Source organism: Mustela lutreola, chromosome 1 (assembly GCF_030435805.1).
Source record: "Mustela lutreola isolate mMusLut2 chromosome 1, mMusLut2.pri, whole genome shotgun sequence".
Lineage (NCBI taxonomy): Eukaryota > Metazoa > Chordata > Mammalia > Carnivora > Mustelidae > Mustela > Mustela lutreola.
The window spans coordinates 275565241-275629396 of NC_081290.1; the positions used below are offsets into that span (position 1 = coordinate 275565241).

General features: G+C 36.0%; 5 protein-coding genes across 5 annotated transcripts; 3 read left to right on the forward strand and 2 right to left on the reverse strand.

Moving 5' to 3' along the window:
- Positions 1-10692: 10692 nt before the first annotated feature.
- LOC131822599 (olfactory receptor 4P4-like) lies at positions 10693-11628 on the forward strand. The gene has a single exon (XM_059158888.1). It carries the CDS (start codon positions 10693-10695, stop codon positions 11626-11628), a length of 936 nt encoding a protein of 311 aa, XP_059014871.1.
- Positions 11629-22667: 11039 nt separating this feature from the next.
- Positions 22668-23597, forward strand: LOC131809284 (olfactory receptor 4P4-like). Its single transcript, XM_059136253.1, has one exon. The coding sequence runs from the start codon at positions 22668-22670 to the stop codon at positions 23595-23597; it is 930 nt and encodes a 309-aa protein (XP_058992236.1).
- A 10907-nt stretch (positions 23598-34504) lies between these two features.
- LOC131822601 (olfactory receptor 4P4-like) lies at positions 34505-35446 on the forward strand. Its single transcript, XM_059158889.1, has one exon. The coding sequence runs from the start codon at positions 34505-34507 to the stop codon at positions 35444-35446; it is 942 nt and encodes a 313-aa protein (XP_059014872.1).
- A 4093-nt stretch (positions 35447-39539) lies between these two features.
- LOC131809350 (olfactory receptor 4P4-like) lies at positions 39540-40478 on the reverse strand. The gene has a single exon (XM_059136365.1). The coding sequence runs from the start codon at positions 40476-40478 to the stop codon at positions 39540-39542; it is 939 nt and encodes a 312-aa protein (XP_058992348.1).
- An 11899-nt stretch (positions 40479-52377) lies between these two features.
- Positions 52378-53310, reverse strand: LOC131822602 (olfactory receptor 4P4-like). Its single transcript, XM_059158890.1, has one exon. The coding sequence runs from the start codon at positions 53308-53310 to the stop codon at positions 52378-52380; it is 933 nt and encodes a 310-aa protein (XP_059014873.1).
- Positions 53311-64156: the final 10846 nt, after the last annotated feature.

Below are 64156 nucleotides of genomic sequence, written 5' to 3' on the forward strand. Positions count from 1 at the left end.
CTTTCTCTTCCTCTCTCACTGCCCCTCCCCACTGTGTTCTTGTTCTCTCTCTCTCTTCTCTAAAATAAATATTTTTTTTAAAAAAGAATTGTGCTTATGTGTTATAAAACAATCAGATGATATCTTATGTACAAAAGATTATATCACCTATTGGCCACTGTATTGGGAAAAGTAAAAAAGATAAAACAGAGCATGCATTTTTTTTTACCTTAAAATACTAAAGACCTCAAGAAAATAATACCTTCAATTGTCAACTGTTTACTCAACCATGAACACAGAAAGTTGCATGTAACATTTATATGCAGTTCATGCATTACCACAAAAGGAACAATAAAATCCTGTAATCAGCAACCAGATGAAGAGTTAGAAATTACCGGTACCTGGAGGCCTCCTTGTTTCTCTTCGTAGTCACTAGCCTCCCCTCACTCTCTTCATCTCTACATCAATTAGGTTGATATACTTTTGTACTTCGTGGAAAAATAATGATATAGATCATACTCTTAGTGTCTCTTCATTATGCTTCTGAAATTTATTCCTCATGTTTTGTGATTTTCTGAGTGTTTTCATAGTATTTCATTGTGTGAGTATGTAACGGCTAATTTATCCATCCTCTTGTTGCTAGACACTTGGGTCATTTCCTGTTTGGCCAGTATGAGCAGCACTGCTTTGAGCATTTCTTTTGGTTAATATAGATATTCTATTGTTGCTTTAGCATGTTTTATATTGTAATTAAGACTTAATTTTAGGATAGTGGTTATATACCTGTGTTAGTATTCTTTCTTAATACATTACTGACATAAAATATATAAAATAAAAAAAAGTATTATTAATAGAAAAATGCTAGGGTGAGTGCACTAAATGGTTTAGAAATATGTGAAACTTCTGGCACGTCTAGGATCCATGGTATGTAAGATGTTTATTAATGCAAACAAACCAGTCTGTCATAGATACACATTTCTTAGAAAGAAGAGAACTCTTAAGAAGATAGTCCCTATAGCACAGGTAAGAAAAACTTCCCAGAACAGAGCATTGGATTGTGTTAGCAAGATGAAGACTTTGGTGATCACAATTGGGAAATTTTAATACATAGGATGTTCACTGGATTATATGAAATTGTTTGTCCTAATAAGCAAAACAAGAAAAATTCTTTATTTAGCTCCCAAAAAGGAAAAAAAAAAAAAAAAAAACAAATAACAAAACATTTTGGTAGGCTTTGAATAAAGGCAGTGGTGTTAGATGAAGAAGAGATGCTGTATGTACGTTGAATTGCCACACATCCACACACATGCATAGAAGTACACAGTGTAGAAAATAACATCTTCCAGGAGCTTCTATCTTTGCTGTAATCAGAATAAACAGATTTGGGTAGACAGTGAAGAATGAGAGAGAAATATTTAATTTCTGTGCAAAGCATATGATCACACAGCAAAAATTACTGAGAAAAGAGGAAGTTATGTAGAAAACAGCTATAACAGAATATGTCATACAATAGCACCCTTGAGTGTAGTTCTCAGATACAAAAAGAATATGAGTATGTTTATTATATAAAAGTAAGAAATAATTTTAAAAGTACGTTATAGGGGTGCCTGGGTTGCTAAGATGGTTAAGCATCTACCTTCAGCTCAGGTCATAATCTCAGGTCCTGGGGTGGAGCCCTGCATCAGTCTTCCTGCTCAGCGGGGAGCCGGCTTCTCCCTCTCTCCCACCAGCCCCTACCTGTGCTTTCCCTCCCTATCTCTGTTTCTCAAATAAATAAATACAATCCTTAAATAAATAAATAAATAAATACATGATATAGCAGCGTGCCTGGGTGGCTCCGTGGGTTAAAGCCTCTGCCTTTGGCTCAGGCCATGATCTCAGGGTCCTGGAATGGAGCACCATATCTGGTTCTCTGCTCAGCGGGGAGCCTGCTCCCCGATCTCTGCCTGCCTCTCTGTCTACTTGTGATCTCTGTCTGTCAAATAAATAAATAAAAATACGATATAGCAACAGGAATCTCAAAGTTGTCCAAGGTATTAAAAGACGAAATAATTTAAGAAACGAATATAGGATATTCTAATTAGAAACTTGATAGATACAAAGGAGTGGCTATATTTTAAGAAAAATAGGGTGGATGGAATCTTGATATTAACGATTTACCAGAACACTGAATTAGAAAGAAGAAATGATAGAAAAAAGTAGATATATTAAGAGAAATTATGAATCATGTAGGAGAAAACAACATGTATCTATTACACTCCAGGATTTGGGTAACAGAAAAAATAATTTAAAAGATAATTATTGTTAATTTTTGAAAACTGATAATCTTTACAAAATAATCACAAGAATGAAACATATTTGTTCCCTTTTTAAAGATTTTATTCATTTATTTGAGAGAGAGAGAGAGAGTGAGAGATAGCATGAGTGGTAGCAGAGGAAGATGGAGGAGAGGCAGACTATACACTGAGCAGGGAGAGCCTGATGCAGGGCTTGATCCCAGGACCCTGGGACCAAGAAGACATGAGCAGAAGGTAGATGTTTAACCAACTGAGTCATCCAGGCACCCACAAAAAGATTGCTTTTAAGAAGAATCACAGAAAACACTATTTCCAGTCAATATTGAGATCATAATAAGATAAGAAAACAGAAGAAAATGGAATTGTCTCATGAAAGCATTAAAAAAAAAATGTTACCCTTGACTTCTGAATTTTTCAAGAAGAGTTAAATGAGGATTTTTCAGTACAATGCAACAACAATGAAAAATAACCAAGATCTGACCACAAACCTAGGCTCACTAAAAGAAGTTGTGGAGAATGTTTTCATTAAAAAGGGAGAAAGTCTGAGAAGGAAGATAGATGCCAGAAAGAATGTAGAATGAGAGAAGTCCTAGGCTTATCTGCAAGCTTAAAAATTATATTAAAATAGGAGATGCAACATGGGGGGTTAAGGAGGTAGGAGAAGAATAAATGAACCAAGATGGGATTGGGAGGGAGACAAACCATAAGTGCCTCTTAATCTCACAAAACAAACTGCAGGTTGATGGGGGGAGGGGGGTTCGGGGGGTGGGTTTATGTACATTGGGAAGGGTATGTGCTATGGTGAGTGCTGTGAAGTGTGTAAACCTGGCAATACACAGACCTGTACCCCTAGGGATAAAAATATATGTTTATAAAAAATTTTAAAAAATAGGCAATCTTATCTAACATGTGAGATAAAGCATAGAAGACAGAACAAAGATCCTGTACACACACCGTGTGGGTTGTGGTTGGAAGAAAACGATCCGAATAAAAGGGTTTTAAGTACCGTGTATGGTTCAGCAGGACGGTAACTGCTGTAAGCTTCAGGCAGTTGTGGCCATCAGTGTAAAGTAATAAGAAAGGCATAGACACTTAGGAAGGTGGGGAGGAAGGTAGATAAACAGATGGGTAAAAAAAGCATTGAAGGAATGAAAGGAGGCCAATCCAATTAAAAAGCAAGAAGAGAGGGAGAAAATCGACAAATTATGAAAAGTAGTAGAGGAAGGAGGAGGAGGAGAAAAGAGAGGAAGAGGAGGTGGAGGGACAGGAGGAAGAGTGCAATGGTAGAAGAAGAAGGAGGGGGAGGAGGGAGGAAAAGAAGAAGTCATAGAGCTTCGTCCAAATACATGAGTAAAACAAAATCAACACAGTAGAAAAGCAAAGATTATCATAATGCATGAAAATACAGTAATGTGCTTTTACAAATGATTTTAGGGCATGAAAATTGAAACTGATAAAATGAAAAGGGTAGAGCAGGCAAATGCTTAGCACTTGAGCCTCCTCCAAAAGCAAACATTGGTCCTCTGGGTCTTGACCCTCCCAGTTCACAAGTCTCCAGTATATCTGAGCACTCTCCATTCAGTATCTGTCAGCCTACATCCCAGAAAGTTTGTTTCCTAGCCGCTTCTGTAAGGAACTACTGCATGCTCATAGCCTCACATAGCCCTCCTTTTAGCTGGTTCTCTCCATCCAGCCTATGCGTAGCCTCCTATCTGTTTGCACTGTCTTGCCTTCCCATGCACTTCCCACTTGCTGGGTCAGTGTGACTGTCCTGGCCACACCTACAACCTCACCTTTTCCATTTCCAACTTTGGGGAAGGCTCTTCTCTTCCAAGTTCATTCTTTAGGTATTCTTCTTCAGTCCTAGCTTACTTCTAAAACTCTCATTGAACTATAATTGCTCTACAAAAAACTGCACATATTTAAAATGTACAATCTGATTAAGTTGTGACGTAAGTATAAGCCTGTGACTCCATCACCATAATTAAGACTGGGAGAGTATCCAGCCCTCTGAAAAGTTTTCCCTGATACCTGGTGATTTGCTTTGGGTCTTTATAGATTAGTTTGTGTTCTCTAGATTTTTACATAAATTTATCATGCAGTATATAGCCTATGTTCACTAGCTTCTTTTCATATGGTTATTTGGATATTAACCCATATTGTTGCACACATCAGTTGTGCATTCCCTGTTCATTGCTGAATGGATTCTACCCTGCAAATTCCACAGTTCTGCTCTTGGGAATTTGGATGGTTTCCAGTTTGGGCTACTACAAACAAACCTGCTTGTAGACATTCATGCAACAAGTTTCTGTGTGAACCATAGGCTTCTCTTCTGTCAGGTAAATCCTTAGGTGTGGAATGGTTGGTCATATGCAGCTGTATGTTTCACATGTGAAGAAACCACCAAACTGTCATTTCAAATATCCCCACAGGAAGTTTATGAGTGTTCCCACTTCTCTTCCACTCTTCCTATACCAAATTTTCTTATTTTTAGCCATCCTACAAGGTGTGAACTGGCTTTTCATTGCAGATTTAATTTGCATTCCATAAATAACTAATGATATTGAGCAGATTTTCATGCACTTACTTGACATGGTGTAAAGAGTGCAGTGTCTTTTGGGAAAATGTCTTTTCAAAATCTTTTGCCCATCTTAAAGATTTTCATCTAAGATGTTAAAGTTTTCTTTTTTTTTTTTTTTTTTTAAAGATTTTATTTATTTACTCCAGAGAGAGAGAGACAGAGAACAAGAAGGCAGAGAGGCAGGCAGAGGGAGAGGGAGAAACAGGCTCTCTGCTGAGCAGGAAGCTTGATGCAGGGCTTGATCCCAGGACCCTGGGATCAAGACCTGAGCTGAAGGCAGCCACGTAAACAACTGAGCCACCCAGGCGCCCCAAATTGTTGAATTTTTACACATAAAATGCTTATACTGTTCTCTGGTTCATATTTCATTATTTGCAAAATTTGTAGTGATGTCACTTCTCTCATTCTTGATATTGGTAATTTTTGTCTTCTTCCCTTTGCTCTCAATCAGTCTGGCCAGAGGTTTATCAACATTATTGAATTTCTCAATAGGTGTTTTTGCTTTCAATTTTCCTAATTGTTTTTCTCTTTTGTTTTTCATAGATTTTCATTTTGATCTTCACTACTTCATTCTTTTCACTCTGGCTTAACTCACACTTCTTTTTCTAATTTTAAGCTGGAGGCTGAGGACATTAATCTGAAAGCTTTATTCTTTTCCAGTCTAGATATTTAGTGCAATAAATTTACCTCCAAGTTCTGCATTAGTAGCATCCCACAAAGTCTGATATATTTTGTTTTAATTTTCATTCATATAAAGCTGCTTTCTAATTTTCCTTTTGATTAGTTCTTGATCCAGGAGGTTACTTAGAAGTAAGTGCCTTATTGGGCACTTGGGTGACTCAGTGGGTTAAAGCTTCTGCCTTCAGCTTGGGTCATGATCTCAGGGTCCTGGGACTGAACACCACATCGGGCTCTCTGCTCAATGGGGAGCCTGCTTCCCCCTCTCTCTCTGCCTGCCTCTTTGTTTACTTGTGATCTCTGTCAAATAAATAAATCTTAAAAAAAAAAAAAGAAGTAAGTGCCTTATATAATTTCCAGATATTTGGAAATCTTCTAGATTTCCTTCTAATATTTTTCATTTGATTCTACTGTGGTCAAAGAACATACTTAGAAAGGTTAGAGTCCTTTTATTATTGAGACTTACTTGATGGACCAGAAAAATTATGTAACCTCGTCAATGAGCTGAGCTAACTTGTCAAAAATATGTATTCTGCTAGAATCAGATAGAGTATTTTATAGAGACAATCATGTGCAGCCAGTTGATGGTTTTGCTCAAGTCAACTAATATCTTTGCTGATCTTTTACTTCTTCCATTAATTATTAAAAGATGTGTTCTGAAATGTTCAACCATATTGTGAATTTGTCTCTTTTTCCTTCAGATTCTATAAGTTGTTTTATGAATTGATAGCCCTGTTATTAGGACAATAAAGATTTAGGTAGTTATGTCTCCTTGATTAGTTGGCCACATTTATCATATGACATGAATTTTTTTATCTTTTGTAATATTTTTTGCTCTTAAATTTTCTCTGATAATTGAAAAGCCTTTCCCTCTTTCATTGGCATTAGTATTATTTATCTTTTCCATCCCTTTACCTCTAATCTATTATTTGTATCTTCATACCTAAAATATATAATTTTCTGTTTCCAAAGTATAGTTGGGTTGCGTGGCTTATTTGTTTGTTTTTGTTTTGCTTTGTTTTGTTTGTATATCCTATTTTACCTTTTAATTTTACTGCTTACACCATTTCCATGTAATGTGATTATTGATAAGTTGGAGTGTAAGTCTATCATCTTGTAATAAATTTCTGTTAATTCTATTTGTTCTTTTCTTTTTTCTTCTTCTGCCCTTGAATCAATTGACCATTCTTGTGATACCACTTCATGCCTAGTATAAAAACATCACAATAATATCCTTCCATTTCTCTACTGTCAACCTTTATGTAATGTTGCTGTCTCTTTTAGTTCTACAAAAGTTATGAAGACCAGATGTGTGGTTATTATTTTGGAAACCAGCTCTGTTATCTTGAGCGCTGTTTAATCTCTAGAAGATTCCTTTTTTTTGTTTTTCCCCTTTAAGGAATAAGGGCAATAATTCCCATGAAAGTATTTTTTAATAAATAAATCAAATAATCCACTTGAAATACTTAATACAGTGATTAACATATAGGAATTTAAAAATGCTTAAAAATATTATGATTCGTTTACTATGTGAGTTGTTCTATATGGGATGCTATAAAACACTGATTTTCTGAAGTCATATGAGTACACACATACATGGATTTTCTGTTCAAGAAAGGAGGCCACATGCATTGGTCAAATAGCGGTGAGCATGGCTGCCTTCCAAGAAGGGAGGCCACCTGAATTTCAGTGCACGTGATTCTGAGTCTGTGTACCTTGCAGCACTGTAACCACACAAAGCAAAGTGCCTGGTAGTAATGAGAATAAGAGTTGTACCTATCTGGTTGGTTATCTTCTCCAATATTTTTCAACAAATCCTGTGAGTCCTTTTCCAACCTACAAATAAGAGTGGGAATTTATTTTAATTTTTCATTTATTTTGCTATTTTTTTTCTTCTTATCAATCCAACCCTTTATTGCAGAATGAGAGTTAATTACTATTGGGTGTGGGTACTGGTCCAGGAGAAAAGTGGTGTGACAGGTCATTGACTTTTCACTGTTATTCATCTCATGTTTCTTTTATTAATGACTCTTGTTGGGACTCTGGATATTTCTCTCTCTGATTTTCTTTTACCTTCTCCACTGTAGAAATAGAGATTTCTCTAAAACAAAAAAATGCTCTCATAGTTTACATATTTTCCCTCCTGCTTTTCAGAGGAAGAAATTAAGCAGAACAGGCAGAAGTTCTTTAACTACTTTGGATCTGAATAACAATAGTGACCTCTAGAGACACAGTACCCAGAGCTTGGCTAATGCAAAAGTGGAAAATAAATTTAAAGCCTGAAAATTCCCAGGAGGTTAGGGCAGGAGGCTTGGACAATTGATTAGTGTTCTTTGCTGAGGATCTTTTTTTTTTTTTCTTAGATTTTATTTATTTATTGGACAGACAGAGATCACAAGTAGGCAGAGAGGTAGGCAGAGAGAGAGGAGGAAGCAAGCTCCCCGTTGAGCAGAGAACCCTGAGATTATGACCTGAGCAGAAGGCAGAGTCTTTAACCCACTGAGCCACCCAGGCGCCCCTGCTGAGGATCTTTTAAGAACTGCTTCTGGGAAAACAATGTCTGTAAAGTTCAAAATCAAAAAGTTCTTATGATCTCTTCTCAGTGTGTATTTGGCTTTTGGAGAGCAAATGACTTGCAGGCATACACCTGAAAGACCAGACTTCTAAGGCATAGATATGTAGGATGCTTTAGCAGATAATCCAAAATGCTCTTGTTTACTTCTAAGTATGAACAGGGGTCAGGGAATTATATCCATATTTAAAATCCTAGATCACTTTCTTATGAAGTAGACATGTATTTCTCTGTGAATCAAGATAGTTTTCAGTGGTATTTATATTTTCACCCACTTTGCAAAAGGATAGGACTTTCCTTCCTACAAATTCAAGGAAAGTGATAATAATAGATATTTTTAGAGAATTTACTGAGATTTGTTTGAATCCGTGCTTTCCAGTCTCACATTTTCTGATGTAAATGCCAGTGAAGGGTTAGCAAACTATGTAACTAAAGGGGGCATATGTGTGACCAAGACATTTTCCTGACTAACTGAAAACCTGAAGACCATCCACAACTGATGCTCAGGTAATCGCACTTACAACCTCCTATTTTAGGTTCATCAGATCTATTTGACACTTATTCTGTTATCTTAAGGATTATACCTTCTGGTGTGGTGTATTAAAATTTAAGCAATAGTTTAAAAAAAAGCAATATTTAGTTTATATTGTATATTATAAACAGAATCTGTGTTTTTGAAAAATGCATGTAAAAATAATAAAATCTTTAGGCTGCCAGTGACTTTCCAGCCTAAAATCTGAAGAAAATCCCATCCTTGAAATTAGCATCTCTTAAAATTTTTTAGATTCACCTGAATCAGGTAAAGTAAGTTGGTAATAAGGCACATGTTGAGTACATCAATAGAAATGTATATATTTAGTATATACTTACCTTGGTTTACCTATAAGAGAATGCCATTTTACAAAGCTGGTGGTAACTCATAAGGAAAGAACAGGACTTTTAGGCAGTACTACAAAATTACAAACTGGCTTATTTAATTTTGGTAGCATGGAAAAAGACTATTTATTTAAAATTAAGTGTTAAGGGGCACCTGGGTGGCTCAGTGAGTTAAGCTTCTGCCTTCAGCTCCGGTCGTGATCTCGGGGTCCTGGGATAGAGCGCTACATCCCTCTCTCTGCTTGCCTTTCTGCCTGCTTGTGATTTCTCTCTCTGTCAAATAAATAAATAAATAATCTTTTAAAAAAATTATGGGGGCGCCTGCGTGACTCAGAGGGTTAAGCCTCTGCCTTCAGCTCAGGTCATGATCTCAGGGTCCTGGGATCAAGTCCCACATCGGGCTCTCTGCTCAGCGGGGAGCCTGCTTCCTCCTCTCTCTCTCTGCCTGCCTCTCTGCCTACTTGTGATCTCTGTCTGTCAAATAAATAAATAAAATCTTAAAAAAAAAAAATTATGGGAGAACTATAACTTGTATACAATTTTGAGGATACAACTTGATGTTTTCATGTTAAAAAGGGAGACTAGTGGGGCACGTGGTGGCTCAGTTGTTAAGCTCCTGTTTTCGACTCACTTCATGATCTCAGGGTCCTGGGATTGAGCCCCACATCAGGCTCCCTACTTGGCAGGAAGTCTGTTCTCCCTCTCCCCCTCCCTACTTGTGTTCCCTCTCTCACAAGAATGTCTTCAATTTCCATTAGTGTCTTTTTCTTTATTTATTTACATTATGAAGTTTAATTGCTGTGGAATTTACCTTAAAACATTTTTGGCTCAGTGGGTTAAAGCCTCTGCCTTTGGCTCTGTCAGGCCCCACAGGGAACTCTCTGCTCAGCAGGGAGCCTGCTTCCTCCCTCTCTCTCCACCTGCCTCTCTGACTACTTGTGATCTCTGTCAAATAAATAAATAAAATCTTAAAAAAAAAAAAGAAACAGACATTTTTTTAAATTATTTTTCAAAATTTCACTGACAAAAGAAATCTACTTTTTTAATATGTTCAACTATTTTTGCCTTATAACATAGCTAGCACGATAGGTTTCTCAAGCTCAATCAATAGTACACACCCCACACCAACCTTTATAGTTCAAAGAATATTATTTGCAATCCTAATCACCCAACTCACAATTTAAGCAGACATGTTTTTGTTTCTCTTTTTTTAAATGCAACTACCTTCCTCCATCCTCTGCCTCCAGCCAATTTAGGAGGAAGTCCCATAACTTGTGGAGAAATGGAACTTTACTTGGAACAGAAGCCTGCCGTGACTAAAGAACACAATGGAAAATAATATGCAAAATAAATTTCCTGCATTAAATTAATGCCACTACTATCTAAATGTTATAAAGAACAGTGGCACAATTTCTTCCTAGAAAATAGTAATTTTTAAATCATTATATTTTCAAAATTTAATCAAAAGTACTTTTTAGTATTTCAAAATAAAAGAATATTTGAAAAGATTAAAATCATCCCCAAATCAGTAATGATTCCTAAAGGGAAAAAAGTAATAATATTGATTTATAAATTAGCCATTGTAATTTGTTTCATTAGGTTCATATTTTGTTTTAGGTTTTAAATGATTGTGTTTATATTGTCAATGTTTTCATCCAAATATTTTTTCTTTTTCAGATGCTCAGTTATTTGTGCATAACCCACAATTTATGGAAAGTCAGAGAAACATCTCAGAATTCATCCTTTTGGGACTTTCTTATAACCAAAACATACAAAAATTTTGCTTTGTTTTCTTCTCATTTTGTTATATTTCCGTCTTGGTGGGAAATCTCCTAATTCTTGTCTCTGTTCGAAGCAGTGACCTTTTTTACCAACCGATGTACTATTTCCTCAGCCACTTATCCTTTATGGACATTTGCTACACCTCCTGTGTGACACCCAAACTGATTGGTGACCTGCTACTGGCTAGAAAAACCATCTCTTATGATAACTGCATGTTACAGGTCTTTGCCTTGCACTTCCTGGGAATGATTGAAATCCTCATTCTTACCGTCATGGCCTTTGATCGCTACGCTGCCATCTGCAAACCTCTCCACTACCTGCTTATCATGAACAGGACAAGGTGCCATCTCCTAGTGTTGGCTGCGTGGGCTGGCGGGGCTCTCCATTCTTTTTCTCAGTTTTCTCTGATAATTGGGTTGCCCTTCTGTGGCCCCAATGAAATCAATCACTACTATTGTGATATCTTCCCTCTGCTGAAAGTTGCCTGCACTGATACATACATCAGTGGTGTCCTTGTGGTTGCCAATTCAGGAATGGTCGCTTTAGTAACCTTTGTTCTCTTGTTTGGGTCTTATGTTGTTATATTACTGAGTTTAAGAAATCTCTCAGCTGAGGGAAGACGCAAAGCTCTCTCTACCTGTGGGTCTCATATCACTGTGGTCATCTTGTTTTTTGGACCTTCAATCTTTGCCTACCTTCGACCTCCTACCACTTTCCCTGAGGACAAAATATTTGCACTATTTTACACCATCATTGCTCCTATGTTCAATCCCCTAATCTATACTCTGAGAAATACAGAGATGAAAAAAGCCATGAGAAGTGTTTGGTGTCAAAGAATATTTTCAGAAGAAAAGCACAATTGACTTGTCCTACTCAATAAATGCTAAAAACTTCAGGCAGGAGCAAAAATGAACTTGAAATCAGAGAGCTCTGATCATTCAGATCATTGAAACCAAACCTTCACTTAATGAATGTCGGAGATGATAAGCTGAGGAATTATGGGTAAGGAGACAATTTTACTAGTGGAACTGGGATTGGGTAGGAACATAAGTATATTAAAAATATTCTAGGCTAAAGGAATGATGGTGGCCATGTCACATACAGTAAGCATTTGTGAAGCTGTGAGGCTGCTTATGAACTTTAATATTTATTTGCATATGAAATTTATAGATTTGACAACATTTGGTTATTCTGTAGAGATGGAGATTAAAAGTGGTTTTCAGAAATTAAAAAAAAGATTTTTTTTTGTTATTGAACTTTATTTTCTGTAGGATATTCATCTAAGTCTTATGTGAAATAAATTATGTGATAAAAAAAAATCCATCACATAAATTATGTGATGATAATTTGGTTCTAAACCAAAGTAAAAGCAAAGAAAAAGGTGTGTTCATATTTGCTCTGTGGGAACTGCTGCACCCCCTCCGACCCCATCTCCCTTAACGTGTCATAGATAGAGACAAAGGGAGAGGGTGAAATTTTCATTTCTGTTGTCATGTTTATTGCATCACAGATACTCACAATGTGGAAAGACAAGATGAGAAAAGTAGTAGAGCATATCCCATTCCCGTAGAGCTGGGTTAGTTGAGTGACCTCAAAACTGTGCGTTTGGGAGAAAAAGCACATATCAGCTTGCCTTGTCACATAGACCTGAGAAATACATTCCATTTCCAATAGGGCCAACTGAACTTTTTCAAGATAGAAATTTTACTTCAATATAATTCTTGTATATATATATATATATATATATACTTTTTTCATCTTAAAGTGAGAAAGGAAATAATAAATGAAAACACAGTTTTCTGTGATAATAAAGATATACTACCACCATTTTGTATTGGCTTGACTCTTGTTCATATCAGCAAACAACTAGTATCTTATATTCTTCATTTACAACACAAAACTGATAAGTAAAGTTATTAATGTCACTTAAATATGAAATGATAAATTGAAATTGCATTTGAGGAATTGATTAGTGGCTAGGACTCATGGGATAGCTATTACTTAAGACATTAATCATCTACAACAGAAGTCCTATGACTATTTCCATATTCTTTTCTCAATGGCACTGTCTTCATGGTGCTCTCTTCTTGACCATCTTCTAGAAGAAAGGAACTCACAGAGAGAGTTTTTTATTTAGAGAAATTTAATTTATAATAAATTCTTCCAAACTGCTAAAGTTGATGTTTAACTACACAAGATAGGCAGCTAGCAAATGCATGTTTAATTACCTTTGGAGTTGCCCGGATTCTATCCAAACTTAACGTATACAAAATGCATTTTGTGAATAAACACAGCTAAACTTTTTACAATACATCACAGCAGCCTTTATCAAGAGCATAGTCTTCTTTCAACAACTTTCTTCCTGCTGTGCTTTATGACTGAATATTAACTCATTCATCATTTTTAAGTCATAGCCCATTTATGGTACATTGACCTCTTAAGTGTTACCATAACTATTAAGACTTTTGTAATGACACCTCTACGTTAGAGGACAGTGGTGTATGGGAGCAAATTCTCTTCCTTGGTGAGGAAGTAAAGCTAGAAAGATTCAGGGGTAGGGGCTTCAGAGCAGAGCCTGGAGATGACGGCATGGTTTGGAGGTGACTAGGAACTCAATGGACATCCATGGAAGTTCTGGGCTGAGAATAGGAATAATGGTGAACACATGACCTCATCTGGGGAAGGTTTCTTTGATTAAAGTATTAGAATGCCTTAAATCAGGTTTCAGTGGGGCGACCTAGGTCAAAGGGTAGAAACCTCCAGTTAGGAGAAGAATCAGTTCTGAGGACCTAACCACAATATGGTGATAACAGTTAATAATACAGTTTTGTCTACTTCAAAGCTGCTGAGAGTGGAGCATTCTTGCCACACACACACAGTAGTGAACTATAGAAAGGGACAGTAATAATGTATTCATAATAATTCCACAATGTATATGCATATAAAATCATCACACTGTCCACCTCAGATATACACAATATATTTGTCAATGAGTCCTCAATAAGGTTTAAAAAACAAACAAACAAAAAAACCCAATCTCCTTAGGAGAGTGGGAATAGACTGGACCAAAAGGAAACATCTAGACTTGCTTTCAAGTTAATTCTCTGAAGGCAAATCCATCTTCACACTCTACCCTGGGTTGCCTCAGTGCCTTGAATATGGTTTTAGGGTTGTTTCATTATGTATTCTTCTCATATTTAACTTGTGAAATAGAATACACTTAGACAGAGAGAGATGAAGGCTGGGGTTGGGATAGAGAACTGGACAGGAAATACCCCTGTAACTTCCGTATGAATCAAAAGTAGAACATGGCCATCATTTCCACAGTCTACCAACCTGTGCTCACCGCTCCCCTTCCCAGAACTAAATATTCTCTTGACATTGATTTGCAATCTCCTTCTTGCCTAGTGACCTTAGTCAGTCAAGTATTTATCTTAGCTATTACAGAGTTTTCTTGTGGGTCAAATAAGAACACAGTGAGTCTTTGTGAAGATTAAACAGGAGCACTTAGTGTAGGACACCCTGAAAACCCTCATTTAAAGATTTTCAAATGCAAATTTTGTTCATGTGCAAATTTTCATTTTCAAATAACTTTTAAAAAATGTTCTAAATCAGAGACACTTGAGTGGTTTAGTTCCTTAAGCATCCAACTCTTGATTTCTACTCAGCTCCTGATCTCATGGTCCTGGGATCAAGCCCTGGGTCAGTGGGGAGCCTGCTTGAGGTTTCTCTCCCTCTTCCTCTGCCCCTACCCCTGCCCCTGCTCTTTTTCATTCCGTTTTTAAAAATCTTTATTTTTCTCTAAGCTAAAAATAATACAAAATAATCCTAAGCTTTATTAGTTTATAATTTTCCCAGAAATTTACCTACATACTTGGAAGTCTTCTATAACTCATTGCCATTCTTTTAGAGACTATAATAAATATGGTTTTTAAGGAGAGGTGAAGATCATTATCTACCATGAGGGCCAAGGCTGTCTAAACTTCTGTCAGTTTATAGAGATCAAAGAAAGGATTAGGCCCTCAAGTTTGTTTCCAAGACAGAATTCCTTAAGTGCAGGAGAATATGGTCCCTGGGGCCCCGGAGCAAGTTCTAAAGACAAATTCCTAAATGGCATGCAACATTAATTGTGGCTTGCACACTGTTTATAATCCGGATCCAATCCTAGCTGCACTTTGTCAACTTAGATCTAAAGGAAATCAACCTGGTTAACTTCTGTTTGGGAAGGTAAATCCAAACTTCTTAGAAAGAATAGTGCTCTAGGATAAGGGAAACGTAATTTATAATGTACTCTCTATAAAGTATTAATTAATCATGTGAGCTTGGGCATCTCTAGGGCTAATTTTAATGATGAAAATATAGATTGTGATTTGATCCCTTTGGATATAAAATCATTCCATTAGACTTCCAACTGTCGCTCTGAATATATGACTCACTGTGAGAATGTTGGTTGAGTGATGTCAGTTGTCTCTAAAATAATACCAGCTTTCTTTCTGTGAATGGCTGATGAGTTGCACTGAGTTAAATGTGAATTCAAGAAGCTGAAATGAAATGCTCTGGACAGTAGGTGAATGACCAGAATTTCAGTGAAGAAAGAGGGGACACCAGAAGCAAGAAGTAGGAATGGATCCACAAAAAGTGAAAGAACATGAGGTGAATTATTTCTCTTCCCTTCCCATTATCTGACTGTGTGAGATCTGCTAAGTATATTTTTGCCTCCACTGTACAGCTAGCTGACTGACTTTCAGTTAAAGTTGAATACGGGCATCTTCTCTGAATTTTATAGACTAGCTTGTTTTGAGGTTGAGGCAGTGATAAATTCAAAGTGCTGCCCATTGAAATTGATATACGACATTCTAAGATACAGGCAGACAGCAACGGGGAGTGATGTTTCGGTGGACAACAAATTTCAAATTACAAAAACAAAAACAAAACAAAACAAAAAAACATTTTTAGAACTTGTGGGGGTGGAGCTGAAAAAGAATTGATTAAGAAAATGCGATTCACAGGTTGCTAGAAAAGTGATAAAGCCCAAATTGAAAAGACAAATATACTCCCTGCACTAACCCTATCACGGTTATTGATAACTCCTTCCTCAAAACAAACAAACTCCAAGAATTCAAGAATTAAGTGAACCTATGACCCTATGCAGGTCACCAAAAAAATCAAATGAAAATATCTCAAAACTTGAGTCTCGTTTTATCTTATCTCTGTTCATTTTGTTGCCTGCCCTTGTTTCTGGGAATAAGCCTTAGGACAATAATTTCAATTATGGAGTATTTTATTTATAGACCATTTGAAATCATTGAAGCTATTTATTTTAATTATTTACAAACATTTGCTGAGTATTGGTTAAATAAATTGTAGCCTGTATTTGACAAGATATAGGACAAAGATAAAATAATTAGAAATATTTATCAAATCCATACAATGTACTGGGTGACTTTCACATTTTATCTCACAGAAGTCTCAGGAGGTAGATGTACCCACCAGTGATGTACTTATCTATTGCCAGTACGAAGATCTGAGATAAAAACAATAAATGCCAAAGATCGTACAGATCAGGGATACCCAGCAAGAATTGAAAGCTTAATTTGTGCAAATACCTTTTAGTATTTCAAGACAGAATATAAGACTGTCTCTCTATTCTTTGGAAACTTAGGATCACAAAACTTAACACTATATTGGGTTTAGTTTGGCATAAATTAAAAATGAAAATATTGGGGTCAGTGAGGCACTCGTTTAAGTCCTTAGAGTATCTCATATCTATTGAGTATTCACTATGTATCAGTAACTATGCTAAGTACATAATGTTTTGCTAAGTATGTTACTAAGTGAGACATGTTGTTTCAGATGGTCAGACTCTACTAATTATGTCTGTGGTCGGGCTAATTACTTAATTTCTCTATGATTCAGTTTCATTTTTTAAATGAGCTTATTAGAAATAATTACTTCTCAAAATTATTGGGAGAATTTAAAAAGTTTATGTTATGCATGTGGAATGCTCAAATTGCAAGCTTTTATACAAATTATTAAACCTACTGACAGTGTAGTAAAGTAATGAAATGAGATCATATGCTCATTCATAACAAACCCAGAATTTATTATATTCATTATGATCAAGGTATTTCAAAACTTTGACAATAGCAGAGAGCCCAAAGTTTAAGCAAAGTCTTAACTGAAAGATATAAATCATCAAGACTAGATTTGTCCTTTTTAAGAAGGGGCCTCTAGAACAAGTGAACACAAGTTCCTACAGTGAAAGATATAAATCATCAAGACTAGATTTGTCCTTTTTAAGAAGGGGCCTCTAGAACAAGTGAACACAAGTTCCTACAGTGAGGGAAGAACTACAGCAGGGAGTAAATGATGACCTCTTTCTTCTAACCACTGCTCTTACAGAAGGACTATTTGTGGCTGGAGTAGCATATCCAAGGACGTGACAAGATTTAGTGCATTTTCTTCCCGAAGAGTAAGTTGCATTCTCTAAAATAGTAGAGATTTTTTAAAAAATATTATTTATTTATTTATTTATTTGACAGACAGACATCACAAGTAGGCAGAGAGGCAGGCAGAAGTAGAGGAGAAAGCAGGCTCCCTGCTGAGCAGAGAGCCCAATGTGGGCCTCCATCCCAGAACTCTTGGATCATGACCTGAGCCAAAGGCAAAGGCTTTAACCCACTGAGCCACCCAGGCGCCCAATAGAGATTTTTTAATTCTCTATTCTCACTCTTTGTAATTGGGCTACATATGCAGGAGAGAGGAACAGATTGGGATTGCAGTTTTGTTTGAATATTTTCTGCATTTTATAGACTAAGATAGTTTGTTGTAATTTATTGTCTCATTTTGTCATCTGCATATCAATATTAGAATGGCTGAAATAGTTTAAGGATCACGATTTTGGAGGTTATCTGGTTTTGAATGAAATAATTAGGTAATTGGAGGAAAGACATCTTTAACATTAAATTTCTTCTGTTCCAGGTATGGACTCAGGCTCTAGATCCAGAAAACTCTGATTTCAAATTCTGTTTTGCTAAATACTAGTTAGGTGATCTATATGTATTTTATCAGGAAATCGTCAACTAATTGTTATCTCCATAAGGTATTACCACTCTTGTACATGCATCACACTGATCTTAATACCATATTCATTAGGATAGTAATTTTTTCAAAGTTCTCATGCATCTATCTCTAAATTTGAAATTCATAACTCTCTGATTTATTTAGGGAACAAATAATTTGCTTATGTTTTAGACAAACAAAAGTGTTGAGGGAAATGAAGTTTGGACTTCACATTGAAAATTGATGACTGAGTTGACAATAGAAATCAGAGGTCCTCTTGCACTCTAAAATTGAGAAGCCAGAGTGGCACCTGGTGGTTCAGACTTCTAAGCATCAACTCCTTGGTTTTGGCTTTAAGTCATGATCTCAGCTTCTGAGATCAGGCTCTGGGCTCAGTGGAAAGTCAGATTGAGGATTCACTCCCTCTCTCTTTGCCCCTCCCCGTTCCTGTGCTCTTTCCTAAACAAACAAACAAATAAATAAATAAATCTTTAATGAACTAATATTGAGAAGCTAGAAATATATGTGGTAGTTCCCACTTGATGAATCACATGATATTGTGGAATAGTGAAATGAAAAAAAAAAAAAAAAAGAAAAAGAGGCAAATGAAGCATTATCTGTGCACTCAAGTTTGGAGAAAATAAATTGAACCACATATTTAGCATTACAGTTTTGTTATAAGGTTATACCACATTTCATCAGTTGAAAATTTAATTTTGTATCAAATTAAGACAGAATGATGGACTTTACCTACATATTCTAACAATTAATTTGCATTGAGGATTAATTTCAGGTATGTAGTAGAATTTTCTTGGTTAATTTTGGGGAAGGGGAAAAACAAAAACAATTCAGGTGATTGTGTATTTCTACGCACATGATTGAGATAATGGTTTTATTTATGTCGATCCAAAGGAACAAGCAATTACTTTAAAAAATGACCATGCAAGTATTTCAAATATTATTTTTAAAATAATGTGTTTATTTAGAGGTAAGAAGAAATTTTCATGGTATCATTGGAGGCATGAAAACTAACTTTACAATGATTCTTGCTAAGCTAATTTTAAATCCTAAAATTGTACCAAAGAAATAAATTCATTTGTTTCAAGGCTGCATTACAAAGGAATTTTATATTTGGTGGGTGATACAGTTGACTTTACTTCTAAAAGAGGGTGATAAGGGGAGAATTTAAAAATTAATTGATGAGAAACTGTAGCAACAATATCAGGGCAGAAGATATATCAAAACTTCTAAAGAAAGATGGTAAATATAAATGATGCCTTTTAAGGTCAAAACTTACAGAAAAACAATTGTATCATGGGTTACCAATTCAATGTTATTTTTTCATTAGCACTGAGACTTTAACTAAGTTAGCAGAAGCTATAATCAACTGCAACTAAATTGCCTGTCTCTTCACGTATCAAGTCCTGTAGGTTTAATATAATTGGTGAATGATGAAGAGACTGAAGCTATTTTCATTCATTCTATGTATTTTCTATATACTGTTTATTTATTTTTTTATTTTTTAAGATTTTCTTTAAGTAATCTCTATGCCCTACATAGGGCTCAAACTCACAACATCACGATTAAGAGTTTCACGTTCCATTAAGCCAGCCAAGTGTCCTGTATTTTCTACATACTTTTAATTAAAATCAATTCTATTTAGAACAAGGAGATTAGGTTAGTACAGATCTCAAAGTTATCTTCCTGGTCAAAATAATTTTATGGCATTGAAATTTCATTTTCTGAGGTGCCTGGGTGGCTTGGTGGGCTAAAGCCTCTGCCTTCAGCTCATGTCATGATCCCAAGGTCCTGGGATTGAACCCTGCATTGGGCTCTCTGCTCAGCAGGGAGCCTGCTTCCTCCTCTGCCTACTTCTGATCTCTCTCTGTCAAATAAATAAATAAAATCTTTTAAAAAATTTAAAATAAATAAAATTTCATTTTCTACAGGGAGCCATATTTACTTCACTTCATTATTGACAGCTTTACTGATTAGGTAACACTAGCACTTATACTCTTATGGTTAATAAAGCAAGGGTCATTTCTTGATTTTTTTTTTTTATTATTTTACAAATGAGATCATTTAAATTTTTTAAAATTTGGTATCCAAAGTCACACATAGGTATAATTAGTAATGGAAGCTTGGTCCCAACTGTTTCTCTTCATATAAACATTTTCCTACACATTTTTTCTTTGAATTATGCAGTGTCAAGATTCTGTAAGGGTCTGGCAAAAGACATGATTTGGATAAATATCAAAAAGAACTCTGTACTATAATTCAGACCGATGGGAAGAAATTGACTTTTGAATTATGGTACAGTGAGTCAGGAGAAAAACCATAAAGGTAAACTGCCTTCCATTCTTCTTATTAGTTTTATTATATATATATATTTTCTTAATTTCAGTGTACCATAATTTATTGTTTATGCACAACACCCAGTGCTCCATGCAATACATGCCCTCCATAATACCCACCATCAGGCTCACCAAACCTCCCACCCCCCGCTCCTTCAAAACCCTCAGATTGTTTTTCAGAGTCTTTAGTCTCTCATGGTTCATCTCCCCTTCCAATTTCTCTCAACCCTCTTCTCCACTCCATCTCCCCATGTCCTCCATGCTATTTGTTATGCTCCACAAATAAGTGAAACCATATGATAATTGACTCTCTCTGCTTGACTTATTTCACTCAGCATAATCTCTTCCAGTCCCATCCATGTTGCTACAAAAGTTGGGTATTCATCCTTTCTGATTGAGGCATAATACTCCATAGTGTATATGGACCACATGTTCCTTATCCATTCATTCATCGAAGGGCATCTGGTTCTTTCCACAGTTTTGCAACTGTGGCCATTGTTGCTATGAACATTGGGGTACAGATGGCCCTTCTTCTCACTACATCTGTATCTTTGGGGTAAATATCCAGTAGTGCAATTGCAGGGTCATATTGAAGCTCTATTTGTAATTTCTTGAGGAATTTCCACATTGTTTTCCAAAGTGGCTGCACCAACCTGCATTCCCACCAACAGCGTAAGAGGGTTCCCCTTTCTCCACATCCTTTCCAAAACATATTGTTTACTGTATTGTTAATTTTGGCCATTCTAACTGGCTTAAGGTGGTATCTCAATGTGGTTTTGATTTTAAACTCCCTGATGGCTAGTGATGATGAACACTTTTTCATGTGTTTGATAGACATTTGTATGTCTTCATTGGAGAAGTGTCTGTTCAGGTCTTCTGCCCATTTTTTGACATGATTATCTGTTTTGTGTGTGTTGAGTTTGAAAAGTTCTTTCTAGATCCTGGATATCAGCCTTTTGTCTGTACTGTTATTTGCAAATATCTTCTTCCATTCAGTGGTCTGCCTCTTTGTTTTGACTGTTTCCTGTGCTATACAGAAGCTTTTGATCTTGATGAAATCCAAAAAGTTCACTTTTGCTTTTGTTTCCTTTGCCTTTGGAGATATATCTTGAAAGAAGTTGCTGTGGCTGATATTGAAGAGGTTACTGCCTAGGTTCTCCTCTATGATTCTGATGGATTCCTGCCTCATGCTGAAGTCTTTTATTAATTTCAAGTTTATCTTTGTGTATGGTGAAAGCGAATGGTCGAGTTTCATTCTTCTACATATAGCTGTCCAATTTTCCCAGCACCATTTATTGAAGAGACTTTTTCCACTGCATATTCCTTCCTGCTTTGTCGAAGATTATTTGACCATAGAGTTGAGGGTCCATATATGGGCTCTCTACTCTGTTCCACTGGTCTATGTGTCTGTTTTTATGCCAGTACCATGCTGTCTTGGTGATCACAGCTTTTTAGTAATGCTTGAAATCATGCAATGGGATACCCCCAGTTTTGTTTTTCTATTTCAACATTTCCTTAGCGATTCTGGGTCTCTTCTGATTTCATATAAATTTTAGAATTTTTTTTAAATGAGCATTTTATTTATTTGACAGAGAGCAAGATAACAAGTAGGCAGAGAGGCAGCAGAGGGCGAGGAAGAAGAAGGCTCCTCGCTGAGCAGAGAGCTCATCAGGAAACTAGATCCCAGGACTCTGAGACCATGACCTGAACCTAAGGCAGAGGATTTAACCCACCGAGCCACCCGGGTGCCCATCTTAGTTTTAACCATCTCTTTATTCTGTGGTTCATTTAAGTATATGATTTGTATTGATATCCTATATAAAAATAAACATTCAATTCAAAAGGTCAGGATCTTACTTTCCTAAATCACTACATAAAGATAAATAAGCAATCAAAAAATTATTCAAACCAACTCAGAGGCCTCCTGCAGAGATTTTTTATCTTCCACTTTGTAAATATATTTCTATCATATAAATCTCTAGTTCATTTTCTACCTCACCCTGAAACTATTTTGGGGAAGCACATAGTCCACTAGTGACCACTGCCAAGCTTTACGTTTGCTTCTGTATCATTTAACAGCAACTTTAATGACTTATACTTGCCTCTTTTTAACAAATGTGTGTTTGTAAGCACCCAGAAATATGTTCTTTCTGAGGACTTTGTTGTATATCCTTTAGAAATGAGAAACATTTGTCAACTAATAATATTTTTTTATTTATTTAATTTACTGATTGAATTCATTCATAAAGCATGTCAAGATTGAACATAATGTTCTAAAAAACTGACTTATGAGAAATCATCACAAAACTAATCTGAAAAAATTATTAAATATCAGATTTTATTTTCTAAAATGCTGCTGTCATATCCATTAATTAGAGCTTCATGATGTCAGGGTCATCATCTATATTCTCCATGCACATGTCCGGCACTAACTTGTGCATTATGTCTTTTCAGGAGACTGTTAAGCGTTTTTACCGCACTGGATCATGGAAACTAAGAATAACGTCACTGTGTTTATTCTCTTGGGACTCTCTCAAAACAAGAACATTGAAATCCTCTGCTTTGTATTGTTTTTATTTTGCTACATTGCTATTTGGGTGGGAAACTTGCTCATAATAATTTCTGTCATGTGTAGTCCACTAATGAACCAACCTATGTATTTCTTCCTTAATTGCCTCTCACTCTCCGACCTTTGCTACACCTCAACAGTGACACCTAAACTAATGGCTGATTTACTGGCAGAAAGGAAGACCATTTCCTACAGTAACTGCATGACACAGCTTTTTATCCTGCACTTTCTTGGAGGTGTGGAGATCTTCATCCTCACAGGAATGGCCTATGACCGCTACGTGGCTATCTGTAAGCCCCTGCACTACACCATCATCATGAGCAGAGAGAGGTGTCACGCAATCATCACAGCCTGCTGTACTGGGGCCTTAATCCACTCTGCCAGTCAGTTCCTCCTCACCATCTTCCTACCCTTCTGTGGCCCCAATGAGATCGATCACTACTTCTGCGACGTGTATCCTTTACTGAAGCTGGCCTGCACAGACACATACAGAATTGGTCTCTTGGTCGTTCTTAATTCAGGACTGATTGCTCTGATGACTTTTGTGATTTTGATGGTGTCCTATTTTCTGATATTATACACCCTTAGGGCTTATCCTGCAGAGAGCCGCTCCAAAGCTCTTTCCACTTGCAGTTCCCATGTCACAGTTGTGGTTCTGTTCTTTGTGCCTGTTCTCTTCATTTACATTCGGCCCGCCACAACTTTCCCAGAAGACAAAGTGTTTGCTCTTTTCTACACCATCATTGCCCCCATGTTCAATCCTCTGATCTACACACTGAGAAACATGGAGATGAAGAATGCCATGAAGAAAATGTGGTATCATCATTTGTTTTGGGAGGAGAAGTAACTTGTATTAAGAGCATTCTAGAATTTCATTTTAGGGTTCTATCTTGAATTGTTTTGAGAAGGGAAGTAACTTGTATTAAGAGCATTCTAAAATTTCATTTTAGGGTTCTATCTAGAATTAAGAAGAAATGACATCATGACTGCAAAAGCCAACCACAGGTTGGAGATCAGAATCTTTAGCATTTCCTCAGAACTCTCCTGACTGGATAAATTTATTATTTTTAAAGGTGTTTTTTCTTCTTTTTTATTGAATTATTATTGACATACAACATCCTGTCCACTTCAGGTATACATCACAGTAATTCAATATTTTATACACTTTGAAATTATCTTCACAATAAGTCTAATTATCATCTATTATAATATTATTATAATATTATAATATTATTGATGATTGGACAATTTTCACTTATTTTTTCATTTCATTTTGTTTCTAATCTCCTCAAATACTAGTTTCAATTAATACTCAATTTGATACTTTATGCTGAACATGTAATGAAGTCTTCTTTCTCCTCCTCTTGACTTCTATTATCACTACAGTTTGCACTCCAATTGATAGAAATGATAGGAAACTGTATGATTAGAAATACCCAACTTTTGTAGCAACATGGACAGCACTGGAAGAGATTATGCTGAGTGAAATAAGTTAAGCAGAGAGAGTCAATTATCATATGGTTTCACTTATTTGTGGAGCATAACAAATAACATGGTGGACATGGGGAGATGGAGAGGAGAAGGAAGTTGAGGGAAATTGGAAGGGGAGGTGAACCATGAGAGGTTATGGACTCTGAAAAACAACCTGAGGGTTTGGAAGGGGCTGGGGGTGGGAGGTTGGGTGAGCCAGGTGGTGGGTATTAGAGAGGGCACCTACTGCATGGAGCACTGGGTGTGGTGCAAAAACAATGAATACTGTTATGCTGAAAAGAAATTAAAAAAAAAAAAAAAAGAATTATAGGTAGATTTTATTTCCAGCATCTCAGAGGAGAGCAAATAAAGTAGGTTTTTGAGCTGAGAATAATAGGTACATGAGCTATTCAGTATTCATAAACACTCTTCTATATGATATTTGAGCCTAGTCTCACTGTTTCCCTTCCAGAAAAGAAGGATAATATCCTCAACATTTGAACAAAGTTAATTTTATCTTAGTTTCTCTTCTGCTTCAGGATATAATCATTCCTGAAAAATATATACAATTAAGAACAGGCTATAAAATTACTCAATATACTTTTACATTTCTATAAGGGTCCTTATTTCTATAACTGGTCATGAGACTTTAGGTAATGTTTATACATTACTTTCTTGCACTGCCTACTCACTCTTCCCTTTGATTTAAGGTTTTAACCTTCACTATTGAGGTTCATTATCTACTAATGTGTACCAAATCTTCATTCATGACATTCTGAATCTTTAATGGTTCTGCTGGGTTTCTCTCTCTCTCTCTCTTTTTTTTTTTTTTTTTTTTTTTTTAATTAACACTTACTATTGGTTATAGAAATTTTAAGATATGGGCTGGGTTCCAAATAGTGATCATTCATGTCCATTGTGTCAAACAAACAGATATCACCTCATCATCAATACCAATTCCTCCAGCTCTTTTTATCTTTTGGTTTAGTAAAGGCATGAAGACACCAAACGGTGTCCAGATGACAACTGGAAATACATTTCCAGTTCAATAAAATAATTGTTGTCGCTCCTCATGAAACCATAACATCTATAACTAAAACCTAAAAGCCAGATGAACTCAAAACTGTTGGTACAGGAAGCAGAACCATAAAGGACTTTAGTATAATTATAAAGGAGGTACTTGCATATACATCCTTCAATTCCATAGGATCTATAACTCTTTATGATGGCTATGGGAGAAATATACTCATCTGTTGGTCAACACATCCTTGAAAATATAACTCAAGCTTTTCAGGGTGCTATTTCTCGATTGGTGGTCTGTTCAGTAAGCCATTTCTTCATTGTATCTAATCAGTTACCTAAGATAAATGCGGTATGAATGAGTTCACTAAGGCTACCATAAAATAATACCATACATAGGGTGGCTTAAACAACAAAAAATATATTTTCTGTCACTTCTGGGGTCTGAAAGACCATGGTCAAAGAACTGACAGGTTTAGTTTCTTCAAAGGTCTGTCTCCTTGGCTTAACCGAAGGCTGCCTTCTCCATATGTCCTCACATGGTCTTCTTTGTGAACACAAATTCCTGATGTTTTTTCTGTGTGTCCAAATTTTCTCCTAAAAGGATGCCTACCCCAATGGATTAGGGCCTACTCTAAAGGCCTCGTTTTAACTTAATTGCCCCTTTAATGGCCCTAACTCTAAATAGTCACCTTCTGAGTCACTTGGATCTAGATATTCAATATATAAATTTTCAGGAACTCAGTTCAGCCTAGAACAGAGTATGTGGTAGGATCAATGAATATTAGTGTGTATGTCCACTACCAAGCTTCTTGACTGGAAGAAATATATTACTGGATCAGAATCAACCCTAAGTGAAATGGTGTGATGGTGAATAAGGCATTCCATAAGTCAATGCTTTGTGCTGCTGTTACAAGTATTATAAGCAGGAAAGACAAATCTATATCCAGAAAAGTGTCTATTTCTGTGAAGACAATTTGGTTTCCTCCATGATGAAAGGTTTCCAGTGTAATCAACTTGCTACCATAGGAGTGAGTGGACTCCCTGAGGAGTGTATATGTTGAGGTTCAATGTTGGAGTGACAGAAAGTGACCAATCATGGCCACAGCAATATGGTCCATATGGAGGGACCATATGCAGAAGCCAGATATAGAATTTTATGGAAAACAGTTCATCTGATGCCTGGGCCCACAACCAGTGGCAACTGCCACACATGTAAGTTAAGATGACCCCAAATAATTTCAGTTGCTAGTTAGTGGGCATTCGCAGTCCTTGTGTTTTCTCAGTTGAGACCTCAGACATCATGTGGGATAGACAAGCCATCCTCATTATGTCTAAATTTCTGATCCACAGAGCCCAAATGCACAGTAAATTAGTTGTTTTATGCACAAAATTTAGGGTTATCTCTTGTAGTCATAATAACTACAAACATTTGGTACTCAGTAGTCACAGAAGTCAGATGAAATTTTAGAGGTAAATTTCATATTGTTCAGCCCTAGCAATGGCCTTCATAGGGATTACTTCCTGAACCACCTTGACCACTTGATTTATGTTTTATTTTTTTAAAAGATTATTTATTAATTTATTTTAGAGCAGGCAGGGGAGGATTGGGAGAGAGGGCAAGCAATTTTCTTTTCTTTTCTTTTCTTTTTAAGATTATTCATTTATTTATTTGACAGACAGAGATCACAAGTAGGCAGAGAGGTAGGCAGAGAGAGAGGAAGGAAGCAGGCTCCCCACTGAGCAGAGAGCCTGATGCGGACCTCGATCCCAGGACCCTGGGATCATGACCTGAGCCAAAGGCAGATGCTTTAACCCACTGAGCCACCCAGGCGCCCGAGGGCAAGAGATTTTCAAGCAGACTTCACACAGACAGTAGATCCAAATGCTAGATTTGTCATCACAATGCTGAGATCATGACCTCAGCTGATACCAAGAGTCAGATACTTAACTTCCTGAGCCACCCAGGGGCCCCATCCATGGCTGCTTTAGCCCTAGACCAAATTAGTTAGAACTTTGGTAACTGGGAAAAGAGGATGGCTGAGATCCACAAAATATATCATCTCCTCTACCACCACTGAGAATTTCCTCCACAGTGTACAACATGTAGTGAGCATTCGTATAACTTATATTTTGTCCCTGAGTCTACCCATATAGTCACAGATTCTACCCACACTAAATCCCTAAACACAAGTAAAACCTTTAGCAACTGTCATGAATTGGAATAGATCTAGGCCTCCTGTTATCTCTGGGTCTGTCCAAAGCAGACAATCAAATGCACTGGTTATGGATTTGTTAACGAGATTTTCCTTAACCCCTATCTTTTTTAGTGCTTTCGTATTTGGGGCTTTAATGCTACAACATTCCATTTCAGTTGGTGCCAGAAAGAACTAAATATAAACAGATACAATCATATATTTCCTCTTTGGCCAACTTCCTATAAAGCAACAGGAATTGACTGAGAGGAAGGAGATAATGTCATAGGAATTTTATCAAAATTTATTGAGCCTATCAGACCTTAAGGAAATAAGCATGGTTTTGCAAGGAAATAACTCAGGTGATGTTATTATATCATCCCCAGGCCGTGAGAATCTGTTCTCTAGCAATATGGAAGAAGGGGATTCTGATTGTGCAGAGGCTTCAGGGCACTTGACTTCTCAGAATTCTCAGATTCACCCCAAACCTCATCATCTTGGATTGGTTTCATTTTTTTTTTTCTTTTTGTGGTTCTGTTGTTAAAATAACAAGACCACAGAGGCTGCATTTTCTGTTCTCTTTACAGCCCTCCCGTGCCTATGATCAAAGACATGACTTCATTTTTGTCAAGGTCTGTATTTTGGCTTCTGGAGACCAAACTACAACAAAAAAGCTCTTATCTTGATGGTCTGCCTGAAGTTGTGTAGACCAAGTAGTAGTTACTTTATCCTTTATGTTAGCCCACCGACACCACCAACAGAAGGCAGGCTACTTTACAGTCCTTATAACAGTGTCTTGCCCATGTACCATTCAAACCCCACAGTCATTGGAAATCCCAATACATCAATGTTGTTTGTGGAAAATATGTAATATTTTTCTGTGGAAAATAGGAAAAATGTTCTTTCAAATGCAAGGTCAACATTTTCATAGACAAGCATTATAAGAGTTTTCTTTTTCTTTTTTTTTTTTTTTAAAGATTTTACTTATTTATTTGACAGAGAGACATCACAAGTAGGCATAGAGGCAGGCAGAGAGAGAGAGGAGGAAGCAGACTCCCTGCTGAGCAGAGAGCCTGATGCGGGACTCGATCCCAGAATCCTAAGATCATGACCTGAGCCAAAGGCAGCGGCTTAACCCACTGAGCCACCCAGGTGCCCCGAGAGTTTTCTCTCAAATTACTAACTTATATGTTTTTCCACTTAACATTTTTTTTCCCCTACAGAGAGGAATAACAAGCTCTATGGTTTTCAATGTTATTTAGACTATGGTTGCCCTCATAACAACCAAATTCCTCACTTCTCTCCCAAATGAGCCCGTATCTGGTCCTGATCATAACCGACGCATCATTTTCAGACATTCTCTGTCTGCCTCAAGTCTTTCTTCATATTGTTCACTCAGATCAGAAAGTCTCTCAGTTGTATCTTTCATAATCTACAGTTGACCCTTGAACAATGTGGGGATTAGGGGCATGTATAACTTTTGAGCCCTGCCCCAAACTTAACTACTAAGCATCTACTTTAGACTGGAAGCCTTACCAATAACATGAACAGCTGATTAACACATTTGTATGTTGTACATGACATTGAAAGACCCGCGGATCCCCTTACCCAAGAATTCAACACTGCCACAGGATGCAAACAGCAAGAGGTTCTTTATTGTAGCACAGGCACCTGCGGGTGGTCAGCAGCTCCTGCTAGCTGAGCACACCTGGCTGAGGTGGTGCAGGTTTTTTATAGACAGATACAAACAAGTCCCAGATGGGACGGGGCCGATTGGCTGACAATTTGAACATTTGAAAAAAGGCATACTTGGTGTTAACGGATTGGCTTTGGAAGACCCCCTCGCGCGAAGAGAAAGGCGGGAAGGGGAAACAAAGAAGGGAAGTTTGACCTTATTACTCAGCAGAAAGACATCCTGTCTACGTGACTATGCAGCCCCCTGTCTACGTGACCTACGTGACCATGCAGCCCCCTTGCCTGCGTGACCTTGCCTTGGCTATTAGAAGGTGTCTTGTTCAAACAGGAGACAAGTGTCATGCCCTAAAAGCCAAGTGGTTACAGAAAGGCAAAAGAGCAGTTACATTGAATTCAACCCTGGGGGAAGGATCTTTTCATTGCAAGGGGAGGAGGGGTACTCTTACACAACAAAAGAGCAGTTAATTAGTTAACGACTTGGGGGGGGTCTTTCAACATATGTGTCATATACTGTATTTTTATAAGAAAATAATTAGTAGGAATCTCATAAGGAAGATAAAATATAGTACTGTACTATATTTATTGAAAAAACTCCATATGTACACAACTCACAGTTCAGGCCCATGCTGTTCAAGGGTCAATAGTATTATCATGTGCTATGCAAGCTTCACTCAGTTTTAGGCCCCTTTCTAGCTATTTCAACCGTGTTTTCCACTGTATATCTCTTTAGAATTGGATTGCCTGGATGACAAAAACATCTTATTTCTTTTAGGGGAACATTTTCTTCTTCTTCTTCCTTTTTTTTTTTTTTTTTTTAAGATTTTTATTTATTTATTTGACAGATAGAGATCACAAGTAGGCAGAGAGACAGGCGGAGACAGAGGAGGAAGCAGGCTCCCTGCTGAGCAGAGAGCCCAATGCAGAGCTCAATCCCAGGACCCTGGGATCATGACTGGAGCTAAAGGCAGAGGCTTTAACCCACTGAGCCACCCAGGTGCACCTTTCTTCATTTTTTTGAACAAAATCCTCATTGTGGTATTTGTAGGAGAAAGTGTATAAATTTACACCAGCTTTCAGCATTAAGTCTGTGAAACCAGTTGCCAGTGTGGGAGCTGGAGGAAGAAGTAGGGCCATTGGGGTATGAAGACACACACAGAAGTTTGCCACCCACTCCTCGATTAATTTATTCTGTGCTTAAGCAGACTTCAAAATGGGGCCTTAAGTATCTTTGGCATTTTCTAGTTTAACCTCTGCTGAGACATTGTTCCCTACTGTTCCTCAGAATCTGTTTCAACAGGAAGCACATGATTTATGGCTTATTATAATGAATAGATGTGAACTCTTAGTTTGTGCTCCAACTCCTCAGGGTACAAAAAGTTATTAACCATGGCACAGCTATTTTTTTAAGACTGGAAAGGAACTAAGCCTTGTTCAGCTGTACATTGGCCAACTTTTCTTTTGGGAAATATCTCATCCCATAGAAAGAGTGTAAGGGAGGTTTGGGGTTATATTCTCCCAGGTAATCTACTTTAAATGACACTTGGAAATTAAACAGAAAACTTGTATATATTTCCAACACTAAAATCAATGACTACACAACTTTGCGATAGAAAGCAAACAAAATTATTTTTCAAAATAAATGCCAATGATGATTTTATTTCCCTTTAGCTTCAAAAATGGAGAGAATGCTTCTCTTTGTAAGGGAAATAGGGAAGTCCCAGAACCAGGACTTATGTGGGCTATGTTCATGGTGAAATTCATTAATCGTCAGCAGCAAAATTAATCATTTATTTTGACTGTATTGAAACACCAGATTCCACCTTTTACTCAGAGATAACAAAACTTATCTAATGAGATAATCACCTGGTAAGTAAAAATGCAACCAACATATAATAAACAAACATGATTTGCAAATTTTAAAAAGCTTATCTATATATATATATATATGTGTGTGGGTATATATATATATATATATATATGTTTATATATATAAATTAAATTTTATCTATAAGTATATTGATTTTATAGGTGCATGTCCTTCTTCAAATTTTGCAAATATTTTATAACATAACTTTCCATTGCATTAGTACAATTCAATGACTGATTAATATTATGTCCCTCAGCAGATGTCAAAATGAAATAAAACCTTTTTTTTTGGCATGATTTTGGGACATTCACGGAGGAAATAGTAATATTATTCATGGCCTATATGGGGCATATCTGAAAAAGAATTGGTAAATAAATCAAGTGAGCAACCTGAATTTTAAGCAGGAGAAAGAAAAATAAAGAGGAAAGAGGTACAAATTAAATATGATGAAAGGGATGCACTAGAATAGAGACATGTTCCTTCTCTACTTCCTTTGCTACCCTGTAAGTACAGTGAATAATTAATTAAGAGTATGATGTGTTGTGATTTGGAAAACATCAACCAGAGGATCCTGCACATCAATGTGGGGCAAATCTGATAAGGAAGAAGGAGAAAAGGGTAAACAATAATACAGAAAGGAAATAGAATTAGTTCAGCCAAGCCTGGGTACCGGTGCTGGGAGAAAACTCTGAAGCTGTTGGCAAAGATTTAGCAGGACCTTGACTTGGGGAGAGGCAACTTGGTTACAGAAAGAAAAAAACAAAAAAGGGTGATATGCCCCTCAAATAATTCTAAGAATAATCTGGACTTGCCAACCAAATTTATCAGTATCAGTTAATAAAAAATAATTAAAATATGTCTAAAATTAGTGTTTAGAACATCAGTGTTTTATCCAAATTGTAAAGAGACTTGGTTTCCTTTTTGCAAAATAGAGATAATAAAAGAATCATTGGGCCCTTTAAGATTCACAACTTAATACATATAGAAGATTTAGAACTGTCTGCAGAGGATGGTGAGCACTAAGTAGTATTAGATATTATTATTTCTCTCATGTCTGTGCAAGACTGATGATAATAGCAGCCTATTTGATATAAATTTAATAGCCTGCATTTTTATTTATTAACATTTTAGTGTACTGTTGCTTATTTTCTATTTTATATACGGGGTACCTAATTTATACATAATGATATGAAGAAAAACAATGTGAAAAAGACCTATTGTATACTTTGCACCATATTATTTGACATACAACTATGGAATATCATTGTTAGGAATGCCCATGTTAAAATGGAAGAAAGTGATTGTCAGACAAATTAATTACCTTACTCCAGACTATCCTGGTCTTTTGTGTGAATCCAAAGTTGATCTACTTACTATAATACCAAATCATTAAGGGAAAGAAGAATATAAGGCATAACCACTGTCTGATGAGCTGCCTTGAACCAATTAAATGAAAACTAATTTCCTGGGTGCTCAAATTTAAAGGGTAATAATGAAATAAATGGAAGTATTTCAGGGATGTTTAAATAAGAAAGATTTCTATAGATTGAAAGAGCCAAAAAGAAGTCTTCCTGGAGGTAGACAAAAAGGAGTGTCTTTTTAAATTTATTTGTTCAATATTTTTCAGTGCTTATCACGGTAAGTGTTAGGGAAAGAAGGGGCTGGGAGGAAGTACAGTAACCCAACTATAGTTATAGCTCATGAATTTGCCTTGTGCCAGAATTTTTTTTTTTTTAACATCTTGATTTTATTTTTTCAGTATTCCAAGGTTCATTGTTTACTGACCACACCCAGTGCTCCATGCAATTCGTGCCATCCTTAACAGCAGAATTAGTCCTTGTAGCTTCTGAAAAGTTCTCTCATTAAATCACACAGACATGAAATCAGGATCGTGTAAATCTCAAATTCAGTAACTTTAATATTAACAAAGGAAACATTGTAAATAGTTTGGAAATGTTCTAATTTAAATAGCATGATTATGAATTCTTTGGGTATCTGATGATACTTTGGAGAATTACCAAGAAGAATATTCAGCTGAGGGAAATAAGGGAAGTCACTGAAATATTTGCCTGTCTTGCCAATATGGGATCTAGTTAACATGAGAGAAAGAGCAAGAGACAAAAAGAGTTTCAAACTAGGCTGCTTGTTAATTAATGAAATTTTGCGACTTGTATTTTTTTATTTATTTAAAAAGCAGTGATGGAAATCCAGTGTATCTCAAGCATGTGCCATTTGTTACTTTACGTATTGCTCTAGCTTAGTCCTGCAGAAAGTCTTTAACTCTCAATATTAAGTATTTCATTAATTAAATTAATTAATCTCATACATCTATTTACGTCAATAGAAATGTCACGGACACTTAAGCTTTAGCTGCTATCATATTTTCATTATTGCCCTCTATAATGTTGGTAAATATTAAGTGGTTTCAAGCGGGGGTCAGGACTAGAGTGGGATAAATGGGTTACTCACCATGTGTGTAAACAATTCAATAATGAAGACGATAAGATTTTTATGCAATATTTAAAAAATGCAAATTCTACCATAAAATTGAATTTTTTTAATCTATTTTTCTTTTTTTTCCTTTTATTCATTTATTTATTTGACAGAAAGAGATCACAAGCAGGCAGAGAGAGAGGGGTCGGGGGGAAGCAGGCTCCCCACTGAGCAGAGAGCCCAATGCGGGGCTTGATCCCAGGACCCTGAGATCATGACCTGAGCTGAAGGCAGAGGCTTAACCCACTGAGCCACCCAGGTGCCCCCTATTTATCTATTTATCCAAGTTTTTTTTTTTTTAATTCTAGATAGTTAATATATAGTGTAATATTAGTTTCAGGGGTAGAATTTAGTGATTCAACAACAACAAAAAATGGAATGTTAAATAAAGACAAGATGGTACTTTGCAATTTCACAGTTCCTCTCACTTACCTGGATTTAAGTCTGGCTATTTTTTATTTTTATTTTTATTTTTGACAGAGAGCGAGATAGCAAGAGAGGGAGCACAAGCAGGGGGAGTGGGAGAGGGAGAAGCAGGCTTCCCACTGATCAGGGAGCCGGATGCAAGACTTGATCTCAGGACCATGGGATCATGACCTGAGCCAAAGGCAGATGCTTAAAGACTGAGCCACCCAGGAGTCCAAGTCTGGCTATTTCAACCTACCAAGCAGGTGAACTTCTCCAGGAAAATAAGTGCCTCCTCCCTAAGCTCTCCTTTGCAACGCCTACATACGATGACTGTCCATCTTTGTTTAGGATCCTGAGGAAGTGTGACTATTAATAGTATTCTGTTTCACTCTACAAAATAGCCTGATCTGTTATACTGTATGGTAATTTGTCCATACAATGCTTAGAATTACTTTAAAATATACTATAGGAAGCCAATTAAATAAATGAATTTATTTTTACAACACTCTCTCTAATTCACACTATACTTTGTTCAGTATTTCTCACACTGACTTGTCATCTTTCCCCCCACTCAGGCAAACCTTTGAGACTTAACTGCATTAGACCATGGAAAATATTAACAACATCACTGAATTTGTTCTTTTGGGACTTTCCCAGAATAAGAAGATTAGACACTTGTGTTTTCTACTCTTCTTATTTTGTTACATAGGTATTTGGATGGGAAACTTGCTCATAATGATTTCAATCACATGCAGTCAGCTTATTGACCAACCCATGTATTTCTTCCTCAATAAACTTGCCCTCTCAGATCTGTGTTATACCTCCACGGTGACACCCAAGCTAGTTACCGACTTGCTGTCAGAAAGTAACGTGATTTCTTACACCAGCTGTATGACACAGCTTTTTGTCATGCACTTCTTTGGGGGGATTGAAGTCTTCATCCTCACAGGGATGGCCTATGACCGCTACATAGCCATCTGCAAGCCCCTGCACTATGCCGCCATCATGAACAGGCAGAGATGTTATGCCATCGTCATTGCTAGCTGTACTGGGGCATTTCTGCATTCTTTCGTCCAATGTCTCCTTACCATCAGTTTACCTTTCTGTGGCCCCAATGAAATAGATCACTACTTTTGTGATGTGTACCCTTTGCTGAAACTGGCCTGCACAGATACCTATAGAGTTGGGATCCTCGTGGTTGCCAATTCAGGCATGATGGGTTTGGTGACATTTGTGGTCTTGGTGCTGTCTTACTTACTGATATTATACACCCTTAGGGCTTACCCTGCAGAGAGCCGCTCCAAAGCTCTTTCCACTTGCAGTTCCCATGTCACAGTTGTGATTCTGTTCTTTGTGCCCGTTCTCTTCATTTACATTCGACCGGCTACGACTTTCCCAGAAGACAAAGTGTTTGCTCTTTTCTACACCATCATTGCCCCCATGTTCAACCCTCTGATCTACACATTCAGAAACAAAGAGATAAAGAATACCTTGAGGAAAGTGTGGTGTCAGAACCTGTGTTTGAGTGGAGGGCAAATCATTATATAGCCTACTTAAATGATAGTTACTGTACTTGAAAAAGCATGAACTTTGCTGTAAGAAAAATAAGCATAGCAATTGGTGTCACTGCATTTATGTGATAATTTATCTTGAAGTATTTTTTCTTTATTTATTGATTAATAAGAAACATCTTATTCACATTTGTCCTTAGTAATCTGAGTTATCATTTTCTTGTTGAAGTTCTGTTACATTTTTCTTTGATACATTTTTTCCCTTTGGATTTTATCCTTAAGTTACTAACTAGAGGTCCTCCTTTAATCTCCCTATGCTTCAGATTCTCGAATGACTCTTCATATGTACATAACTGCATTCGTGTTAATCATCCCAGGCATAGAGTGTCCTTGGTGCTTTCTTCCAGTAAGGAGCATCAGAAACTCAGATTCATGTTTTTCACTCAGTTCATGAGTTTCCATATTCACTGCAATAATTTAAAAAGCAAAAATTATTTAAATAAGGTCTTAGCATTAAAAAATACTGTATGAAATAATGGCTTTATAAAAGTGAGAAAGGTTTTTCTAAAATAACTTACATAGTCATTTCAAAATCACAGCATTTCAAAAATTATAGAAATATTTGCTATAAAATAGTAATGAAAAAGTTGTATTGGTAATAAATAGGATATTTATATAATTCATTCTCCAAACCAAACCTTGTCTGAGTGTAAAATGAGATCCACTGACAATTGTGCTGACACAACAGACTTAAGATGATAGGGTGTCTGAAGAGTAGGAAGTTTGGTTACTCTTAAATATCTGAGAAGCATGGATGCCCTAGTAGAAAGGTTAGTGGCAATTAAATTACACGATCTCCCTTTATTATACTTTTAGCCAATGCGAATGTAAAGAGAAAATGGAAGTGCCAGTGTTGAAACTACTTGCCCTAAAATATGTTTAAATTTATTTTTTCCATTGCCATCCAAATAAAAACAATAAATTTCCAATTTCTAGAGAATGTCTATATATCTATACATCTGGATATCTGTAGATGCCTGTAGAATTGAAAAAGTTTTTCAAATAGGTAAACTCAGTGACAGTGGGCTCGTTGGACATCATGAAATGAGTATGATGGAATAGAACAAGGTGTTATATTGCACAGGTTATAGGGGAAAATGAACCTAGACCCAATATGTGAAGGAATACGTAAATGGAGCAGCAAAAAAGGTCATGGCACAGTGTGTAAAGAAAAGCTTTAAAGAAGTTCAAATAGAAAATATGATTGGAGGGACGCCTGGGTGGCTCAGTTGGTTGAGCGGCTGCCTTCGGCTCAGGTCATGATCCCAGCGTCCTGGGATGGAGTCCCACATCGGGCTCCTTGCTCAGCAGGGAGCCTGCTTCTCGCTCTGCCTCTGCCTGCCACTCTGTCTGCCTGTGCTCACTCTCTCTCCCTCTGATAAATAAATAAAATCTTAAAAAAAAAAAAAGAAAAGAAAATATGATTGGAGAATTATGTTTATAAGGGGCATGTTTATAAATGTATTAAAAATTCAAGAGAATTGTTACTAGAGCAGCTGATAACCTAACTGAATCTTTAGTGTAATCATTATACAGCCTACATAATGATACTTGTCAGTTCACACCAATTCATTAAAGGTAACTCTTTTTTTTTTTTATGATTTTATTTATTTATTTGACAGAGAGAGAGATCACAAGTAGGCAGAGAGGCAGGCCGAGAGAGAGCAAGGGAAGCAGGCTCTCTGCTGAGCAGAGAGCCCGATTGTCAATTGCCGGGCTGGATCCCAGGACTCTGGGATCATGACCTGAGCGGAAGGCAGAGGCTTTAACCCACTGAGCCACCCAGGTGTCCCTAAAGGTAACTCTTGAAACAGTGAGAAAATTAACAAATACTTTAGTTTTAAAACTTGATTTTGGGTTAAACTCTTAAATTTATTGTCTAATGAAATGGTTTTGATTATATATAACTGGTATTACAAAATAAACTAATAATAGAGATGATAATTAAGATTCAAATGATTTCTCCTAATGCTCAAAAAAATTATGATGTTGATAACAGCAGATAATTAAGCAGGTAGATGAAAAAAATCTTCCTACTTGAGGGATCCTGAAAAGGTAAATACACTTTCCTCCTCTTTTTCTCCCTCTGTACATTGCAGGTAATAGAAACTACCTCATAAGGTAATTTTAAAAATGAAAAGAAATGAAAAAGAAATTAAAGGAAGTAGGTATTGTTCTAGGAAAGGAAACTGCTCAGAATAAATTTTTATTTTTCTTATCATGCTTAGCATCTGTACATTAGTTTCTGTGAAACATTCAAATTAAAATTTTAACATAAATATTTCATTTTATACGTTGACATTTTTAGTTTAGAATGATAAGTGTAAAATTTTTGTGACTTATGTCAATTTATGCTTTTTTTTTTTTTTTAGATTTTATTTATTTGACAGAGAGAGAGCACAAACAGGGAGAGTAGCAGACAGAGGAAGAAGCAAACTCCTTGCTGAGCAAGGAACCCCAATGTGGGACTCAATCCCAGGACTCTGGGATTGTGATCTGAACTGAAGGCAGATGCTTAACCTTCTGAGCCACCCAAGTGTCCCATTTTTTTTTTAAAGATTTTATTTCATACATGTTTAAATAACTTTATAATAAAACATGATTTCAATCAATTCATGGTATTTGTGAGGATTTTTTCTTATTAAAAAAAAAGCAAACTCCGAAATTACACATTTGAGTTAATGATCTAATTATCTGCTTTATTTTACAGATGAGTAAGCTGAAATTCCAAGGTTAATGTCTCTAAATATCAAACCAGAACCTAGAAGGGGAGTTAAGTAGTTCTGTAAAGAAAGATAATTTTTATATAAACTGATAACAAATGTCAAAGGTTTGTTGTTGTTGTTTTTGTTGTTGTTGTTTGTTTGTTTTCAAGCTTTCCAGTAAGAAAGAAGTCTTTGAGCCTGGTGGTGGGTAATGAGGAGGGCACCTACTGCATGGAGCACTGGGCGTGATGCATAAACAATGAATCTTGGAACACTGGAAAAATAAAGTAAAGTTTAAAAAAAAAAAAGATCAAAGATTTCACTCTTGATAGTAACACATATAAAAGAAAGAGTAAAAGATGGAGTGAGATGAGCTTTTCAGACTAGATACAACTGAGAAATGTCTGCTTTAAAACAAACAAACAAAAAAATCATCCAAACCCAGAGTAGGGTGAGTGAATCCAACTTCTCCAAAGATGTACTTCTTCCCATTAAACTCCACCAGAGAGCTGCTTCACGTCCCATTCCCTCTCCCCCTCCTCTCAAGTACTCACTCTCTCATCTGTCTTTCTATTATCTGTCTATTATCTGCCATCATCATCACTATCTACCCCAATAAATCTGTGCCATAGTTCATGTCAGGTATTATTTTCAGATTATTTTAAAATTGAAATTAGATAGTAAATAAAAATCCTTTACTTTGAAAAAATCCTTAATTTTGAAGGATTTATATTTTCTAACTTTCCACGGACGGGTAGCTGTGGTTTACTCCTTGATCATATATATTGAATGCCAAACCTGTTAAAGCAGCATGATTTCAGCCTACTCATCTTTGCTACCCATACACTTTTTTGAGATGTCTTGTCTGATTGGATCCAGAGTGGAATCCCTTCTTGGCTCTATGGAGCCAAAAATATATAGAAATAGAAAAATATGTGAAGAAGGATACTTATCAAGACAATGGTGGTGTCTAATGTCCAAGTGAGTCATTAAACCATGAAGGTGATTCCTTCATGAAGTTCTTGTTCTCAGGAATCAGAAACCGAGCTCTGTGATTTATAGATTCATTCAATAAATATTTATTTGAGCATCATATATGTGCTGTACACTTCTCTGGCTACTAGGGAATTAGCAGTGAAAAAACTATGACATAACCCCTACTTTCATGGAACTTAAAGCTTAGTGAAGGATGAAAACAAGTGAAGCCCACCAGCAAAGAAATATGAAGGAGGAACCCACTGATGGCAAGTTGATGCTTAAGGGTTGGCCTTTACATATTCTGTCTAATTGTTCCACCGACAAGGAATCAAAGAAAGGGAATGTGTGATAACATGACACCCATACACATTCAAAGAAGAATAGCCTTCAAATCATTGGATTCCCTTTCCGAAACCTTCCAGTGCACCAAACTTTCTTTATGGCATTTTTCATTTCTGTGTTTCTAAGTGTGTAGATAAGAGGATTGAGCATGGGGACAATGATTGTGTAGAAGAGTGTAAACACTTTATCTTCTGGTAAAGTTGTGGGGGGTCTAATGTAAACAAAGATGACAGGTGCAAAAAACAGGATCACAACCGTGATGTGCGAGCTGCAAGTGGAAAGTGCTTTGTGGCGGTTCTCGGCAGAATATGCTCTCACATTATATAATATCATAAAGTAGGAGGCCATCAAAACCACGAAGATCACCAGTCCCATCAGGCCTGAATTGGCAATGACTAAGAAACCGATTTTGTGTGTATCAGTGCAGGCCAGTTTCAACAAAGGGTATACATCACAAAAATAATGATCAATTTCATTGGGGCCACAGAACGGTAAAAAAATTGTAAGAAGAAACAACCCAAGGGAATGCAGAAAGCCCCCTGCACAGGATGCCCTGAGAATTGAGTTACACCTTTGCCTGCTCATGAGGATGGCATAATGGAGTGGCTTGCAGATGGCCACGTAGCGGTCATAGGCCATTCCTGTGATGATGAAGACCTCGACCCCTCCAAAGAAGTGTGTGGTAAACAGCTGTGTCATGCAGTTTTTATAGGAAATGACCTTCTTCTCTGTCAGTAAGTCTGTCATGAGTTTGGGTGTCACAGTGGAGGTGTAGAGGAGGTCCGAGAGGGCAAGGTAATTAAGGAAGAAATACATGGGCTGATTAATTAACTGACTGCATGTGATGGAAGTCATAATAATCAAATTCCCCAACCAGATAGCCAGGTAACAGAGTAAGAAAAAGAGAAAGCAGAGAATTTGGACTTTCTTATTCTTAGAAAGTCCCAAGAGAATAAACTCAGTAACATTATTCCTATTTTCCATGATCTGATGTTCCAGAAAGGTATCTGAAATGACAAAAATAATGAAGGAAATCATTGATGAGAAAATGAAAATCTAATATTCAATGAACATGATCTAATGCATGTTTTAAGACCTTAGCCATTTTAAGATCCATTGAAATCATTCATTCATTTAATAAAATCCTTTCACATATCTAGTGCCAGTACCCTTCCAAGAACTTTGGACATAATGATGAATTTAAAAAGTCCTAGCTTTTGTGTAATTTAAATTCTTGTGTGAGAAAGAAGGAAATTATGTTCATTAAGAGGAAGAAAAGAGATATTTTATAATGTTAAGTATTTGTTCAAATACTAAGTTCAAAGTGTACATATTGGTGCAAATAATGTTAATTATTAATTGAATTATTGTTAAGGAAACATAATATGCCATCTTAGGGTATAAACTGGAAGTAACCATAGAATTACCTGAACATGGGGTGCCTGGTGGCTCAGTGGGTTAAAGCCTCCATCTTCGGCTCAGGTCATGGTCCCAGGGTCCTGGGATCAAGCCCCCCATCTGGCTTTCTGCTCGGCAGGGAGCCTGCTTCCCTCTCTCTCTCTCTCTCTCTCTGCCTGCCTTTCTGCCTACTTATGATCTCTGTCAAATAAATAAATAAACTCTTAAAAAAAAAAAAAAAGAATTACCTGAACAGATGTTTTCTAATGAGATCACAAAAATGGTGGAGGTCATGTGAGTAATTTATATAATGCTTGGCATTAGTCAATCTTAAATAAGTATTATCTAAAGAAAAAATAGAAAATAAAGTGCATGTTATAGACTTGGAGGAGTAACACAATATTATAAATAACGATTAATCAGGTAATTCATGATAGAACCAAAGAACAAATTATTTTTCTACATTGACTCATAATATTCTTGGATGTAAAAGAGGAAATAATTACAGAAATTACTCCATGAAATTTTAGTATTCCTTAAGAGTTATCTGTAGAATAATGAATCTACAGTTCAGCTTTTCCCATTTCTGTCTCTTAAAGGGTTATAGGAGAATCAATGTTAGTTTTAAAATGTTATTCTTGATTCAATTTTTAAAGGAATTAAAACGTGTATAAATCATCGATGCTTTCTGCTTTTATATAAAACTGGATGTATTCCACTACCAGTAAAATTAAACTTACTGTTAAGTAAGAGACGTGTAGGTGACAAATATTATTTATTTATTTTTTTACTTTAGAATTATCAGTTAAAAGTCAGTGTTGCTTTTTTATAAGTATATATCCAAAGTGAAAAAGTTCTTCAGTTTATATTTAGTTACGCTATGTCCAAGAGAAATTAATTTAAATGCTTAAGTAAATTGTTAACAATGGCTATTTCATGACAATTACACTATGGAGATTTAAATTTTCCAATTTGCACTCTTTTTTTTTATTGCCCAAACTTTTTTTTTCTTTATATTCAACTAGCCAACATATAAGTTACCACGAACTTCTATTCATTTTTAGAGAAGGTATATTTTATAAATAAACATTTATTTTACATTAGTAATGCATATAATTTAAATTCATTTGGAGGTATCTTTGTAAATATGACTATCCATTTATCCTTTAAATATAGTTTACTATATTGAAGAATTATGTCCACCAGAGTCCGGAAGCCCATTTAGGTTTTTATAGGAAACTAACCTCAGAAGATCACACTAAAAATTATCCTCAAGTGAGAATTTATTGAGAAACAAAAATGCATTGATTCTATTGATTCTTATCAGGTTTCTTTTAGATGAATGATTGAGAAACCCATGAATTCTGTTCAAATTTGCTAAACAAAAGGAATGTTTCAATTTCTATGTCAATAATTTCAAAGATCTCGCAATGTCAGACAAACACTAAAGGCTCAGATTATTTTGGAATGCCTGATTGGCTCTACTGATTTGAGTGTCTGCCTTCGGCTCAGGTCATCCCAGGGTCCTGGAACCGAGTGCCACCTTGGCACTCTATTGCCAAGCTGGGAGCCTGCTTCTCCCTCTGCCATGCCCCTGCTTGTGCTTTCTCACTCTCTCTCTCTGACATATAAAGAAAATCTTTTAAAAAAAATTCCAAAGTATCACAGTGTTTTGAATATTGTTGTCACAAGAATGTGACTGAGGACAGGATGGAGAAATGATATGAAGATCAAGAAAATTTTTTTTAATAATTCCTTTTTTTTAAAAGATGCATTTATTTATTTATTTGACAGAAAGAGAGAAATCACAAGTACACAGAAAGGCAGGCAGAGAGAGTGGGGTAAGCAGGCTCACCACTGAGCAGAGAGCCCGATGCTGGGCTGGATCCCAGGACCCTGAGATCATGACCTGAGCCAAAGTCAGAGATTTAACCCACTGAGCAACCCAGGTGCCCCCATAATTCCTTTTTTATAATTACCTATTATTTCAAAAAAAATAATTTTTCAGAAAAATTATCTCCAGGCCATTTTATCAGGTGATCAATTATGGTTGCCTAAATTGGAATTATCATACAAAAGAGTGGACTCCTTTAATTTCAAAATAGAGCCCTCGAACAAAATACAACAAAATAAAAAGCTTGCTTTGTTTCATTTTCTCCCTTACCTTCTTAGAGAATCCATCTGCATAGGTGGCATGATTCTAGAAAATAATTTAATTTCCTTGTATTGTGTCAAGTGGAAGGAGTTCTACTGCATTCGTGGTAATTGTGTGGTAAATAAATGTGCTAAAGCAATAGATACTTTTTTGAATATATGAGTGATGAATCAGTAAATTCTACTCCTAAAACCAATATTACGCTGTTAACTAACTAAAATTTGTTTTTTTTTTTTAACTTACTTTTTGCTGCTTATATTTTTTATTTAAATTCAATAAGCCAGCATATACTACATCATTAGTTTCAGATGTAGGATTCAATAATTCGTCAGTTATAGCAGTAGATCTTAATTGCTGAGTCCCTTAGATTTTGGGCTTTCATCTATACAATAAAGGATTGGAGGAGATGATCTCTGAAGATCTCTTCCCGGATTTTGACTCTGTGAGTCCTGATTCTGCATTAGTTTGAGGAAAACATCTGTCTGCCTCCCTCATGCTTTCCAAGCTCCTTTGGATACATTGAAACTATAGAAAATGTAGTGTTGGCAAGTTTCTTATCATATCTATGCTTCAATTTCCTTCTCTGTAAAATTGAAGTAACGAATACATCCATATAGAGTCATGTTTGAAATAATGAAGTTCATACACGTGAAATTTCTTAGAACAGTATCTGGAAAGTATTACACATTCAACAACTGTTAACCACCTTCAACAATTACAAAATGCAACTTCAAAGCCCTAGAGAAAATGTAAGTAGATCAGATCAGAAATTGTACCTTAACCATCCCTTTCTTCACAATATTGGAAATAATAGAAACCTTGGAGATTGAACCTAGTTCTGAAAATAGCCCTGATACTTAGATGCAAGATTTTTACGTCCTTGAACAAGTCCTTCCTCTTTCTGTAAAGTGAGCATTGCCATGGCTCACCTACAGAATTACTGTGAAACTCAAATAAAATAATGCATATGAAGCTCAATGTCCAAAAACCTACTAGTTGGTCCCTTTTCCTCATTGGAATGTCCTATGGTGTTATAAATGCAGGAGGTACTCAAGATATTCAAGTGGTAGGAGATCCTAGTAATTAAGAAGTTAGTCTCTGTAAAATAAGATAGGAACTTGGCTCCAAAATTCATGGAAAAATCTTGGGAAAAATATATAACCTCATTTTCATTTATAAAATGAATAATATAACTCTGAGGTCTATTATAAGGATTTGGTGACTTCATTTACATAAAAGCTAAGTACAGAACATGTTATATAAAAATTAGATACTCAATAAATATTTTTAGGGCACCTGGGTGGCTCAGTGGGTTAATCCTCTGCCTTCGGCTCAGGTTATGGTCTCAGGGTCCTGAGATCGAGGCCTACATGGGGCTCTCTGCTCAGCAGGGAGACTGTGTCCCCCTCTTTCTCTTGCCTGCCTCTCTGCCTACTTGTGATCTCTCTCTCTCTCTCTCTCTGTGTGTGACAAATAAATAAATAAAATATTAAAAAAATAAAAAAATAAATATTCGAGCATTAATATTATACATTTTGCCATACCAGTGGACATAAATATAAATTAAGAATAATATGTCATATCATTATTCTTCTTAAAAATTTTGAATAGCTTATTAAAAACACATAATATTTCAACATGAGTAAACTCAGGTAGGTAGGTGAGACTGCATAGTTTCCCTGCCATGAACAATCTGTTCTTTCTTACCGGAGGGCTGGGTCTCTCACATCAGGATTTACATTCTCTCATTTAAGCAAAATATTTCACTCCTTGTCAGCTTTCAGCCCAAAAAACTGAAGGTCAATGTGCTGCTTAAGACAGTCATTTAATGATTTCCTTTTCTTTCCTTTGGATTCATTGACCCTCTCTACATTACTTGGATGTTCATATCCCTCTTTCACCTAAAAAATAGTTCTCTATATTGAACCTAGAAAGAAATAAACATACCCCATAGATACAGTTGAGTAGATACATTTGAGTAGGTTGACTGAAAATTTTTCCATATAGTTTGTTTTTTCAGTCTTAGGATCATACTGGTCTTTGCTGTTCAATCATTTTATGTTCACCTCCTTCAGTAAACTGTCCAGTGACCTGCTGAGCCAGTAAGTCCTGCATATTCAACTCTCTTTGATCATGGAGTATGGATGGCTAATGCTATGGCTACATTTATGACATTCTAAATAGGACAAAACACATAAATCTACTAAAATTTTGATAGCACTTCAGAAAATGGTACTGATGACTCAAACATCCAACACAAAAATCTGAGGTCCACCGTAGCTACAGTTTGTTATAGATGGAAGAAAAGCAGAAGCTTTTCCATCCAAAGGTCTCTTAAAAACATTATGTAACAATCATAATCAGAAAGATTCAAGTATTCTTCTGAAGTGAAATAGCTGGTATATTTATGAACTAGATTTAACTTACCAGCTGCTGAACTCAGCAAACAGATTTCTTGTAAGCTGAGGCTTCACACATAAGATGAAGTCAGAATAAAATAAAAATTAGCATTGCTGTACAATAATAAATAGCAATTTGTATAAAGTCTTATGAAGGAACTGTGATATACCATTAATGGAGATATATTTGGTACTGAACCAAATTTGAGATTTTTAGCATATTATTTTTCCATTTCAAATAAAGAATTGTCTCTCTGACATTCATTTCTCTTGAAAAATTATATATAGTTTTGTATTTATATATATATATATTTTGATGTTTATATATATTGATGTATTTTTATATATATTGTATATACATACTTCCTGATATCAAATTGATATTTAGAGCAAATTCTGAGAAAACCTGTTATATAGAATAGTTCTCATATCTCTGAGGGTTTAGAAATTTCCCATCAGTATACTTTTTGCCACAGATATGAGCTATCACTTAAATTTCTCCATAACAGCAATGCCAAAGTCCATAATTATATTTCCCTAATGCATCAGTATGTAAAGCACTGAGATTCGGCATGGGAGAGAGGACCATAAGAAAACACTGTGCGTAATGTTCATACAGAAAAATATTGCAATAAATAAAACAGTGTCAATTCCTTCCTTTAAAAAATTATTTACTTTCACCTTCTTCTGAAAAGGGTCAGTAGCGGTGCCTGGGTGGTGCAGTCAGTTGAGCCTCCACTGGTTCTCGGTTTCTGCTAAGGTTGTGGTCTCAGGGTCATGGGATTGACCCCTGTGGGGCTTCCTGATCTGTGTGGAGTCTGCTTGGGACTCTGTCTTCCTCTGCTCCTCCCCTACTCTCCATCTCTCTTTCTCTCAAATAGATAAATAAATGTTTGAAGATTTAATTAATTTATTTGAAAGAAAGAGAGAGAACATGAGAGAGTGAGATCGTGAGCAGGGGGAGAGGTGGAGGGAGAAGCCAACTCCGCACTGAGTAGGGAGCCTGAGGCAGAATCATCCCAGGACCCTGGGATCAAAACCAGGGCTTAACCAACAGAGCCACCCAGACACCCAATTAATAAATCTTTAAAAAGATAAAACAAAAATTGTCAACTGGAAAAATTTAGTGGAGAAAATGCATATGGTGGTGAAAAGACAGTCTTTGCCTTCAGTGAGGCTAGAGACTAAAGGAGAGCCATATAATAAACAAACAAAAAAATAAAATGATTATAAACAGCATATTCAAAAACGAAGAACAGGGTGCTGTTAGTATTTTTTCTTTTAATTTATGGAAACTTTATTAAATAGTAAATCTCTGACTGTTTTATATTATACAGATAATGCTACTTGCTTATCTCTTGAATTAATGTTTAAGTAATTCTACAAGACACTTGTATTTTCTCACCATTTTTATACTTAAAAAATCTTGTCTTTAGATTCATTCTAAAACTGCAATTACATGATTTAAGGAACTTTTAAAAAGTATACTTTGTCTTTATTTTCTGCCTGAAATCTTGTTAGATCTTTTTACTTATTATTGAAATTGATTTAAATAGCAAATGTCTATGAATGCATCCATTTTTACAGTTTTTTTTTCCAAATTTCAGCAATATTTCAAGACATTTGCATGCTCAGATTTTTAATTTTCAGGTATTATTCCTCATTTCAACTTAAGTTATCTTTAGTGGAAATGTCCTTTGTTTTCTGAATGTAATAACTCAAAGACTTATAATTCTTACAGTATATCTCAATTTCTTTATTAGAAATATTAATTATTATGTACCCTACCTAGGCAATAAGTGTGTTGGGAGGTGTGGGGGCCTCTAAACCCAGAATGTCTGGTTTCAAGCACCAACTCTTCTACTGTTTCTGGGAGACTTTCTTATGGCCTAAAGTAATAAAGGTATTTTAATTATAGTAAAGTATTTTAAAACTTTTCAATATTGAAGTTCTCTTACAAGTACCTTACCTTGACCATTTTGTTCTATTTTCATCTTTTTAATTTTTTTTATTATGTTAGTCACAACACATAATTAGTTTAGTTTCATTTTGTTTTGTTTTGTTTCATCATTAGTTTTTGATGTCGTTTCTATGATTTATTGTTTGTGTATAACTCCCCGTGCTCTCTGCCAATATCTACTTTCTTCATTGAACTCGTTACTCCCTACTCTCCTCTGTGTCTACTTTTGCTCACTAAATTAAGTTTTGTCAATTCTAGCTCACTGTATTCTGAATACAAAACAATGGGGAAAGCTTTGAATTCTAACACCTTATCCTTTACGAAAGAGAAATGAGTACAATCTGTTCATTTTTAAGTAACATTTGTTTTCACTTTTCCTCTTTTTCTGTTTTCAAAATAGTGTTGGAGAGGTTTGATTCAGAGCCTGGTAAATTTACACAATTATATTATTCCAGACCCCATTAACTCAGTTCCTGGACCATAGCATTAAATTCTCCCTTCTCTTCAGTTTATCTCAGTGCCCTAACGATCAGGTGCTGTAGTGTTAAAACTCCTTCATTGTTTCCCAACTTAGTTTGTGGTCTCTTCCCTTTAGGCTGAAAATTTCCTGGTGAGATTTTTACATATGTTTATATGCTCCAGAAGTCAATAATGTATCTTATAAAATTACAATATTGTGCTTTCAGGCTAGAAACAAGTTTATCTCTATGTGAGTTTTTTTAAATCAGCCAATGGCTGCTATGATTTGGTGAAGCATCCTCTGAACAGAGAATTAAAGATAAATTTTTTGCTATTAATTTAGTGAGAAAGACACGAATATTCTGTGAGATAGCTTTATTCATCTATAAAATGGGGTAGATTGTAATTCTATGAAATGGAAAAAAATGGTAAAAATATCTAGAATTAATAAGAACATTGGTATCATAGATCTAAGACATGTATACACTAAATAAATAGATTGTATTTAACCTATGGATATACATAGAAAAGGAAATAAGAGGTTCTATTTACAATAGTAAAAAAACAATAAGTTATTTACAAATACATTTTACTAAGAGAAGCTATGGATGAATAGGAAGAAAATCATATAACCTTAATTAAAGCCATAAAATAAACACTGACAGAATCAGATCTCAAAGATTTGGATCAGGAGCAAAAAACAGCAATTTCTTGAATTAACATACAAATGTAGTTTTTTTTTTTTTTTATGAAGATTCTATTCATTTGTTTGAGAGAGAGAGCAAGAATGGAGATAGGTACAGAGGGAGAGAGAAACAGACTCAACGCTGAGCAGGGAACCAAACATAGGGCTCCATTCCTGGACCCTGAGATCATGACTTGAGTTGAAGGCAGATGCTTAACCGACTGAGTCACCCAGGTGTCCCTGTTTTATTTTACATGAAAGAAAGTTCATTTTGTTAAAGAATAAATTCTATTATTTATTATTTATTATTTTTTTATTTTTTACTATGTTATATTAGTCACCATACAGTACTAAATTTGTTTTTGATGTAGTGTTCCATGATTCATTGTTTGCATTTAACACTCAGTGGTCATTACTACATGCCCTCCTTAATACCCATCACCAGGCTAACCCATTCTTCCACCTCCCTTCCCCTCAGAAACCCTCAGTTTGTTTCCTGGAGTCCATGGTCTCTCATGGTTCATCACCTCCTCTGACTCACTCCCCACCCCCGCCTGCCAACCCACTTCATTTTTTAGTTCCTTCTCCCAATATCCTCCATGCTATTCATTATGTTTCACATATAAGTGAAACCATATGATAAAGAATAAATTTTAAAAGACAATATAATCATCATTTTTATACAAATAATGAACAAACACATCAAAGGTTTCATCAAGTTCAGTACTGAACGCAGAAACCAGTAAGATGTTATCACTGGTTTAAACAACAACAATGTGTTCCACACATTTAAAGTCTGGGAAAGAATGCTGAGATGAATTTACAAGTGGATGCAAAGCTAGCAAAATACCCACAAGACTCCAATCAATTGCATTTCATTGGACATAATTTGCATTTCTAGGGACAGGCATTATTGGCATTACTATTATTTTCTGTGAGGTAATTTCTATCTCTATAGCACTATAAAATATCCTAGTCAGAGGCAATGAAAGGTAGATAATCTGAATGGAAGAACTACAAAGAACATCCACTAAATTTCAAAGAATCTCAGCATTTTTCCCTACAGTTTTATGCGGATATCAATGATCCTATTAGAGATCCTATTAGAGGAAGAATAATTGCTCTTGCAGAGAACGGCAGGAGAACCAATGAAGTGATGAGAAAGACATGGTCTTGAGAAGGTGAGAAAATTTATTTTTCAATACTACTAGTCTGACTAGCCTGGAAGAGCTTCTGAAACAATATCAAAGTTCATGGTTTTGCTGGTCTTCTTGCCAGAGATTCTGCTTACTTTTTTTTTAAATATTTGATTTACTTATTTGACAGAGAGATCACAAGTAGGCAGAAAGAGAGGGAGAAGCAGGCTCCCCGCTGAACAGAGAGCCCGATGTGGGGCTCAATCCCAGGACCCTGAGATCATGACCTGAGCCAAAGGCAGAGGCTTAACCCACTGAACTGAGCCACCCAGGCGCCCCAGAGATTCTCCTTATTATACCAGAAAGTGATCTTTCACATTTCAGCTCTGCTGCTGTTCTCTGACACGCACCTGTTCAAGTCCTTCTGATGTAGTTTTGAACATATGTGATATCAGAAGCCAGTGGCCAGAAAATAATTCTTGAGATGCCTTTTGTTCCAAAAAAAGTTGGTTTTATTAAAGCATAAGAACAGGACCCAGGAGCAGAAAGAGCTGCCCTGGGGTTATGAGGAGGGGCTCATTATATACTTTCAAGTTGGGGAGGGGTTAAGGATAGCATAAGCCCTCTGGGTATTTTGGAAACAAGGTTTTCTGGATGCTGAGGGGCTGGCTATTGTTAGGAAAGGTCATTTGTTACTGTTCAGTAAAACCTTAGTCAGGAGACTCTTCAGATCTTTATCAGTGGGTCACATGCTCTGAGGATGATTACCAACATATACCTGGTGGGTAGAGATAAAGGAAGTTTCCAAAGGAATTCTTTCATGCTAAGGTAGACTTACAGGGTCCTATGGTTGGGTTAAGATTGCCTTTTGTACTTAGCAAGGTAATTAGCATAAAAGCAGCTGAGTTCCTCAAGGAATTTCACTCTGCATATTTCAAGGACTTGTCTGTCCATGGGCTGTAGGTAGTAAGGAAGTTTAACCATTTTTCTTCTGCCTTTGTATCCCACATCACTTCCTAGGAGCTCTGGTATAGCTGTCAAGAATTAGATGAAGAACAACGAAGAAAGTATGTCGGTTATTTTCCAAAAATTTTTAGCTTGTGATGTTTTCACTTCCATTCGTTGGGTATTTTATTTTATTCTATTTTATTTTATTTATTTATTTTTTTTTAAGATTTATTTATTTATTTATTTGACAGACAGATCCCAAGTAGGCAGAGGCAGGCAGAGAGAGAGAGGAGGAAGCAGGCTCCCTTCTGAGCAGAGAGCCCGATGTGGGGCTCGATCCCAGGACCCCGGGATCACTACCTGAGCTGAAGGCAGAGGCTTTAACCCACTGAGCCACCCAGGCGCCCCCATTCGTTGGGTATTTTAAACTGAGTCACAGCATGGGCGCCTGGGTGGCTCAGTGGGTTAAGCCGCTGCCTTCGGCTCAGGTCATGATCTCAGGGTCCTGGGATCGAGTCCCGCATCGGGCTCTCTGCTCAGCAGGGAGCCTGCTTCCTTCTCTCTCTCTCTCTCTCTCTGCCTACTTGTAATCTCTCTCTGTCAAATAAATAAATAAAATCTTTAAAAAAAAAAAAAAAAAAAAAAAAAAAATAAACTGAGTCACAGCAATCTGCTATTTTTCTAATGTTCTCCACCCATTTTAGGAAAACCTCAACAATAAATAGTAACCCATCACAGCCTGAAACAAATACTTCTGCAAGCATTTCATATCTGAAAGATTTTCCAAACAACTTTTGATTTTCTCCTCTATTCTAATTAATTATCCAGTGGACTGATCTTAATCCTAGCCCTTTCTGATTTGGTGCAAATTTTAATTTTCTTCAGGGTGAATTTCAACTACCTCTAAAACTAAAGCCAAAACCAAACAAACAAAAACCAAACCTGCCTTTAACTTTTACAGTGCTAAAAAGCATTCTGGGAGCTGCTGAGAAAATGTAAGTTCTGAGAAAAATGTAAGTTCACCAGTAACAAGAATGTGACATTAACATGTGAAAGTTCCTCAATTTTTCCCATCCTTACACCACACATCTGCAGAGAAAGTTGCTAGAGTTAAACAGAGAGGTGCAGTTAGTTTATATATGATGGAGCTAGGAGAACACGTGCCTTAAAGCAAAAGAAAAAATTTTGATATGGGGCTTGGGATGAACTGCTGGTGTTGGGCATGTGAGATGTGCCAGAATGCCACTGGCTACAAAATGATCAGAATAGAAAGAGACTTTTTGAGAAATAGTGTTGTGGCCCTTGAATTAGACATGTTAGGATAGATGCAAATAAAAAGTTCAGGTTTTTGTTTTTGTTTATTTTTGTTTGTTTTTTTTTTTTTAGCAATGTTTAGTGACTAGAATTGGCTTCATTGAATGCAACCATACCCAAAAATGAGCTATGTAGACTTGTAGGGTTAATATGGGGGGCACTCTGCCTTGGGCAGTCTGCTGATAAATATCTAAGTTAGTTTCACAAAGGGTCATTGGGTCAGAGAGGATATAAATAGGAAAACTAGAAAAGAAAGCACATCAGAGAGGAGCCTTGGTAAATCTGGGGAATTCTAATCTTATGGTCATATTTGGCAATACATACCTTGCTACACACAAGACACAGAGGCAAGCATTATGCATTTTAAAAGTTTCAGAGTAGAGAAATCACGTATTCAACAAACTCGGTGGCGAAAGTCAGGGATGCCTTTCAATTTATGTCCTTACTCCCCGTGACGCGGCTCCAAAGTCTCCTTATGGCATTCTTCATCTCCATGTTTCTTAGTGTGTATATGAGAGGGTTGAGCATGGGCGCAATGACAGTATAGAAAAGCGCAAACACTTTGTCTTCTGGTAAGGTAGTTGCTGGTCGAATATAAATAAAGAGTAAAGGAGCAAAAAAGAGAACCACCACAGTGATGTGGGAACTGCAGGTGGAAAGAGCTTTGTGACGATTCTCTGCAGAGTAGGACCGGACAGTATATAGGATCACAGCATACGATACCAGCAGCACCACAAAAGTCACCAGACCCATCAGTCCCGAATTGGCCACTACTAGGAGACCGATCCTGCTTGTATCCATGCAGGCCAGCTTCAGCAAAGGATACACATCACAGAAGAAGTGATCTATTTCATTGGGGCCACAGTAGGGTAAAACGATGGCGAGGAGAAACTGCCCAAAGGAATGTAGGAATCCTCCAAAACAGGAAGCTGCAATCATAGCGTCGCACTTCCACCTGCTCATGATCAGGGTGTAGTGCAAGGGCTTGCAGATGGCCACGTAGCGGTCATAGGCCATCCCCGTGAGGATGAAGACCTCAATACCCCCAAAGAAGTGCATGGTGAAGAGCTGTGTCATGCACCCGTTGTAGGAAATGACCTTCTTTTCTGCCAGCAAGTCAATGATTAACTTAGGGGTCACAGTGGAAGTGTAGCAAAGGTCTGCCAGGGATAGGAAACTCAGGAAGAAATACATTGGGTGGTTAATAAGGTGACTGCAGGCGATAGAAATCATGACAAGCAGGTTTCCGGTCAAAATTGCAATGTAACAAAGTAAGAACAGTAAAAAGCAGAGGACTTCTATTTCCTTTTTCTGTGAAAGTCCTAAAAGAATAAATTCTGTGATGTTATTCCTATTTTCCATGATCCAGACAGGTTTGTAGACCCTGAAATTAGATAAATTATGAATGCTTATGATATATATTTAAATATGAAGAGACATATCACTCTTTGGTAAAGAGCAGATTGTAATGGAAAGCATTCAAAGGTTGAAGAAAATAGAAATCTAAATTTTATCAATGAAGGCTTTTTGGAGGTCTTTTTATCCCTTTCTTGAAAATATTAATTAGTGATAAACATCTTAGGTGCCCAAGGTGAAGACTAACATTGCAAACTATGCTGTATTATGTAATAATTCTTAAGATGTACTATAAAACGTCACCAGATATTATGTCTCAATAAAATTACAAAAATGGTATTTTTAAAGAAAGAAAAAATATCTTTGCTGTTCTCATTATTACTGAGAAAATAGACACACAAATGAAACATTGAGAAAAAAACACACAAAAATGCAAATTTAATTAGTATAGTCGGTAAGTAATATAATATGGGAGAAATTTCCTGCCTTATGTTCCATGTGGAAAGGGAATAAATAGAAAAACCAACCAATATATTCAGAACTGTGAGGTATTTATATAAGGGTATAATCAGTTATATTTCTTTTGTGTTTACTTTGAAAATATACCTAATTTTACTTTGAACATATACCTAATACAAATGAAGGATTGATTATATTTCATAGTCAATAAATGGATAACAAGAGAAGTATGAATATCTCTATTTTTCAAAACACTATCATCTCAAATGCCTTTGACATTAATCAAGGAATTTGAGGATAATGGTAGTAGGTATAGTTTGGATTTTAGAGTCTCCTTGTAGTGCCCTACTCACTTGTACAAACTGACTTCTTTTTAATTGTTTTACATAAATTGTTTACTTCTTCCTAACCACCCATCTTGAAAGTGTGTGCTCCCTTGACTTGGCACACTGCCAGTCTTAACATCTCTTTCGTCCTTTCTTCTTTCACTCCCATTGAATTTACTTCCCTCTCACTAATAATGTACAACCAGTTCTATTAATGTTTCTTTGGTAACAACTTTTAACTCTCAGGACAGAGAATTACCTTTCTACTGGTAGACTTTCAAATGTCATTGAGAGATTAAGGAAGAATTTTTGAGAAATAAGCTTTCAGCTTCCCACTAAATTACACCATCGATTCTCTGCTTTAGCTTTATAGAACATTGAAACTTCGTATTTAAAACATTTTGTGTTAATTATTCATATATTCAACACCAATATATTTGCAATTGATTTTCAAAACTATAACCCTTCCCTTCCCTTTTGTCTATTCAAATTTATGTACATATATTCCTAAAGTAGGGTTTTGAAAAGAAAAACATATAAATCTATCCAGTGTGTAAGAGTTAACATCGATTGCCACAAACTGATATTTTGGTATCTGAAGAAGGAGTATTGATAGTGGTCAAATAAACCATCTCATTCAATTAACAAGTACATTTTGGGCTTTTAAAAATATTCCCGATAACTTAAAAGAATTCAGTGCTCTCGTATAACTTCTTTCAAAAATTCTATTCTTGTGATTTAGAGAAAGGAAGTGCAAGTTAAAATTTTAATTACAGTCTAGTCTTTACTTCATGATTAATTTGTTATATGAGCTGATCATATAGCAAGTTTCCCTCGATATTTTTTCTCTTAATGACAGTCTAAAATTCTGCTAGATCTAATCTGCAGGGGACTTTTTGTCAGGGAACAGATTAAATCACATTTGAAAAATATGATGCAAGTTCAATTCTGTTGAAAGTATGCTTTCAGACCCAAAGTGGAAAATACATAGAATGACTAGGTATTATCAGGAAAAATAAGTAAGACTTTTAAAAATGCAGATTATTTTGTTTTAGCAAATACTCAGATAGTTCAGACAAAATACACTATACTTTTAAAAAGTATAATCATGTGAATTCACCCAGTCTACTTTGTTAGAATGGTGGGGAAAAAAGATGTGAAAAAGACTTATTATTTAAATTATTTTTCATTGGGGAGGTTATGTGCTTTGGTGAGTGCTGTGAAGTGTGTAAACCTGGTGATTCACAGACCTGTACCCCTGGGGATAAAAATATATGTTTATAAAAAATTAAAAAATTTAAAAATAAATAAATAAATTATTTTTCAAAATGCAAAGTATATTTTGTACATGACTCAAAAACTATAATCTATATTCCTGAATCACTTGAAAATATCATTTCCCCTATTTTCAAGTATTTCTATAGAAAGTTAAGAAGGCATGACTCCTATGTAAGACAAGATTCCTTTCGTATTTTAAAAACATAGATAATAATATCACTGTGTCAGTAGATATCCTTTAAAACACTGGGCTGTTTGTAAAATAGAACAAAACATTATCTCCTTCATCTGGCTCTATTATTTCTTAACTGGATGATGTTAATATGCTGTATTCCTTTTATGGATTCAATTTAACCCTAAGTGAACTGTGGTGTTAAACAGGATCTTTAAGGAAACTTCTGGGACTGATGTGCCCATGATTCTGACCTCAGTTAGGAGGAGTCAGCAGCTGGCTGTGGATGGCTCATTGCCTTTCTTCCAAACACACAGACTAAATTTACTGGTACAGCTTCAGGGTTTTGTTTCTCTTATCTCTCTTCAGGTCAGGTAAGTTAATTGCACAGTCAACAAAACGGCCTTTCTCCCTGAAAGGAGCAGATCTCTTTCCATGGATACTTCATAACTTGCTACTTTTAAACTCCCTATTCACAGTTTCCTTTACATATTGTGGCAGGCAGAAATCTCCCGTCATGCCTATAGGCTTAAACGTAAGTATTCTTCCCTAGATAAATTTTATCTTCTGTCCCTTTGGAAAAAGTCAAATGACTGACTGAATGAATGAATGAATGAATGAATTCATGCTTGCTATGTGCCAGGTACTGCGCTTGATGGGCAAAAGCCTGAAGTCATCTCTGCTTCACTCAAGTTCTTATTTAGTAAGATAGTTATTGGATTCTTCCATAGTTTAAGACTGTGGCTGGATAATTAAGTCATGAATTCAATGAATAAGATAATACATTTATAATTTAATCAACTAGATGACAGCTGGCCCCAGCATGTATTAAAATATTTATTCCATTTCATTCCTCTCTGTAGCTATATATTATAGATTGCTCATTTTAAGTAATTAGTTTGCATTTACAAAATTAATGAATAAATTTACTTTGAATGTTTAAAAGAATGGAATGGAAGTTCATTTTAATTATATATCATTATCATTATCATTTTTCTTATATTGAGGAATTATAAAATACAGAATGTTTGTAATCAAATTTACTTCCAAATGATAGATATATAGAGGTAGCCATTAGATCTTGATTCTACCAGTACCTGCTTGTTGTAAAAATTGTTCAATAGTCACATAAATCTTCTGGCAACAGTCCCTCATTCCTTACTTAGTCCATTGGCTTACTGTGGAGATGATACTCTTGAGTCTTATATGTTAATATATGTTAATTCTCATGTCACCTTCCCCAAAAGGGGTGGTCTTCTCCCTTGGTGGTCCCCAAAATGCACAGATATAAACCTGGCTGCACTTTATTCTCCATTCTTTTGACAATGCTGGAGGCATATGAAGATCATCTTTTATTCATTTCCTATTTTAACAGATAGCCGAGATTTGGCAGAATTAGACTAGGTGGTGTTTAAATACAAAACTGAAAAACACAGACTGCAAATACGACCTAGACTATCAGCAAGAAGTAGGAATGGTCATTTGATACACTCTGTTTCTTAAGTTTTCCTTTTCAGATTTTCTATGTACCCTTCACCAAAATACAAACCACTTTCTGTTTTATTTATTTCGCCTGAAATTATCTCATCGTGAAAAAAAAAAAAAAAAGCGCTATGATGTTTTGATTTCCTTTATGCAATAGACACAGAAAGGGTAAATGACCATATATGGAATATATCAAAAATATGTAACCCCAAGAGATGTTCTATATTACCAAGTAGAGGAAGCAATACTTTCAATAGCTTTGAATATACAAATTATGGCCAAAGTTTTCTAATAAACATCAGTCAAGACATAAATAATCATTAAATTGATATTTTAACAACAAATTCTAAAATAATATTTTGTACTGATCTAAGGCCAGTGAATCATTATGGGTTGGTTAAATAAAACTTAACTTGTGTCCGAGTCACCAGGTGTTTGGCTTACATCTAGGGTACATGCAATGATTCAAATTTACCACACTCAGAATCAACCAATAAAGTCAATGAATCTCTTAATAAGTTTCATTTTGTAGACCATTCCAAAGAATCCTAAAGCTACAACCTACCTTCTCTCCAAGATAAGATGTCTAGTTTTCTCCTAAAGCAAATTCAAGAGTCTTCCCAGTTATATTTTTATACTCAGTAGATGAAGAAACTGGTATTTTAGCATTTATGTTGGCAGCTATTCTTTATTGATCCTCAAATACCAATTTTATGGCATTCTCTGGGGGAAATGAAAAGAAAGATAATATACATGGTTCTTGTCTAATTCCCAACCAGATTTATCTGGGAGATATCTAACCTGCTGAAATTTATTGCAGTCTATCTGTGAGGTTAGAAATTCCCACTGGGATAATTTGACCAATGTAAAGCTGAACTTTTTTTTAAATGTTGAATAATGTTTTAACTTTATTCCAATACCTAAAAATAATTCTTTTAATCAAGTCAAATTTCTCCCATGTGTATATGGAAACTAAGACCAGCTCATATTCCATTGAATATGGGAATAGTTATACAGAAACTCCAATGACTTGAAAGACCTGGCACTTCAGAAATAATTATAAAGAGAAGAAAACTCTGGGCTGTAGATAGAAGGAAACATTAATGTTGCCTCATTTTAGTTTGCAGAGGAGGCTGAATATTCCAGTGGGCATCTCCTGTTGTCTAATAAAAAAAAATTTATTTTTTATATTTTTTTAAAGATTTTATTTTATTTATTTGACAGACAGAAATCACAAGTAGGCAGAGCAGCAAGCAGAGAGAGAGGGGGAAGCAGGCTCCCGCTGAACAGAGAGCCCAACGAGGGGCTAGATCCCAGGACCCTGAGATCATGACCTGAGCTGAAGGCAGAGGCTTAATCCACTGAGCCACCCAGGTGCCCCATAGTTTTTTTTAAGATATTATTATTAGCTTGAGAGAAAGAAAGAGAGGCCAAGCCAGCACATGAGAGGAGGGTCAGATGGACAGGGAGAAGAAGACTCACTACTGAGCAGGGAGCCCAGTGCAGAGCTCCATTCCAGGGCCCTGAGATTATGACCTGAGCAAAAGTCAGGTGCTTAACCACCCAAGCCACATACACACCCCTAAAAAAAACTTTTTGATGAAAAAGTTTTCTTTTTTTGTTTTCCTTGTCAAGGTCCTTACGTGGCTGTTGCTTTTTCTGTCAAAAATTCATCCAAGTGATTGAAATCAAAACCACACTGAGATACCACCTTACACCAGTTAGAATGGCAAAGATTAACAAGGCAGGAAACAATGAATGTTGGAGAGGATGTGGAGAAAGGGGAAACCCTCTTACATTGCTAGTGGGAATGCAAGTTGATACAGACACTTTGAAAACAGTGTGGAGATTCCTCAAAAAATTAAAAGTAGAGCTATCCTATGACTCAGCAATTGCACTACTGAGGCTTTACCCCAAAGATACAGATGTAGTGAAAAGAAGGGCCATCTGTAACCCAATATTCATAGCAGCAACATCCACAATAGCCAAACTGGAAAGAACTGAGATGCCCTTCAACAGATGAATGGGTAGAGAAGTTGTGGTCCATATATACAACGCAGTATTACTCAGCCATCAGAAAGGATGAATACAAAAATATATTATAATATTATAAAAAATAAAAAATTAAAAAAAAAGAAAGGATGAATACCCAACTTTTGGTTCAACATGATGGGACTGGAGGAAATTATGCTGAGTGAAATACGTCAAGCAGAGAAAGTCAATTATCATAGGATTTCACTTACTTTTGGAACATAAGGAATAACATGGAGAACCTTAGGAGAAGGAAAAGAAAAGTGAATTGGGGGAAATTTCAGAGGGAGATGAACCATGAGAGACTGTGGACTCTGAGAAACAAACTGAGGGTTTTAGGGGAAGGGGAGAAGAGGGATGGGTGAGCATGGTGGTGGGTATTAAGGAGGGCATGTATTGCATGGAGCACTGGGTGTTGTACATAAACAGTGAATCTTGGAACACTGCATCAAAAACTAATGATATATTTTATGGTGACGGACGTTAACACAATGAAAATTGCAAAAAACAAAACAAAACAAAACAAAAAAACAAAACATTCAAGTAATCTCCTTATACACCCCATCCCTGGAATGGGAGATAATTCCCAAGTCTTTTCTTTCTTTCTTTCTTTTCTTTTCTTTTTTTTTTTTTTTTTTTTGCTTTATTTTTGGCTTATAATTGATTTCTCAGTAACCATATCTTCTCGGATATAGTTTTTCTCAAGAGGCATAGGACATATTCCCCAAATTTGTTTAAGGATAAAATTTGGCAGTTCAGCAACTTTCAGTGCATAATTCAGGGGCATTAATTACACTTACAGTGTTAGGCCATGATCCCCACAGTGTATTTCCAAAACTTTTTTATCATCTCAAACAGACACTATGTACCCATCCTCCTTTTCTCTGTCCTGGTATCCTCTGATCTACTTGTTTCCATGAATTTGCCTCATCTAGATAGTTCGTGTAAGAGCATCTCATAATATTTGTCCATTTGCATAGGGCTTACTTCACGTAGCGTGATAGTTTTAAAGTTTATCTGTGTTGACATATGTGTCAGAATTTCATTCTTTTTATGGAATAATAGTAATCCATTGTATGCATATTACACATTTTGTTATCCATCACCTGTAGGTGGATGCTTGGGTTGTTTCCACCTTTAGCCTATTGTGCATAATGCTGCCATGAACATTGATATACATCACTTCTCGGCCTTTTGGCTAAGATCAAGTGTGAACATTGATATACAGATATCTATTTGAGTCCCTAATTCTAATTATTTTAGGCACATAACTAGTAGTGTTATATGGTAATTTTACTTATAGCATTTTGAGAAACCAACAGACCCTACTCTATGGTGGCTGCACCAGTTAAATTCCCATAGCACTGTACAAGTGTTCAAAATTCTAGACATCTTCGTCCACACCTATATTATTATTATTATTATTGCCATCTTAGTGTGAAATGGTTTCTTTTTGTGGTTTTTGATCTGCTCTAGTGAATAATGATGGTGAGCATATTCATGTGTTTTTCCCCCATTTATACATCTTTTTTTTGAGAAATATTTAAGACCTTTATCTACCGTTTATTTGTTTGTTTAAATTCAATGAACCAACATGTAGTACATCACTAGTTTCAGGTGTAACATTCAATAATTTATCAGTTGTGTATAACACTCAGTGATAATCACATCACATACCCTCTTTAATGCCCATCATCCAATTACCCCATCCCCCCACCTACCGCGCCTCCATGAACGCTGTTTGTTTCCTATAGTTAAGTCTCTCATGGCTTTTCTCCCTCTCTGATGACTTCCCAATCAGTTTTCCTTCCTTTCTCCTATGAACCGCTTTCTTTCTATATTCCACCTATGAGGAAACCATGTGATAATTTTCTTTCTCTGACTGACATACTTCACTTAACCTAACACCCTCCCATTCCATCCATGTCCCTGTAAATGGTAAGTAGTCATCCTTTCTGTTGACTGAGTAATATCCCATTGTTTATATATATATATACCCCATCCTCTTTACCCATTCATCTGTCAATGAACATCTTGGCTTTTTCCACAGTTTGACTATTGTGCATATTACTGCTATGAACATTGATACTTCAGATCACTATGTCTGTAACTTTGGGGTAAATACCTAGTAGTGCAATTTTGGGTCATAAGGTAGTTCTATTTTTAAAGTCTTAAACTTCCAGACTGTTTTCCAGAGTGGCTGTACCAGCTTACATTCTCACCAACAGTGAAACAAGGTTCTCCTTTCTCTACATCCTTGCCAACATTTGTTATTTCTTGTCGTTAATTTTTGATATTCTGACTGATATGAGGTAGTATCTCATTGTAGTTTTGATTTATATTTCTTTGATTCCAAGTGATGTGGAGCATTTTTTCATGGGTCTGTTGGCTATTTGTATGTCTTCTTTGGAGAAATATCTGTTTATGTCTTTGGCCTATTCCTTGACTGTATTGTTTGTTTTATTTTGGGGGGGAGGGTGTTGAGTTTGAGAAGTTCTTTATAGATTTGGATACTAATTCTTTATCTGATATGTTATTTTCAAATATATTTTCCCATTTCGTAAGTTGACTTTTAGTTTTGTTGACTCTTTCCTTTGCTGTGCAGGACTTTTTTCTTTCTTTCTTTTTTAAATTAATTAATTAATTAATTAATTAATTAATTTGTCAGAGAGATAGATAGAGCACAGGCAGGCAGAGTGACAGGCGGAGGCAGAGGGAGAAGCAGGCTTCCTGTGGAGCAAGGAGCCTGATGTGGGACTCGATCCCAGGACCCTGGGATCATAACCTGAGCTGAAGGCAGCTGCTTAACCAACTGAGCCACCTAGGCATCCCAGATCTTCTTATCTTGAAGTCCCAATAATTCATTTTTCCTTTTGTTTTTGTTGACTTTGGAGACATGTCTAGCAAGAAGTTGTGGTGGCCAAGGTCATAGGTATTGCTGTCTGTGTTATCCTCTAGGATTTTGATAGATTCTTGTCTTACATGTAGATCTTTCATCTATTTTGAGTTTATCTCTGTGTATGGTGTAAGAAAATTGTCTAGGTCCCTTCTTCTGCATATATCTGTCCACTTTTCCTAGCACTGCTATTAAAGAGACGGTCCTTTTTCCATTAGATATTCTTTCCTGCTTTGTAAGATTAGTTGGCCATAGAGTTGAGGGTCTATTACTAGATTCTCTATTCTGTTGCATTGATCAATGTCTCTGTTTTTGTGCCAGTATCATACTGTCCTGATTATTACAGCTTTGTGATATAATTTGAAGTCTGACATTGAGATGGCACCAGCTTTGGTTTTCTTTTTCAATGTTCCTCTGGCTATTTGGGGTCTTTTCTTTTCTATACAAATTTTATGATTATTTTTTCCAGCTCTGTGAAAAATGTCAATGGTATTTTATAGGGCTTGGGATGAAATTCATCTGGATAGCATAGACAATTTAACAATATTTATTCCTCCAATCCATGAGCACGAAATGCTTTCCTAACTCTTTTGTGTCTTTCTCAATTTCTTCTCTAAGTGTTCTGTAATTTGTAGTGTACAGATCCTTTACCTCTTTGGTTAGGTTTATTCCTAGGTATATTACAGGTTTTGGTATAATTGTAAATGGGGCCAATTCCTTCATTTTTCTTTGTTCTGTCTACGTGTTAGAGTATAGAAATGCAACTGATTTCTGTGCATTGATTTTGTATCCTGCCATGTTGCTGAGTTTCTGTATGAGTTCTAGCAATTTTTGAGTGGAGTGTTTTGAGTTTTCTACATAGAGTACCATATCATCTGCAAAGAGTGAGAGTTTAACTTATTCTTTTCCAATTTGTATGTCTTTTATTCTCTTTGTGGTCTGACTGCTGAGGCTAGGAATTCTAGTACTATGTTGAACAATAATGGTGAGAGTAGGCATCCCTGTCATGTTCCTAACATTAAGAGAAAAGCTCTCAGTTTTTCCCCATTGAGAAAGATATTCACTGTGGGCTTTTCACAAATGTCGTTTACGATATTGATGTATGTTACTTCTACTCCTACAATGTGGACAATTTTAATCAAGAAAGGATGCTGTATTTTGTGAAATGCTTTTTCTGCATTAATTGAAAGGATCATATGGTTCTTGTACTTTCTTTTACTAATGTGATGTATCACATTGATTGATTTGCAAATGTTGAACCACCCTTGCAGCTCAGGAATAAATCCCACCTGGTCATGGTGAATGATCCTTTTAACATTGGATCCTATTGGATTATATCTTGGTGAGAATTTTGCATCAATGTTCATCAGGGATATTGGTCTGTAATTCTGTAATTCTCCTTTTTGATAGGATATTTTTCTGGTTTTGGGTTCAGGGTAATGCTGGCTTCATAGGATGAGTTTGGAAGTTTTCCTTCCACTTATATTTTTTGAAGAAGAACAGGTAGGTATTAGTTCTTCTTCAAAAGAAGAACAGATATTAGCTTTTCTTTAAATGACCAGTAGAATTCCCCCTCAGAAGCCATTCTGGCTCAGAACTCTTATTTGTTGGGAGATATTTGATTACTGCTTCAATTTCTTTGCTGTTATGTTATGTTTGTTCAGATTTTTTATTTCTTTCTGTTCCTGTTTTGGTAGTTTACAAGTTTCCAGGAATTCACACATTTCTTTTGGATTGCCTAATTTATTGGTGTACAGTTGTTCATAACATGTTTTTAAGATTACTTGTATTTCCTTACGTTGGTAATGATTTCTCCCCTTTCACTCATGATTTTATTAATTTGGCTCCTTTCTCTTTGATAAGTCTGGCTAGGGGTTTATCGATCTTATCAATTCTTTCAAAGAACCAGCTTCTAGTTTCACTGATCTATTCTCCTGCTCTTCTGGTTTCTATTTCATTGATTTCTTCTTTAATCTTTATTATTTCTCTTCTTCTCCTTGGTTTAGGCTTTACTTGCTATTATTTACCCAGCTCCTTTAGGTGTTAGTTTAGCTCATGTATTTGAGACTTTTCTAATTTTTTTTTTTTTTTAATTTTTTATTTTTTATAAACATATATTTTTTATATAGATATATTTTTATCCCCAGGTCTGTGAATCACCAGGTTTACACACTTCACAGCACTCACCAAATCACATACCCTCCC

What these genes read in the sequence shown, in the direction of transcription:
- LOC131822599 (XM_059158888.1), top strand. Translation starts at nt 10,693, where the DNA reads ATGGAAAGTCAGAGAAACATCTCAGAATTCATCCTTTTGGGACTTTCT.
- LOC131822602 (XM_059158890.1), bottom strand. Translation starts at nt 53,310, where the DNA reads ATGGAAAATAGGAATAACATCACAGAATTTATTCTTTTAGGACTTTCA.
- LOC131822601 (XM_059158889.1), top strand. Translation starts at nt 34,505, where the DNA reads ATGGAAAATATTAACAACATCACTGAATTTGTTCTTTTGGGACTTTCC.
- LOC131809284 (XM_059136253.1), top strand. Translation starts at nt 22,668, where the DNA reads ATGGAAACTAAGAATAACGTCACTGTGTTTATTCTCTTGGGACTCTCT.
- LOC131809350 (XM_059136365.1), bottom strand. Translation starts at nt 40,478, where the DNA reads ATGGAAAATAGGAATAATGTTACTGAGTTTATTCTCTTGGGACTTTCT.